General features: G+C 41.8%; 1 protein-coding gene across 1 annotated transcript; it reads right to left on the bottom strand.

Annotated features, from left to right (window-relative positions):
• Nucleotides 1–29,848: 29,848 nt before the first annotated feature.
• Nucleotides 29,849–63,551, bottom strand: SKOR2 (SKI family transcriptional corepressor 2; the record flags this gene model as incomplete). Its single annotated transcript, XM_082852523.1, has 7 exons — nt 29,849–29,911; nt 38,304–38,371; nt 47,759–47,857; nt 48,238–48,303; nt 59,432–59,506; nt 59,864–59,927; nt 60,954–63,551. The coding sequence occupies 7 exons, from the start codon at nt 63,549–63,551 to the stop codon at nt 29,849–29,851; spliced, it is 3,033 nt and encodes a 1,010-aa protein (XP_082708649.1).
• Nucleotides 63,552–72,089: the final 8,538 nt, after the last annotated feature.

Here is a 72,089-nt window from a genome sequence, read left to right as displayed (position 1 = left end):
GTGATTTATGTCATAGAGTGTTCTGCCTATGTTTTCCTCTAAGAGTTTTATAGTGTCTGGCCTTACATTTAGGTCTTTAATCCATTTTGAGTTTATTTTTGTGTATGGTGTTTGGGAGTGTTATAATTTCATTCTTTTCCATGTAGCTGTCCAGTTTTCCCAGCACCTCTTATTGAATAAGCTGTTTTTTCTCCATTGTATATTCTTGCCTCCTTCATCAATGATAAGTTGACCATATGTGCATGTGTTTATCTCTGGGCTTTCTATCCTGTTCCATTGATCTATATTTCTGTTTTTGTGCCACTACCATACTGTCTTGATCACTGTAGCTTTGTAGTATAGTCTGAAGTCAGGGAGCCTGATTCCTCCAGCTCCGTTTTTCTTTCTCAAGATTGTTTTGGCTAGTGTTTCCATACAAATTTTGAAATTTATTGTCTAGTTCTGTGAAAAATGCCATTCATAGTTTGACAGGGATTGCATTGAATCTGAAGATTGCTTTGGGTAGTATAGTCTTTTTCACAATATTGATTCTTCCAATCCAAGAACATGGTATATCTCTCCATCTGTTTGTAGCATCTTCAATTTCTTTCATCAGCGTCTACAGTTTTGTGCATCCAGGTCTTCTGTCCCTTAGGTAGGTTTGTTCCTAGGTATTTTATTCTTTTTGTGCAATGGTAAATGGGAGCGTTTCCTTAATTTCTCTTTCAGATATTTCATCATTAGTGTATAGGAATGCAAGAGATTTGTGTGCATTAATTTTGTATCCTGCTACTCTACCAAATTCATTGATTAGCTCTATAGTTTTCTGGTGGCATCTTTAGGATTCTCTATGGATAGTATCATGTCATCTGCAAACAGTGACAGCTTTACTTCTTGTTTTCCGATTTGGATTCATTTTATTTCTTTTCTTCTCTGATTGCTGTGGCCAAAACTTCCAAAACTGTGTTGAATAATAGTGGTGAGAGTGGGCAGCATTGTCTTGTTCCTGATCTTAGAGGAAATGGTTTCAGTTTTTCACCACCAAGAACAATGTTGGCTGTGGGCCTGTCATATATGGCCTTTATTATGTTGTGGTAGGTTCCCTCTATGCCTACTTTCTGGAGACTTTTTATAATAAATCGGTGTTGAATTTTGTCAAAAGCTTTTTCTGCGTCTATTTAGATGAACATATGGGGTTTTTTTCCACGTCTTTATTAGAGTATAATTGCTTCACATGGTGTGTTACTTTCTGCTTTATAACAAAGTGAATCAGTTATACATAAACATATGTCTCCATATCTCTTCCCTATTGCATCTCGCTCCCTCCCACCCTCCCTATCCCACCCCTATAGGTGGTCACAAGCACCGAGCTGATCTCCCTGTGCTATGCAGCTGCTTCCCACTAGCTATCCATTTTACTTTTGGCAGTGCATATACGTCCATGCCACTCTCTCACTTTGTCCCAGCTTACCATTCCCACTCCCCATATCCTCAAGTCCATTCTCTAGTAGGTCTGCATCTTTATTCCCATCTTGCCCCTAGGTTCTTCTGACTATTTATTTATTTATTCATTAGATTCCATATATATATGTTAGCATATGGTATTTGTTTTTCTCTTTCTGACTTACTTTTCTCTGTATGACAGTCTCTAGGTCCATCCACCTCATTACAAATAACTCAGTTTTGTTCCTTTTCATGGGTGAGTAATATTCGATTGTATATATGTGCCACATCTTCTTTATCCATTCGTCTGTTGATGGACACTTAGGTTGCTTCCATGTCCTGGCTATTGTAAATACAGCTGCAATGAACATTTTGGTACATGACTCTTTTTGAATTATGGTTTTCTCAGGGTATATGCTCAGTAGTGGGATTGCTGGGTGATCTGGTAGTTCTATTTTTAGTCTTTTAAGGAACCTCCATACTGTTCTCCATAGCGGCTGTATCAATTTACATTCCCACCAACAGTGCAAGATGGTCCCCTTTTCTCCACACCCTCTCGAATATTTGTTGTTTGTAGATTTTTTGATGATGTCCATTCTGACTGGTGTGAGATGATATCTCATTGTAGTTTTGATTTGCATTTCTCTAATGATTAATGATGTTGAGCATTCTTTCATGTGTTTGCTGGCAATCTGTATATCTTCTTTGAAGAAATGTGTATTTAGGTCTTCAGCCCAGTTTTGGATTGGGTTGTTTGTTTTTTTGATATTGAGCTGCATGAGTTGCTTGTATATTTTGGAGATTAATCCTTTGTCAGTTGCTTCATTTGCAAATATTTTCTCCCATTCTGAGGGTTGTCTTTTGGTCTTGTTTATGGTTTCCTTTGCTGTGCAAAAGCTTTGAAGTTTCATTAGGTCCCATTTGTTTATTTTTGTTTTTATTTCCATTTCTCTAGGAGGTGGATCAGAAAGAATCTTGCTGTGATTTATGTCATAGAGTGTTCTGCCTATGTTTTCCTCTAAGAGTTTGATGGTGTCTGGCCTTACATTTAGGTCTTTAATCCATTTTGAGTATATTTTGAGTATGGTGTTAGGGAATGTTCTAATTTCATTATTTTACATGTAGGTGTCCAGTTTTCCCAGCACCACTTATTGAAGAGGCTGTCTCTTCTCCACTGTATATTCTTGCCTCCTTTATCAGAGATAAGTTCACCATATGTGCATGGGTTTATCTCTGGGCTTTCTATCCTGTTCCATTGATCTGTATTTCTGCTTTTGTGAAAGTACCATATTATATTGATTATTATAGCTTTGTAGTATAGTCTGAAGTCAGGGAGCCTGATTCCTCCAGTTCCATTTTTCTTTCTCAAGATTGCTTTGGCTATTCAGGGTCTTTTGTGTTTCCATACAAATTGTGAAATATTTTGTTCCAGTTCTAAAAATGCCAGTGGTTGTTTGACAGGGATTGCAATGAATCTGTAGATTGCTTTGGGTAGTAGAGTCATTTTCACAATGTTGATTCTTCCAATCCAAGAACATGGTATATACCTCCATCTTGCTGTATCATCTTAATTGCTTTCATCAGTGTCTTATAATTTTCTGCATACAGGTCTTTTGTCTCCTTAGGTAGGTTTATTCCTAGGTATTTTATTCTTTTTGTGCAATGGTAAATGGGAGTGTTTTCTTAATTTTACTTTCAGATTTTTCATCATTAGTGTATAGGAATGCAAGAAATTTCTGCACATTAATTTTCTATCCTGCTACTTTACCAGATTCATTGATTAGCTCTAGTATTTTTCTGGTAGCATCTTTAGGATTCTCTATGTATAGTATCATGCAATCTGCAAACAGTGACAGCTTTACTTATTCTTTTCCAATTTGGATTCCTTTTTTTTCTTTTTCTTCTCTGATTGCTGTGGCTAAAAGTTCCAAAACTATGTTGAATAATAGTAGTGAGAGGTGGCAACCTTGTCTTGGTCCTGATCTTAGTGGAAATGGTTTCAGTTTTTCTCCATTGAGGATGGTGTTGGTCGTGGGTTTGTCATATATTGCCTTTATTATGTTGAGGTAAGTTCCCTCTATGCCTACTTTCTGGAGGGTTTTTATCATAAATCGGTGTTGAATTTTGTCAAAAGCTTTCTCTGCATCTATTGAGATTATCATTTGGTTTTTCTCCTTCAATTTGTTAATATGATGTATCACATTGATTGATTTGCATATATTGAAGAATCCTTGCATTCCTGGGATAAACCCCACTTGATCATAGTGTATGATCCTTTTAATGTGCTGTTGGATTCTGTTTGCTAGTATTTTGTTGAGGATTTTTTCATCTATGTTCATCAGTAATATTGGCCTGTAGTTTTCTTTCTTTCTGACATCTTTGTCTGGTTTTGGTATCAGAGTGATGGTGGCCTCATAGAATGAGTTTGTGAGTGTTCCTCCCTCTGCTATATTTTGGAAGAGTTTGAGGATAGGTGTTAGGTCTTCTCTAAATGTTTGATAAAATTCGGCTGTGAAGCCATCTGGTCCTGGGCTTTTGTTTGTTAGAAGATTTTTAATCACAGTTTCAATTTCAGTGCTTGTGATTGGTTTGCTCATAATTTCTATTTCTTCCTGGTTCAGTCTCAGCAGGTTATGCATTTCTAAGAATTTGTCCATTTCTTCCAGGTTGTCCATTTTATTGGCATAGAGTTGCTTGTAGTAATCTCTCCTGATCCTTTGTATTTCTGCAGTGTCAGTTGTTACTTCTCCTTTTTCATTTCTAATTCTATTGATTTGAGTCTTCTCCCTTTTTTTCTTGATAAGTCTGGCTAATGGTTTATCAATTTTGTTTATCTTCTCAAAGAACCAGCTTTAGTTTTATTGATCTTTGCTATCGTTTTCTTCATTTCTTTTTAATTTACTTCTGATCTGATCTTTATGATTTCTTTCCTTCTGCTAACTTTGGGGTTTTTTGGTTCTTGTTTCTCTAATTGCTTTAGGTGTAATGTTAGGTTGTTTATTTGAGGTGTTTCTTGTTTCTTAAGGTAGGCTTATATAGCTATAAACTTCCCTCTTAGAACTGCTTTTGCTGCATCTCATAGGTTTTGGGTTATTGTGTTTTCATTGTCATTGTTTCTAGGTAGTTTTTTGATTTCCTCTGATTTCTTCAGTGATCTCTTGGTTATTAAGTAGTGTGTTGTTTAGCCTCCATGTGTTTGTATTTCTTACTGATTTTTTCCTGTAATTGACACGTAGTCTCAGAGCGTTGTGGTCGGAAAAGATACTTGATATGATTTCAATTTTCTTAAATTTACCAAGGCTTGATTTGTGACTGAAGGTATGATCTATCCTGGAGAATGTTCCATGAGCACTTGAGAAGAATGTATATTCTGTTGTTTTTGGATGTAATGTCCTATAAATATCCATTAAGTCCATCTTGTTTAATGTATCACTTACAGCTTTTGTTTCCTTATTTATTTTCATTTTGGATGATCTGTCCACTGGTGAAAGTGGGGTATTAACGTCCCCTACTATTATTTTGTTACTGTTGACTTCCCCTTTTATGGCTGTTAGCATTTGCCTTAAGTATTGAGGTGCTCCTGTGTTGGGTGCATAAATATTTACAATTGTTATATCTTCCTCTTGAATTGATCCCTTGATCATTATGTATTGTCCTTCTTTGTCTCTTGTAATAGTCTTTATTTTAAAGTCTATTTTGTCTGATATGAGAATTGCTACTCCAGCTTTCTTTTTAGTTACACTTGCATGGAATATATTTTTCAACCCCCTCACTTTCAGTTTGTATGTGTCCATAGGTCTGAAGTGGGTCTCTTGTAGACAGCATATATTCTGGTCTTGTTTTTGTATCCAGTCAGCCAGTCTATATCTTTTGGTTGAAGCATTCAATCCATTTACATTTAAGGTAATTATTGATATGTACGTTCCTATTACCATTTTCTTAATTGTGTTGGGTTTGTTTTTGTAGGTCTTTTCCTTTTCTCCTGTTTCCTACCTAGAGAATTTCCTTTAGCATTTGTTGTAAAGCTGGTTTGGTGGTGCTGAATTCTCTTTACTTTTGCTTGTCCATAAAGATTTTAATTTCTCTGTTGAATCTGAATGAGATCGTTGCTGGGTAGAGTAATCTTGGTTGTAGGTTTTTCCCTTTCATCACTTTACATATGTCCTGCCACTCCCTTCTGGCTTGCAGAGTTTCTCCTGAAAAATCAGCTGTTAACCTTCTGGGGGTTCCCTTGTATGTTATTTGTTGCTGTTACCTTGATGCTTTTAATATTTTTTCTTTGTATTTAATTTTTGATAGTTTGATTAATATGTGTCTTGGCATGTTTCTCCTTGGATTTATCCTGTATGGGACTCTCTGTGCTTCCTGGACTCGATTGACTCTTTCCTTTCCCATGTTAGGGACGTTTTTAACTATAATCTCTTCAAATATTTTCTCAGACCCTTTCTCTTTCTCTTCGTCTTCTGGGCCCCCTATCATTCAAATGTTGGTGCATTTAATGTCCCAGATGTCTCTGAGACTGTCCACAATACTTTTCATTCATTTTTCTTTATTCTGCTCTGCGATAGTTATTTCCACTATTTTATCTTCCACGTGACTTCTCTGTTCTTCTGCCTCAGTTATTCTGCTATTGATTCCTTCTAGAGAGTTTTTAATTTCATTTATTTTGTTGTTCATCATTGTTTGTTTGCTCTTTAGTTCTTGTAGGTCCTTGTTAAATGTTTCTTGTATTTTCTCCATTCTATTTCCAAATAGAATTTGGAAGATCCAAAGATATTTGATCATTTTTACTATCATTACTCTGAATTCTTTTACAGGTAGACTGCCTGTTTCCTCCTCATTTGTTTTGTCTGATGGGTTTTTACCTTGGTCCTTCATCTGACGCATATTTCTCTCTGCTCATTTTGTTTAACTTACTGTGTTTGGGGTCTACTTTTCACAGTGTGCAGGTTTGTAGTTCCCATTGTTTTTAGTGTCTGCCCCCTGTGGGTGAGGTTGGTCAGTGACTTGTGTAGGCTTCCTGGTGGAGAGGTCTGGTACCTGTGTTCTAGTGGGTGGGGCTGGATCTTGTCTTTCTTGTGGGCACGGCTGTGTCTGGTGGTGTGTTTTGGGGTGTCTGTGAACTTAGTATGATTTCAGGCAGCCTCTCTGCTAATGGGTTGGCTTGTGTTCCTGTCTTGCTAGTTGTTTGGCATGGAGAGTCCATCACTGGAGTTTGCTGGCCGTTGGGTGGAACTGGGTCTTAGTGTGGAGATGGAGCTATCTGGGAGAGCTCTCACCGACGGATATTACATGGGTCTGGTAGGTCTCTGGTGGTCCAATGTCCTGATCTCGGCTCTCCCACATCAGAGGCTCAGGCCAGACACCAGGTCAGGGCACCAAGACCCTGTCAGCCACATGGCTCAGATGAAAAGAGAGAAAAAAAAGGAAGAAAAAGTAAATAAAAATTTAAAAATAATCATAAAAAACAAAAATTTATTAAAATAAAAAATAATAATAGTAAAAAAGAAGAGAGCAACAAAACCAATAAACAAATACACCAATGATAAGAAGTGCTAAACACTAAAGTAAGATAAACATAAAAATCAGAAACAAATCAGTTACAGACAGCAAACCCCAAGTCTAAGTTTCTCCCAAAATCCACCACAATTTTGGGACAATTCGTTGTCTATTCCACAGATGCAGGGTTCATCAAGTTGATTGTGGAGATTTAATCAGCTGCTCCTGTGGCTGCTGGGAGAGATTTCCCTTTCTCTTCTTTGTTCGCACAGCTTCTGGGGTTCAGCTTTGGATTTGGCCCCACCTCTGAGTGTAGGTTGCCCTCTGGAATCTGTTCGTCACCCAGGCAGGAGGGGGTTAAAGCAGTGGCTGACTAGGGGGCTGTGGCTCACTCAGGCCGGTGGGAGGAAGGAGTATGGAATGTGTGGTGAGCCTGCGGTGGCAGAGGCCAGTGTGACGTTGCAACAGCCTGGGGTGCACCGTGTGTTCTCCCGGGGAAGTTGTCCCTGAATCATGGGACCCCGGCAGTGGCGGGCTGCACAGGCTCCTGGGGGTCGGGGTGTGGATGATGACCTGTGCTTGCACACAGGATTCTTGGTGGCTACAGCAGCAACATTAGCATTTCATGCCTGTCTGTGGGGTCTGAGCTGATAGTCGCGGCTCACGCTGGTCTCTGAAGCTCGTATAGTCAGTGCTCTGAATCCCCTCTCCTCGTGCACCTCAAAACAATGGTCTCTTGCCTCTTAGGCAGTTCCAGACTCTTTCCCAGACTCCCTCCTGGCTAGCTGTGGTGCACTAGCCCCCTTCAGGCTGTGTTCCCACAGCCAACCCCAGTCCTCTCCCTGGGATCTGACCTCCGAAGCCTGAGCCTCAGCTCCCAGCCCCCACCCGCCCTGGCGGGTGAGCAGACAAGCCTCTCAGGCTGGTGAGTGCCGGTCGGCACCTATCCTCCATGTGGGAATCTCTCCGCTTGCCCTCTGCACCCCTGTTGCTGCGCTCTCCTCCGTGGCTCCCAAGCTTCCCCCCAACCCACACCCGGTCTCTGCCAGTGAAGGGGCTTCCTAGTGTGTAGAAACTTTTCCCCCTTCACAGCTTCCTCCCTGAGGTGCAGGTCCCATCCCTATTCTTTTGTCTCTGTTTTTTCTTTATTCTTTTTTCCTACCCAGGTATGTGGGGAGTTTCTTTCCTTTTGGGAACTCTGAGGTCTTCTGCCATCGTTCAGTAGGTGTTCTGTAGGAGTTGTTCCACATGTAGAGGTATTTTTGATGTATTTGTGGGAGGAAGGTGATCTCCACATTTTACTCCTCTGCCATCTTGAAGGTCCCCAGCTATAGCCTTATGAAAAATATTTCTTAAATAATAAGACTTGAAATTGGAAATGACTTCTTGATTCGTGGGCTCCAGAATGGATGTTGTATCAGCAGGCATGAAAACAATGTTAATCTCATACATCTCCATCAGAGCTCTTGGGTCATCAGGCGCATTGACCATGACCAGTAATATTTTGAAAGGAGTCTTTTTTTATGAGCAGTAGATCTCAACAGTGGGGTTAAAATATTCAGTAAACCATGTTGTATAGCGATGTGCTGTCATCAGGCTTTGCTGTTCCATTTATAGAGCACAGGCAGAGTAGATTTATCATAATTTTTAAGGGCCCTAGGATTTTCAGAATAGTATATAAGCATTGGCTTCGACCTCAAGTCACCAGCTGCATTAGCCCCTAACAAGAGAGTCAGCCTGGCTTTTGAAGCCAGGCATTGACTTTTCCTCTCCAGCTATGAAAATCCCAGATGGCATCTTCTTCCAATAGAAAGCTGGGGGGCGGCTTTCATCTACATTGAAAATTTATTGTTCAGTGTAGTCTCCTGCATTAGTTATCTTAGCTAGATCTTCTGGATAACTTACTGCAGCTTCTACATCAGCACTTGCTACTTCACATTGCACTCTGATGTTATAGAGACAGCTTCTTTCCTTAAACCTCAAACCAACCTTTGCTAGCTTCAAACTTTTCTTCGACAACTTCCTCTCCTCTTTCAGCCTTCATAGAATTGAAGAGAGTTAGGATGTTGCCCTGGATCAGGTTTTGGCTTAAGAGAATGTTGTGGCTGCTTTGACCTTTTATTCAGACCACTAAAACTTTCTCTATATCAGCAATAAGGCTGTTTTGTTTTCTTATTCCCGTGTTCACTGGAGTGGCATTTTAATTTCCTTCAAGAACTTTTCCTTAGCGTTCACAGTGTGGCTACCAGTTTGGCATAAGAGGCCTAGCTTTCAGCCTGTCTCCACTTTCGACACGGCTTCCTCACTAAGCTTCATCACTGGATTTTGATTTTAAAATGAGAGACGTACCACTCTTCCTTTCACTTGAACATTTAGAGGCCATTGTAGGCTTATTAATTGGCTTAATTTCCATATTGCTGTGTCTCAGGGAATAGGAAGGCCCCAGGAGAGGGAGAGAGTTGGGGGAACGGCTGGTCAGAGGAGCAATCAGAATACATGCAACATTCATCTCTTTAGTTTGCCATCTTATGTGGGCATGTTTATGGCACCCCAAAACAATTATAATAGGATTATCTAAGATCACTGATCACAGATCACCATAGCAAACAGAATAATAATGAAAGTTTTGAAATATTGCTAGAATTAACAAATATGACACAGAGACAGGAAATAAGCAAATGCTTTTGGAAAAAATGGCACTGATAGACTTGCTTGACACAGGTTTGCCACAAAACTTCAACTTGTAAAAATTGCAATATCTGCAAAGTGCAATGAAGTGGAATATAATGAGGTATGCCTGTATATAGGGCCTTGAACAACAGGTAAGGATTGGGGATTTATTTTGTAGACAATAAGTAGCATCAAATATTTTCAAGGTAAAAGTGGTGGCATAAAACTTTAGACCATATTTATTTTTCTAGTATTAGTTCTTAAGCCTTCAGGTATCTGAGAATATGATACCAGTTCAGTTTGATTCTGGAGTAGCTACAAGGATTAATTAACCTTGACTTATTGTGAGTTAAGAATAAAAAGTTCTGTTCCAGAAGATGGAACACCCGTCTGTTGTTGCCAAGATTTTTCCTTCCTTGTTACTTAACGTTAAAGGAAGGAAACCTCTTAGGAGTCCTGAGACTTAATTAACATCTCCCAAGGGATTTTCCTATGTCTGTTGTTATTTATGTAGCTTGTTAAATAAAAGAGCTCTCTTTACAAATATTTCGTTATTAATCTTTGTTGAATGAACTTCATACACTCAGGAAAGATGGGGTGGGTGGGTGGGGTAGGGAAACCAAAGTGTATCAGGAAGGATGCCCACAGATGTTAGAAAGGATTTTGGGGCTGTGAGGGCTCTGAAAACCCGTTATATTATGGAATATCTTTCCTCTTTCTAAGTAATAGGAAAACCACATGGTTTTCTCCCAGCATACTTTCCTGGAGCAGGGAACATAGAAAATGTCTTTTATGTCTTTAGACTTAGCTGTACGTAAAATTGGGACTATTAAAGCAACACAAGTAGTGGGTTAAGCATTTGTATGTTTTACTTTTAGAGGTCTATTCAAGTAACTTCAGGCAATCAGACTTTACTGAATATATATATATTATATATATATATATATATAATATATATATATATAATATATATTCCTGAAAACAGGAATCTGTCTGTACATCCAGGCCTCACAAGGACCCAGGAGCACCATACAACTGAATTCACAAAGACAGGGATGGAGCTTGGGAAGTGACCTAGATATTGAGTTTCCAGCCCAAGAGTGGGTCTGTAGCTCCCTCTTTTCATGCTTGGCTGTTATGCTGTTAAAAGGTACACTGAGGCACATTAAAATTTGTTTTCTCAAGAGTTTATTTGACCAGACATTGATTTGAATAGGGCAGTGCCAAACCAAAGTGGTTAGGAATGCTCCTGACAGGGGCCAGGATTTTTTAGAGAGAAGATGCTGAAGCAGAGCAAAGCAGTTATTTGATTGGTTATAGCTTAAGCAGTTGCCTTATTTAGAGAAGCCTACTTGGCTGTGTGTGATTGGTTGTTCTTAAGTTTCACTCTCTTGGCCTCAAGTGCATTGACTCTGGCTTACGTTTGGTTTGCTTACATAGGCTACCGAGGTATCAGAGTCACACCAGTCTACTTGCCTCCTCATTTAATTATTTTAAGAGTTGACTTTGGTTTTTGCTGCCTCCGCTTCTGCTGCTCCTGCCTCTGACAACCACCTTCTCTCAACTCTACTTTTCTTTGCCTTATTGCTTCTGATTACTCACAGCATCTGCTTCCTCTCAGCTGCTGCTTAGTAATTACTCTTACTGCCCCATGATTTCTGCTTATTGATGTTTTCTCTCTGTATTTTGGCTTCCGCCCCATGCCACCAGCCACTCACTCCGTATGTCTTCAGTTCGGATTTCCTGAATCCAAATGCAGGTCTAGGGTCAAGAGCACAGCTAGAAGTTGAGATTTGAATTGGATGAGGGGAAACATCATCCTTTTGAGACTGAAGAGAAAAGGTGAGGTAGATACTTCTATAGGCGGGGAACGGGAAGTTGAGAGAGGTCATATCCAATGACTTATGTCTCCTTACTGGAGTAAGAGCACTGTCTGCTGAGAGTGAGGGAGAGGGTTTGCATAAGGTGCTTGTAGAGCAGTGGAGGGCTGGACTAGCTTTACGGGGCAATGGGAGAGGAACTGACCAGAAACAAGTGAAAACATTGAGAGGTGGAGCTGAGAGCTGAGATTCTGAGACTAGGCAGGGCAAATCTGCAAATCCCTGTGGGTTGTGTGATTTCTTTCTGATTGCATGATTTCTGCCTTGCCCAACTCTCCCACCCTCTGAGCAGGAATGATGTGGGCAGGTGAGAGGAGAGCTCAGGAGATCAACCATTTGTGCTGAGAGAGAAGAAAGGTTAGGAGGAGACTGAGGAGGTCAGGGACTAGAAGTCTTGAAGAAGCTGATGTAAATGCAGAAAGAAGGGGTGGTTGAGGTTAGAAAGCAGGACATTTGAATGACAAGAGCTGGATTTCAGAGGTGATGCCATAGTGTGGCACATGTGGTGGTGGATTAACTCTGGCCACAACTTCTTTGCAACTCCTTTATCCAGTCTGAATCTGCACTGGCCTTTGGACTTGCTTTAATCAATAGAACGTAGAAGTGACATAGGTGCAAGTTCTGGAATCTAGGCCTCAAGAGGCTTTATGGTTTCTGCCTTTTCCTTCTTGGAACACTGCCTCAGGTCTGCAATGGCAAGAAAAAGGCCAGATGAAAGACCATGCATGGAACGAAAGGCCCAGATATCTCAGCTGTCTCAGCTGAGCTCATCCTTACCTGCTGCTGCCCGAATGCAGCCACAGGGGTGAGCCCAGGGGAGACCAGCAGCAGAACTGCCCAATTAGCCTATAGACTCACAAAAAATGACAAACCATTATTTTAAGCCACTAAGTTTTAGAGTGATTTATTCTAGCAATGGGTAACTGATACCCTATGGGAGTGCCATAGTGGTGTATTGCTTCCTCTGCCTAGAACATTCTCCTCCCATCCTGGCATTCCATTCCCTTGCATTCACTCTTCATTTGGCCAACTTCTTATTTTTTAAGGCTCAGTTCAGGTGTCATCTTCTCCAGCCAAAGTGTATCAAGGAGGATGCAAACGAGATGTTAGAAGCACCTTCTCAGCCTCCAATAGTCAAGGTCAGGTGTTCTTTACGTTCTCAAGGCATCCTGTGTGTGCCCACTATAGTACTTCTACCGCATTGTAAATGTTTGTATTCTTCACTGAACTGTGGTATTTTGAGAGCGGGGGTTTCCTACTCTCAGTGCCTTGCACTGTGCCTGGAACATTCACGTGTTTGTTGAAGGGATGACACAATATTTTACCCTTCAGATGAAATGCTGCTTCTTCACTTACAGAGAACTAGCCCTGCCAATAATATAACATGACCATAATCACACTATCCATACCCGAGAAGACACTCATATAGTAATGGCAGAGATGACTGCTCATAAATGCCTTTCCCCTTCTCCTTGCTCATCTAAGTCTTGTTGGTGCAGCTTAAATCTCACTCCTCCATGAAGTCTTGCCTACTATTGCTACCCCACACTGATTTCTCACTCACTCTGTTGCACTCCCATGGTGCTTACCAGCTGCCTGGTTTAGTAGTTCAGCACATGGGTTTTGAAATCAGAGAGTCTTAGGTTCAAATCCCAGCTGGGTTATTTACTAATTGGACATGTCACTTGAACCCTCTAACACCCAGTTTCCTGAATCTGTAAAATGATCGTAAGAATCCCTATCTCACAGGGTTTTTGTATTATATGATAAAGTATTTAGTACTTGGCACATGGCAAGTTCTTAGTAAGGGTGGTTGTTATTAGTAATCCATAAAAAAAAAGAGTATAAGCAAAGAGCTAGATTCAACACTCCTCCTGGAAGGATTTAGAGAGAGGTCTGTCTATTCCATGGCTCTGAGCAGAGCCACATTCATGCCATCCTGTAGAGCTGTCTTCAGCATCTCAGAGAGGATTCTTGGCAAGATGGCACAGTTTCCGAATCCATCTCATGGGAAGTCCTTCCTAATGCATGAATAATAACAAGCCTGGGTTTGTCACTGGTTGAAGAGGTGATTCTTTAGGGACATTTACCTGGATTTCTTTAGTAGCTGCTTTAAGGAAGGGCTTCCTCTCTGCAGCTCAACAACTATTCTCTACTGATGTTCCATTCTAGGCTCTCATGGCTAGGAAAATGGATAGCTCAATCAGTTCACATTTGCTGGTTCTAACAGCTCACATCACATCATGCTTCCATGGGGGAATGTGTGGAAATGGAGGTGAAGTGTAGTGAAAAGTAGGTCAGCCTGTACTCTCAGAGGGAGAAGCCATCATCATGAGGTCATCTGTGAGATTGAAAGGTACAGGGACTGAGGTGATAGAATGAGGGGCTCTAAGTTTTCCTTTATGAATCAAGAGGGGGAACTGAGAAGCAGAGTAGCTCTTTCCTGAATGGATTAGCCTCAATCTTTCAGATAAAGAAGAGAAAGGGCTGGGGCTGGGGGACAAAGAGGAAGGATAAAGGCAAAGGAAGAGGGGAGGAGGAGAAGTTGACTAGTTGATTAAATGCTGGGCATTTTTGAGAAGGGTAATGCAAAATGATGTGGTGATGTGTCTGCAATAGAGGTTCTGTGTGCTCTTATTGTTGGTGCACCTTTAAAAGGGAATGATGGGCCTGAGGGAGATCTGAGTAATAGCTCTCAACCTCAGCTGCACCAAAGAAACACCTGGGGAGCTTAAAACAATTCTGATGTCCAGGCTGCACTCCAGACCAATCAGATTAGTCTCTGCCGGTGAAACCTTCCGAGGTGATTCCAATGTGCAGTGAATAAGGGAACCAGTGGCCTGGACATACAACTAAAATGATTAGGCATCATGGGCTACAAATAAATGTAACCCAAATAAGATATGAATAAGATATGGATCATTGCCATCATCCCAGGAAGTTCTGTCTTGTTCTTTCCCAGTTAATCTCTACCTCTACTCTCCCAGAGATGACCACTGTTGTGATTTTTACCCTGTATGGATTGGTTGAAACCATTCTAAATTCTCAAATAATTACAGCATATACTCTTACGTAGGACTTCTTTCATTCAGCAAAATGCTTTTGAGATTCACGCATGTTATTGTATGTATCATTAATTCATTTCTTTATATAGCTAATATTTCATCATGTGAATATACCACAATTTAAAAATCCATTCTCATACTGATGGACATCTGGGCTGTTTTCAGTTCTTTGTTATTATGAATAAAGCTGCTATGAACACTCTTGTACCAGTCTTTGTGTACATATATTTTCATTTCTCTTAGATAAATACCTATGAGTGGAAGTTCTGTGTCATAGGGTAAGTATATATTTAGTTTCGTGTTGTTTTTCTTCTGCATTGGGTCTTTGTTGTTGCGCACAGGCTTTCTCTAGTTGCTGTGAGTGGGGGCTACTCTTCATTGCAGTGCACAGGTTTCTTATTGTGGTGGCTTCTCTTTGTTGCAGAGCACAGGTTCTAGGCGCTCGGGCTTCAGTAGTTGCAGCACGTGGGCTCAGTAGTTGCCGTGTGGGCTCTAGGGTGTGTGGGCTTCAGTAGTTGTGGTGCACGGGCTTAGTTGCTCTGCGGCATGTGGGATCTTTCAGGACCAGGGGTTGAAACCATGTCCCCTTCATTGCCAGGTGGATTCTTAACTGTTGAGCCACCAAGGAAGTCCTATATTTAGTTTTATAAGAAACTGCCAGACCTTTTCCTAAAGTGTTTATATCATTTTACATTCACATCAACAATGTATGAGAGTTCCAGTTGCTCCACTACCTTGTCAACATTTGATGTTGTCAGTCTTTTAAAATTATAGTCATTCTGGTGGGTGTGTAGTGGTATCTCATGATTTTAATTTGCATGTCTTGATGATTAACGGTGTTGATCACTTTTTCATATGTTTGTTAATGATTTGTGTATTTTCTTTTGTGAAATTCCTGTTCAATTCCTTTGCTCAGTTTTTTAAAAATTACGTTGCTTCTTATTTTTATTAAGTTGAAGGAATTCTTTATATATTCTGGATACAAGTTCTTTGTCAGATATATGTTTGCAAATATTTTCTGTGTGGCCTACATGTTCATTTTCTTATTGGTGTCATGATGAGCAGAAGTTTAAAATTTTGATGAAGTCCAATTTATCAGGGTTTTTTTTTTTTTTTTCTTTATGGTCTTTCTGGTGGCTATTGCTTTATATGTCTAAGAAATCTTTGCCTGGCTCCTAGTAATAAAGATATATTCCTACGTTTTGCTCTGAAGTGTTTATGATTTCAAGTTTTACATTTAGGTCTATAAATCATCTGTCTCATATTAAATTTTGTATATGGTATAAGGTAGGGGTTGATGTTCATTTTTTTCATATAGATGCACAATTATTTCAGCACCATTTTGTTGAAAAGACTTTTATCCCCATTGTGTTGGCACCTTTGCCAAAAAATCAAAAGACCATGTAAGTGTGGTCTATTTCTGGGTTCTCTATTCAGTTACACTGGTGTGTTTGCCAGTTCTACCACAAATTGTTATGATTGCTATAGCTTTATAGTAAGTTTTGAAATTAGGTAATATGAATTCCTGAAATCTTGCTCTTCTTTTTCAAAGTTGCTTGGGCATCCTGAATCTTTTGCATCTGTGTTTAATTATAGAGTCATCTTTCCAGTTTCTCCCAAAAGTCCTTCTGGGAATTTGATTGAAATTGTATTGAATGTATAACTACTTTGAGGGGAGAACTGACATCTTAACAATAATGAATCCTCCAGTCCACATACATAGTATATTTCCAAAGTGTTTTAAGTCTTTTAAATATTTCTCAGCAATGTTTTGAGGTTTTCAGGGTAAAGGTTTTATATATCTTTTGATGCATTTATTCTCGTTTTTTAAAATATAAGGTGAAATTCACTTAACATAAAATTGACCATTTTAAAGTGACATTTTGGTAGTATTTAATACACTCATAATTTTGTGAAAAAACATTTTTTATTTAGTGAGCAAACATTTTCATCACTCAAAAGAAAACCCTGTACCTATTAAGCAGTCTCTACCAATTCTCCCTTCCTCCTGGCCCCTAGAAGCCACCAATCCGATTTTTTTCTCTATGGGTTTGCCTATTCTAAGAATAGCATATAAATGGAATCATGCACTATATGACCTTTTATGTCTGGCTTCTGTCACTTAACATAGTGTTTTCAAGGCTCATCCATGTTGTAGCATGTGTCAGTACTTCGTTTCTTCTTATGGCTGAATAATATTTCATTGTATGCTTATACCCCACTTTGTTTATCCATTCATGTGTTGATGGGCATTTGGGTTGTTTCTACCTTTTGACTACTGTAAATAGTGCTACTATGAACATTCGTATACAAATATTTAAATACCTGTTTTCAATACCTTTGGGTTTACACCTAAAAGTGGAATTGACAAGTGATATGGTATTCCTATGTTTTTTTGAGGAACTGCTAAACTGTTTTCCACAGTGGCTATACCATTTTACATCTCTACCAGCACTGTACAAGAGCTCCAATTTTCCCCACATCTTCACCAACACTGTTATTTTTAAAAATTTAATTTTATTTACTTATTTTTATTCTTTTGGCTGCGTCGGTTCTTAATTGTGGCAGGCGGGACCTTCGTTGAGGCATGTGGGCTCCTCTCCAGCTGTGGCGTGCAGGTTTTCTCTTGTCTAGTTGTGGCGTGTGGGCTCCAGAGCGCGTGGGCTCTATAGTTCGTGGCACACTGGCTCTCTAGTTGAGTCACCTAGGCTCAGTAGTTGTGGTACGGGGGCCCAGTTGCCCCACGGCGTGTGGGATCTTAGTTCCCCGACCAGGGATCAAACCTGCATCCCCTGCATTAGAAGGCAGATTCTCTACCTGGGAAGTCCACCAGGGACCACCAGTTCCCTGAGACCACCAGGGAAGTCCCTCACCAACACTGTTATTGTCTGTCTTTTTGATAAGTCATCCAAGTGGGTGTGAAATGGATTTGAAGTGAATTGAGTTCGTTGTGGTTTTGATTTGCATTTCCCTGTTGACTCATGATGTTGTGCCTCTTTTCTTGTGTTTATTGTGCATTTGTATATCTTCTCTGGAGAAATGTCTGTTCAAATCCTTTTCCCATTTCTTTTCTTTTTTTTTTTCACTGTGTTTACATGTTAATGCAACCCCCCATCCCGCCCATGATACCCCCACTCAACAAGATCCACCCAACCCTTACCCCCTACCGCAAATAGGATCATCTGTAAGGTAAAGGTAACCCACAGCCATGCATTTCTCAAAGTCTGAGTTACTCAGTTAGAAGTAATGCCATGTAGTTAGATGATGCCCAGAACAATCCAAGGGAGGCTTCATTTCTCCAGTTCTTGTTCTCTTCAGGGTCCCTCTGCCAGCATGTAGTCAGGATACCCCTCCTCATTCTTCCTGTGGTCTTCTGATTGCCTGCGAGTAACTCTTAGATAGCTCTCTCTCTCTCTCTCTCTCTCTCTCACACACACACACACACACACACACACACACACACACACACACACACACCAAGGAAAAACCATTAGTCTCAGTCCAAATCCCTATTAAGGAAGGGAGGGGAGAATCTTCCTACACATAGTCCAATCTTCCAACATATTCTCTCCAACTAAATCTAAATGGGGGCATGCCTTACTTTTGTTATGCAAAGCAGCTCCAATTCCCCTTTTCTCAGCTCCCACCTGTAGACTACGCCCAGGGCCTACCCGTGCACTAGAAATGCTGCCCATCACGGTGCCTTTCTAAACAGAAAGACCTCTACTCCTTACATCATCCCCTGCTACCCAGAAACTCGGTTAGATGTGCCTTTTTGATACATTGAGCCACATCACATTACTACCTATGACTTCTTCCAGTAACAGATTCCATTAGGATGTGAATCTGCACCCTCTGTCCCCCATCCATAGCAAGCCCTCAAGAGTTGAGACTTTCCTTCTAGTTATAGAAAGGAACCCCCAAATGTTCCCATTTCTTATTTGGGTTATTTGTTTTTTTATTGTTGAATTGTAAGAGTGCTTCGTATATTCTGGATAATCCCTTATTAGGTACATGATTTGCAAGTATTTTCTCCCATTCTGTAAGCTGCTTTAATTTAATTTAATTTTTTTTACTTTTTTGATGGTATTGTCTGCAGCACAAAAGTTTGTAATTTCAATGGAGTCCAATTTACCTGTGTTTTCTTTTGTCTCTTGTGCTTTTGGTGTCGTATCCAAGGAACCATTGCCTACCCCAAGGTTATAAAGATTTACTTCTATGTTTTCTTTTAAGAATTTTACTATTTTAGGTCTTTGACAGACCGCACTTCAAGTAGCACTGTCTTGGAGTACCTATCTTTCCAGGAACATATAATACCTTAGTCAAAAGAATCATGCTAATGGTGGAATTTCATCTTCAAGTGAGGTTGGTGAGGGGAGATATTTTTGTTTAAGAGAGGTCTCCAACACCCTTCAAATTATGTCAGTCAGGGGACTCCCAATTCACCCATGTGTACAGGAAGCTCTTGCTTGTCTTACTTGGCACTGAGCAGTGGAGTTTAGTGGTTAAAAGCAGAGGTTCTAAAGTCACAATGGCAGAAAGTTCAAATTCCTGATTTTCCACTTATCAGCTGAGTGACTTAACTCCTTCCAGTTTCAATTAAATAGTTAAATACTGTAGTCCCTGCCTCGCAGGGTTGTGGAGAGAATTAAATGAAATAACGCATTAAGACACTTAGCACGGGGCTTCCCCGGTGGCGCAGTGGTTGAGAGTCCGCCTGCCGATGTAGGGGACACGGGTTCGTGCCCCGGTCCGGGAAGATCCCACATGCCATGGAGCGGCTGGGCCCGTGAACCACGGCTGCTGAGGCTGCGCGTCCGGAGCCTGTGCTCCGCAACGGGAGAGGCCACAGCAGTGAGAGGCCCGCGAATAAAAAGACACTTAGCACAATGTTCGGCTTATTGTCATCACTCCCTGAAAATTGGCTGCTGTTATTATTATGGGCTACCAAGTAATGGGATGATAGTGCCATGTAAGTAGAGGGATGAGAAAGCAACCACATATAAAATCACAGTTTCACCAATGATTGTTTAGTACTGAATTCAAACAGTATTTAACCATGTTTTAAAGCGCACGATTTGGGGGAAATGTTGATTCTTTATAAAGTCAATCTCTAGAGGGCCATAAAAGCTATTTTAATCACTACAACTAATTACAAGGAAGTATAAATCAATAAACTTTGCTAAATGGTCTAAAATATAATAAAGGAAGCCATCATTAACAGTCATCCAGGAAGCCACTGTTCTTAATAGTGAGATGATATAAAAGTTGGATGAGAAGAATGAATTTTATTATTTGAAAACTTCCGATGTTACCAATGCTTTCAGGGAACTTCTTAATTTAGTACGGAGTCGTGAATTTTCAGAATGATTATTTACTTTAGGTCACTTGAGTTTATTACTTCTAAATTATATGTATGTTAGGCCTGGTCTGGAAACTTGCAGAGGGTATTCTCAGCTTCTTCCCATACTTTCTCAGCTTAAAACAAGCCCTCTTTCCATCCCCCCTCCCAAAGCTGCAGCACTATTTCAAAGCCCGAATCAAGACTGGAGTCAAGGGGCATTTAGAACGCTTTCGCTCTCTTCTAGTTTTGTGTGGCAGTTTCTGACCCAAGTCCGGGAGTCCCAGGGCTACCACCTCATCTCCCAAGCTTACCTTGCTGCCCCCTGACTAGGAGAGCCAATGCCCATATGGGTTCCTGAGCCAAATTCCTCTCTGCCTGTCACATCCCTGAGTCAAGGACTGAGCTTGCTTATTGCCACACTATTTATTCTTAGTGGTGTGTTTCCCTGAGGATGGAACCTGCCCATGAAGGCCAAGTGAGTATCAGGAGCCTGTTATCATGGATAATGATGATTGACAGCCTCCTGCTCCGGAAATGCCTGTGCTGCAGAGCTCTATTCCCTTGTGGGGTCCCAGCTACACACCTGGTCACGGCTTTGCTCGCCTTTTGGACAGCGTACCTTTCCAACCCAGTTTCTGTCCTACTCTGGGGAGCAGATCAAGTTCAGGTCCAGCCCCTCCCCCCATCTTCACCTGTCTATATTACCAGAGAAGTCGTAGACCTGCTCAGCTGTGATGATGAGGCCATGAGATTAAGTAGGAAAAGCTTGCCACAGCAGTAAGAACTGGATTTGAGGCTTGACTCAGCAATGAAATAGACTTCATAATCACTGACCTCCGTTAGCTAAATCAAAGGGCTAATGAGAAGGTAAGATGATGTAACCAGCATAAATACGCATTGGAAAATTGTCACACAAATAGGAAGTTGTGTTCCTGTTGGCTGATCACAGCCCCCACATAGAGGAAAAGGTTTTGTAATCAGAGTTAACAGAATATCTAAAGTAACAGTGGTTAAACAAGATAGAACCTCATTTCTCTCCTATATAAAGGTAGCTTGGAAGTGGGCACTCCAGAGTTGGCATGGGGGCTCAGTAGCTGTCAGAGACCGGGGCTCCTATTACCTTTCTGTGCCACGCTAGCATATGGCTTCTATCTTAAAAGTCACCTCACGGTTCAAGAAGACTTCTGAGGCTCCCTCCACCTTACAGACATCAGAAAAGAGGGAAAGGGAAGAGAAAAGAGAAACCCTGCCTAACGAAGCCAAGCTCTTTTGAAGTGACCTTCCTGAGAGTTCCACATATCTTTACCTACATCTTCTTGGCCAGAACATAGTCACACAGCCACATCTAACAGCATGTACGCCTGGGAGATGTAGTCTGATTTTATCTAGGTGTATTGCCACCTGAGAATGGTCTGTTGGAGGGCAACCAGCAATTTGCCACATATAGTCATTCGAAACCAAATGAAATGTAAACATTCTCTGAGAGAGAGTTTAAAGTGATAAAAGTGAAATGAGCCGCTCTTACGATTGGCCCAAATAAAATAGATGAGACTCACTCACTTATTCAATAAAAAATGTTTTGTGTAGCTACTGCATGCCAGGGACTATTCTCAGCACAAGGAAGGTGGCAGTGGGCTGAAACAAAGGTCCTTGCCCTCCGAATGTTTACAGTGTATACCTTCCCACGTAGGAGTGTATAATTACAAACTGTGATGTAGGTTGTGTATGGGAAATCTTGTAAGATGGTCGCACTTGAACTTTGTGCACTCAACTCTGTAGAGGGAGACAGAGGAGCTCTCCTCATCAGGCCTGGAATTGGCTGGAAGCACCCCACTGAATGACGTGGTTACACATCCTCAGCATGGCGATCGTGGTCCTCTTCTCTGACCTTCCTCACTGCTGACCAAGGCTGCTTTAAACTCTTACCCTTAAATGAAAGTGATCTTCTCTGCTTGATTATATCTCCTGTAGCTAGGAGAGAAGTCTTCTCTATTTTCCAAAGAGCTGAGGCTACGCTTTTTGTACAATCAGAGGAAATTGGGATACGATGTCCCACTCTCCTTGCCTGTGGCAAATAGACGAGCAATTATTCAGGCATTCTGAGGGTCAAAACCATCAGTCTGAAACATCTAGTCTACCCCAGTAGGATAGGCCTGGGTTTCTGCTTTGATTTGCTATGGCCCTTTCTGATCTTATAATTTCATTTGGAATTAAAACAGAACCTTTTATTTGCATTGCTTGTATTCTTCATTAGCTAATATTTGGGTTGACCTTGGAATGATAAAATAGTCGAAGAAAAGAACACAGCACTTTTTGCTTGTCATTTTATTTGCCAAGAATTTCCTTTGTCCTTCTGAAGAGTGGCTTTATTTTTCGCCTCATGCAGCACTCTAGATGGATGTCCTGTCTGTTTCCACAGGCGGCTCAGATAACCCCATCACATCCAGTTTTAGGGACAAATTCTTTTTGTTCCAACTCGGAAGCATCAAGCATTGCTAGAATAGAGAGGAGGTATTCACTCGCCTCAATGAGAAAATATATGGGTTAATGATGTTTCCGTATTACATGTTGGATTTCCTTCTGAAGGTTTTGGCTTTTAGTGTATAACTTCATGGTTGCATGGAGAATTGATAGTCTCTAGTGTTTGAAAGGAATAGACTCAGTCTGATAAAATACCTCAAGAAATGGGGAGACTCTAAGGCCATGAGGGAAAGGGCAACAGGAGTCTCCTAGTGCTCAGGGAAAGATGCACAGCTGGGCTTCCATGGAGCCTGGAATTTAGGTGGAGAGCCAGAAGGCACTAATGTAGTTTCAGCATCCTAGCAGCACAGGCCAACGGACTTCCACACTGAGCTCGGCTATTAACTCAATTCAGAGCTACGCCACGATGAGCTCCTCTAGGCTCTAAGACATGCCTGGCAAGTTATCTCGTTCTAATTTTTCTTTTGCTACAAGATCATTTGCTGATATTTTAGCACTAACAACTCTGAGACATTTAAAGTTGCAATTGGAAAGAAAAGAACGACGTTTCAGGCTCGTTTATGTGGACAGATGATGTAGCTGCAGGACGAAGACCTTAAATTCATCCACAAATCTTTTTCTTTTTTATCCACAAATCTTTAGCTCCCTCTGGAGCTGCTGCTCTCGCTCTGAGAAGCTATCTGGTCCCTGAGTTTGCACTGGGTTCTGCAGAAAATGACCTCTGCTGTCCCCTGGTGTCTGGTCATGAAGCCAGGTTTGTGTCCTCCCTGGTCATTTTCTGTCACTTCTGGTATTACTGGCTGAGAGTACAAAGCTAAGGATGCTAGGCTTCCATCCCTATGTGTAATTTAAAGCTTACATAGGAGAAAAAGCTCCACCAACTTGACTGACCAGCTACCCCCCGCCCCATGTCAAGCACAGCTGTCAGTTTCAGAAGCGTGTGCCACGTCTGAAGGGCTGTGTGAGCCCCATGCCCAGGCTCCTGGAAGAACTTCCTCCTCTCCGTGGTTAGTTGCAGCATCTTCACATTATTTTTTTTGCTAGTGGTCACTGGGAACCTGTCCTCAGACTCCAGGACTTGGTTTATAACCCTTCTCTGACCCATGGTCCCATCCTTCGTGGTCTGGGAAGAAAATCACTAATGAGTATCCCTCCTTTGGTTTCTTAATGTGGCAGCTAAGGATAAGAAAATTTATCTCAAGGGAGAATTGTCAAGGTTTTTTTTTTGATAGTTTATGATAATGAAGATGGTGGGTAAAAGTATCAAATATCATGGCAATGCATTTTAAACTTGTTTTGAAATCTGTCGAGGGATGCCATTGGTGAGATGCCTCTTCAGTTAGGATGGTCGTTGGCAATTCCAGGGCAGGCGATCATCCACAGAAGACTTCTGTTCAACCCAGCATTACTCTAGAAATCCTGGCTCCAAAGGGTCACCATATTGGCCCTTCTATCTCTCTCATCTGAGAGGCAGAATTTTTGGCCTAAAATGATCTCATGGACTTTGATTCAACATCACAGTAAGGAGGAAGGCACATTATCGACTTCCTCACTAATGCTGTTAGGAGACCTAGCTGGAATTTAGAACCTTCCCTTACCCATACAAAGGTCCTATCATGCTGGGGAGGACTCCAGTTGCTGACAAGGGCCAAAGGCTAATTTAGACTTTAATAACCATTTTTGAAGGAATTTCATTTTCAAAAATAATTTATTCAAATATTTTATGCCAAAATAATTCTAAAATGTATTAGTTTCTATTAGTTGCCCCCAAGCAAATGTGCATTTAACTACATGAACACAACCATTACTTCATAGTTTTTTTATTATAGACTTTTTTTATCCACATGAATGTTAAAGAAACTACAACAGAGTTAAATACCATTTTTGATAACATGATTATATTCTTAATTACACTCAATATTAAACTGTAAAATATTTCCAAAGGAATACAATCTTCATTCATATAGCAGGCAAAATACCAGAGAGGAAGGGGCCACGCATAAGTCTGTCCACTTTGCTGGGAAAAGCAGGTTTGTACGGCTGATGCCATCCTAGCTGTCGAAACGTGATCCCCCCCTCCTAGGGCAGGTCTTGTGTTGTCTTTTCACCAAGAATCACTTCTTCAAACGTAAAAGACGGTCTCATAGAGCTGCTCTCTCCAAGTATGTAGCACAGAGATCCCCTGGGACCGTCCATGGATTTCCCACCCCACTTGGCTAACAGCACTTCCGCGCTCTGGGTTCGGTTGGCCTATAAAAACACAGACTCAAACTTTGGTTCCACCAAAAGATGCAACAAGCGTTGACTGCTCTGGTTGGTTCCCCCCTCCCCCAACTAATGAATGGCTGCTACAGTCTATTTTACATGGTTGTCCATGCTGCTTTGAGGTCACTTGTCCTTGGGTTCTCCCGAACCTGATTTTATATTTGATTCCCAAGCCCTTTCAATTTTCAGTCTCTGTGCAGGTCGGAAGTACTCAGGGGCAGTCTGTATCTTACAAGAGAACAAGAGTAAGTGGTTCTGTGTACCTGGGATAAGACAAAAAGCACAGAATGACAACCTCAGTGTGACACAATCAGATAATTTAAAAACACTTAAAGTAATATTTAGTATATCCTTCAGAGAAGACATTTTTAGTACAGTTTGAATAAAAATGTTTAAACAGTGACCATGAAAGCATCTTCCTTTTCCCATATATTTGCCTGCTTCCTTACATGATGCATCTCTGCTGACAGCCAAACTAGAACTATTACATCAGAGCGTGCTGGTTTGCTATGGCTTCTTTACAGTAAAGTCATTTTGCTGGGTTCCAGAAGCTCCAATTTGTTGTTGAGCAAACATTAAGACAGCCTGTGGTAAAAGGGGCAGACAGAAATTCATGCACTGGTGCCCTGCTGGCTTTGGCTGAATGGTCCAAGTTACATCCATTTCTCTCGTCCTGGGGTGTTAGGGCAGCTATAGAGGTTTTGCGATTCAACATCAATGAAACCACTGGATTGGTTATTAACTGCATATTTATAACTGATAATGGAAGATGTGAATTAGGCCACGATTTCAGGTCACAAGTCAGGGGAGAGCAGATGTAGTGTGGGCTGCAGAGCCAGGCGGCCTGGTTCAAATTCTGCCACTTGTAATAGCAGTGAGACCACACAACCTACTCATCTCCGCATTTCTGTTTGCTCAGCTGTAGAATGGTGAGAGTAGCAGTACTTCTCTCAATGGGTTGTTTTGAAGATTAAATAAGATAATTGACGTAAAGCCCTTAGAAGTGTGGCAGCACACTGTCATTCTCAACGGAGATTCTTGAAAGAACCTGGTTCTCTTTTGTTTGAGGACAGAGGCTAGAAATGGACATGCCCCCCCCTGCCCCCCATCTTTGATCGTTACAAAAGGAAGACACAGAATGTTCAATTACAATCCCTCCACACCCCTTTAAGACCTTTTTCTTGCTATTCTTTTAGTAGCAATTATCCCAGAATTAAAATAAAAATAACAAAATAAAAATAACAGGAGTTTACCAAAGAGTTAGATATTGTTAGGATAGGGGAAAAAATGGTACTTTCAAACTCTCTAGGAGGATGCTAAGTAGCAATTAGTGATGAAGAAAATGAAGACCTAAGGCAAAAAGTAGGTGGGTTACACCCTCAGGTGTTATATAGGGTTTTATATGAACAGATTTTAATAAAAGCAGCCCCTTTGTGAGAGAGAATCTGGCAGAAGACTGGCACGCAAGGGTGAGAGTCAAAATTTAGAGCTGGCAGAGACTTTGATCAGGTTTGGCCATCCACGGTTCATAGATAAGAGTAAGCCTCGAAGAGATTAAATGATATTACTTCAGATGACAAAGGGAAGTAGTGTCAGATTTAGAAGCCAGACTCCCAAAACCAGCCCAATGAGCCTAGAAAGACAGAGAAGGGGCTTAGAGTCAAATAGACCTGTATTGAAGCCTGGCTTTGTCACTGTCGAGCTAAGTGACCTCACTGATCCTCTGCATTCTCATGTATAAAATGGAGACAGTAATAGGATCAACCTTATAGACTTGTAAAGATCAAAAGAGAGAACGTGGCAGCCTAACCCAGTATCTGGCATGGGTAGTGCTCAATGAATGACGGTTATTATTATTTCCAGCTTGTTCAGCAGGTTTCTGTATGACTATGAATGAGCCATATCCTATGATTCACTTTCCACTTAAGTAAAATGATTGAGTTCTCTGTGAAAGACCTAAGTATTTCACTGAGTCACAGGGACGACATTTGCATCATGTTAAAAGGAGCTTGGGGCAAAAAGAATGTAAAGTAATATTAAACTGGTGTTAATATCATGACATTTTTATTTGGGGGTGCAGATTTCACACAGATTATCCCGGAGCGTCTGTGTAGGAACTGGGGCACGTTAATGAGCAAAGGTAAGAAGACCGTCACGAGTAATTCCGGTGTTCAAAACAGTTCCAGATGAAAGGATAATACACATAGCATTTTGAAATAGTTTTTCCAATCACTTCCATTGTACTCGTGAGCTCACGATAAAGCAAATATGCAGAGCAGTGCAACATCTAATCTACAAGGGCTTCTTTTAGAAGGTAGTTTGAAGATAAATAAAATAAACTACAGTTTACACAGCTGGTAGCTAAACAAATAGAATTCATTGCCCCAAAGGGGACTTCAACTAGGTTGAAGAAAGGTTTAGATAAATCCATGGATGACGGATCTTTAAGGAGTTCTTAAGGGAAAGTTAAGAGTTATTCAGTGTCATGCCTGAAGTTTGAGGTTGGTGTTGTTAAGAACAACAATTTGGCTCTTCTAACAGAATTGCGCTGTTAGCCCCCTGGTATGGGTGGACTTTTGTTTGATTCGACATGGAATTTCTTGTGTCCTAACGTAGGGCAAAAATGATTTGTAGAGCAGTGATATGTGGCAATACTTCCTCAGCTTATTAAGTGGATTGCCTGTGGTTTTGAAAAGCTTCCTCCTCTTAACAGTCATATTGGAATTCACTGGGTGGCAAGAACACAGCACACTACCTTAAGGGTCACTCTTGCATAAGACATTAATGTATCAGTCCCTAATTTGGAAACCTGTGGTCACTCAGCAAGACAGAACTTGTTTCTCTCCCTTGGTGTAATGATTTTTATTTTGTCATCTCTCTTGGGGTAGTTCCTTGCAGGCTTGGCATGTTGAGAATCGAATACTGCCTCTAACAATATGGTTGTGATTCTCTGCTTGGCTGATTTAGCTCAGCATTTAAGTAACCACTAATCTTCTGAAAGCACCAGGGTCTACTTAGAGCAATCCCTGTTGTCTGCAAGGATGGAAACAAAATCAGCATGGAGGAAGCATTAGTTACTAAACACAAATCAATCTTTTTTTTTTTTTTTTTCCCACCTCACTGTACACTATGTCACCATCAAAGGTTTGGTTTCTGGGCAGTAAGTCTTCATTTTGTAGGTGCAAGAGCAGCTCATGTCTGACAAGCAGAGAAGATGAGTCAGGGAAGTGGAAGAGTAGAAAGAGAGTTTATTGAAGTTCCTAAGTATGAATCAAACTACATTCTAATGGATGAATCACAAACGTGGAGTGAAAGAAGCCAGATACAAGAGAATGTTCTATAAAATGTCCTTTACTAAAGTTCAAAAATGGGTAAAACCAATCTTCTGTAACTGGGTAGGGGCACAAGGTAGCTATCTGGGTGCTAGAAACCTAAGCAAGTTCACTGAGCTCTGATGTGTTGACTTCATGACTTGATGATTTATAGGCTTTGGAGAATGTGTGTTATATTTCAATAAGAAGGTTACTTAAAAAAACACATCCCAATATATACTTTTTGATTTGAAAGAAAAGTAGTTTGACAGTTTCAAACTTTTATACATATGGGTTTGTCAGCATTAACTTGGATGATTTTTGCTTTGATTACCTTGATATGCTGCATTAAGATTTATTAGACTCTGAATGTTCTAAAACTATTCATTTCACACTGCTGAGAAAAATCTGGTCTACAATGATGAGAAAGAAATCACCAAAGTCAAGTTCAGACGTAAGAAAAATACTTGAAGATATAGAATGAAACCAAACTCACAGGTCCATTTGCGCATGACTTCATGGAGATGGAAACAGAATGACATTATCTGAGCATCCCAAAACAGAATGACTTACCATCTGAGCAACTCTGTTGCTAAACATCTGCTCACAGAAGACAGAAAGTCCCTATTTAAGGAGCAAGCAGGCACTGCTGTTAAAATCAGGAGCCCTAGAATCTCTTCCTGGCTTTGTAACAGAGACATAAAACATCACATCTCTCTTCACTGTACCTTGGTTCCCTGTGCATAAAATTAAGGGAAAGTATATGAATGAGAGACTGTCTTGGAAAGAGTTTTGAGCTCCTAATGAAATGTGACATACATATAACTGTTTCAGAAAAATACTGAAGATTATCACCAATAAAGATAATGGCAAGAAGTCGAACTGTCACGTGCACATGGTAGAGGAGGCTTGTGATATGCAGAAAAGAGGCATGAAGGAAAGAAAAGGAACCAAGAACCTGCATTGCACAGAGTAGTTTTGGCCAGTCAATTCTATTGAATTGAAAATATGTTCCAGAGGGAAGGAGTGGGAAGAATCACTCTGATGGGAACAAATACAACGGATAAATGACCACAATCCTAGTTAGCCATGAGCACTTATAAATACCACCTCTGACATCTGAGTTTTTCCCTGATTTAGCAGTTCCAACCGCTAGGTCATCCTAATGTATTGTTAGAGAAACAACAATATCCTAGTTTTTGCATTCCTTCAATTCTAACAATTATTTATATCTTCTGCCATATCATCAAAAAGGTGCTTTTGAAATGTTTAGGTATATTCTGAATATAGTCATTGAATTTTTACTGTCTCCTTTTCCTTAGGAGTCCAGAATATTTGTCTTTTAAATTGCTGCCAGGTATGTGACATTGGATCTGGCTTCAGCTGTAGAGAAACAAGGATTGTTTTAGGGAAAGAATGAATGACTAATTCTGCAGCAGAAGTTCTCGAAGGTCTATGTCACACGCAGTTATTCACAGCACCATCTGTCAGTAATTCACTGAAAGTCGGGTTTCAGGAAGACATTTTGGAAGCAAAGGAGAGACAGAGAAGAAAAAACATAATAAGCATGGCTTCTGACACTCCGGTTTCCTTCAGAGGACCAGGAATCAGGGTGTCAGGAGGAACTGGAAAGAGTAGAAAACCTTACAACAAAATGAAGATCACATCTACAAGACTGAACTGAGAATTTCCTTAGTTTTAGAAATTTTCCACAGAATTTATAAGATGCACTTAGCCATTTATTTAGGAAGCCCCATGCCTAGAATGAAGTTCAACAGTGTATCAGCTTAAACACAGGATGCAACATCATCAATGCCCTGGGCTATTTCAAGTACATCAGTAAAGAACACAGCCGAGCAATAACAATTCAGAGAGTTAAGGAAAATCTGTTTCCTCTGATGAGCTCACCTTTTAGCTTTTGCTGAGATGCGCACCCAGCTTTTCTTTCCTGATCAAGCTTGCTGCATAGGGAATCTGTAAGATAAAAACAAGCAAAACTATCCAGGTGAGCAAAATTTGGAGACATGTATAATGGAGACCCTTCATTGTGCCTAAATTTGAATGCTGGTGAATCTGCCCTGAGGACAAAAGGTCTCCATCTGCCCGGCAGTATGGGGCTTCTGGGGTATAGCATGTCTAAGGCCTGTTAAAAAGCATATGAGGACAGGACAGGTGATCACACTAGGTTGTTGCTACAGCTAGTTTCTGAGGTTCCTATGTGACATTTCACTGCACTTAATAATATGGTACTTATTTTTATTTATGTATGAAAATTAAGTTATAACGTATGTCCAAGGTCACAAAACAAGAATGTGATTACAAACTAGTTCAATGTAATTTTTCATTTAATTAGAGTGAGGAAATATGCTATCATTATAAATCACAAATAAGATTAACTACAAACTATTACTCTGGGTAATTTCCCAATAACTACTAAGAAGCATCAGAAATAATTGCACTGAATGGAAAATATGACCCTTGAGAATTCTACCTGGATAAACTTGAAAAGTACTTTTCAATAGTGGAGTTTTGAATGAAAGTCTATTGCATTTGATATGCTACTTTTCATTAGAAAATTCAAATTGTTGAAACTGGACTACATGTATTATTTAGATTTGCCTCGCTACTAACCCTAGTCATGCTACTTACCTTCATCGTTATAAGGCTAAATTCAGGACTCTAATGATATAAATCTGTTTTACATTTAAAGAAATATTCAGCCTTCTAGGATGTAACATGAACTATGGCTGATATTATATAAAAGCAGTGAAGGAAAGAAAATTATAGTCATTCAAGTAGGTAATATTTTGAATACTGTTATATACATTCCCCATATCCCCAGCATATTTATGTTTTGCTCTCCTGATCTACCAGTCCATAAACATGAACCTTTATTAATGGGAAGGAACTACAAATCTATAGTGATGCTTGTGGCTAAGACTAGCTGGACCATTTTGCCATAATAACTGGTTAGCTGAATCAAACAAGTCTTTTTTTAAAAAATTAATTTATTTATTTTTGGCTGCGTTGGGTCTTCATTGCTGCGCACAGGCTTTCTCTAGTTGCGGCGAGTGGGGGCTACTCTTTGTTGCAGTGCGCGGGCTTCTCATTGCAGTGGCTTCTCTTGTTGCAGAGCACAGGCTCTAGGCGCGTGGGCTTCGGTAATTGTGGCACGCGGGCTCAGTAGTTGTAGCTCACAGGCTCTAGAGCGCAGGTTCAGTAGTTGTGGTGCACGGGCTTAGTTGCTCCGCGGCATGTGGGATCTTCCTGGCCCAGGGCTCGCACCCGTATCCCCTGCATTGGCAGGTGGATTCTTAACTACTGTGCCACCAGGGAAGCCCTCAAACAGTCTTTTTAATGAAAAAAAGAGAGAAGACTAAAATAACCACCTCACTATCTTGATACACAGCCACAACATGGATGTATGTGATAGAGACATATCTGATAAAGGCCATAATAGCAGCATCGAAATTAATGGTTCATATAGGACCATAAATAGTTGTGTCCTAATCTCATACTTAGGACGAGAGCTGAGATTAGCTAGATAACTATGACAAGAAGAGTTACACAGGGACCTACTCTAGTTACCTCTTCTTTCCACTCTGGGTTATGCTACACCTGCTATTAACCGAGACATACTTGAATCCTGATTTTCCATTATGGTGTATGAAACAATATGCCAAAACACATGGATCACCTCTTTCTTTAGATGCATGATGTCAGAGAGCTTTGAATGGAATTCTATTATTTAGGATAACAAGTAGAAATGATGTAAACCTTGGGGTATAAGGATTACCTAATAAAATGTATTTGTGTCACTCTCGCATTTAGAAAGCATTCTCAACATCAAGATTAGATGCCACGAAGATTTAGTAAGTGTCTGTTCTGTGCCAGGCTCTGCACGAGATCAGTTAATATCACCATGCGCCATCTCATCAAAGCCAGTAAACTACTCATCCTAACCCAAAGAAAACTGCCTGAAGGGCACTGCTTTCAGATCTAAGTCTGAATGCCTTTTTCTTTTTTTCAGAAACAACAATGTAGCATTTCATTAAGATGGGAAGCTGATAAGGAAATTTAAGGAAAGAACTCAGGAAAAAAAGGACATTTCCAAATAAGCACATTTGATCCCCAAATCTCCAGACTGAAATTTAAATCTGTGTGAAGAATTATTAATCTCAGGTTGTGAGCTGAGAGTCATTAATTCCAAGTCTTAAGTCATGAATGTTTAATAAAGAATATATTAGCATATGGCCCGACTGTTCATGGAAACTATCCTATTTCATTGATTCTAAGATGCAGTTTTTTCCCTCACATTTTAACACTTCTGAAGTTGGATGTACTATAATTGATGGTATCTGAGAATAATAGTTGGAAACTTCTTTTCGTATGATACATCAAGTAATGGGCACTTTTATGATTGATGGTGCTTCAGGTTCTATACTCCCCAACTGGGGGAGCTCAGGATCTTAGAGGCTCTATTAAAGATAATTAGGCCATGTAAATCTCCTGTAATAGAACTTATAAAAGCTTTCTTTTCATTCTGACCAGCTTGGAAATCGCCAAGATTGGCATGGACAAAACCCCTCCAAGTTGCTATATAACTTCTAAATCACCTAGTCGGCTCTAGTCTATCAAAAGTATTGAGATTTTACCAAAAAAGATAATTTCCTAGATTGTGCCAAGAGAGTTAGCCTGAGCTCAGACATTAAGGTGGGTCAACATCTCAAAAGAAGAAAGACGAGAAAAAGAATATATAATTAAGAAACGAGTCATTGCATTGTCAAGATGCAAGGCAATAGATCAATAATTGGAAAAGGACCCACTGTAGTCAAAGTCTGTCTCCTGGAGAATCTTAAGGCAGCTTCCAAGGAAGTTCAGACCTTACATCAAGTCTTCTGCTTGTTACATATTTAGTCATAAAATCAAAATCTTCTAGGGGCCCAGGGATCTTTTTCTAAAAATAAAGTGCTCTATCTACCTTTTAAAAATATGTAAAACATATCTTTAAAAACTCCCTGTGTTCAGATGGTAGAAATCTGGGCAAGTTCCCATCCTAATGAATACTGGAGATCCTCCAAGAGAAGACCACACTGAAGAGCTGTACCCTTGCCCAAAGGGGAGCACTCCTCCAGAAACGATAAAGACCTGTCACCGCTCCTTTCCCGGCAAGGAAGCACAGGGCTCACACCATCAGAAAGTTGTAAACTGACTTTTTACAAGTCCACGGTGAACGAAACATGAGTACTAAATCTATTGGTTGAACATTAATTTTAATTGAGGCTTTAATGAGGAACTTTGAGACTGGTTCCCTCTGGCTGCGTGTGACTGCAGTGTTCTGGAAGAACAGCAGAGGGCACTTCAAGACTAGCATATTTTAAAAGCACTTTTTCTCAATCTACGTGCCCCTTGGTAGCGATCCAGCAAGTTCAAAGTATGTGAATCTGGGTCTAGCCATTTATCATGCGTTTTCTGTTGCAGCTTCACAGTGTCCTTCAAGAACTATGACTAATGTCTTCAACAACTATGTCTTCAACTATGACATGCCTTCAACAAACCTACGGTAGTAGCTTATACATACATGTACTTGCTTTAAAAAATTGTTGCCAAATTAGCAATAAAAAATTGAAAAAAGGTTATCAAGGCATGACAGTAGTCTCGGCTCATGTTGTAAACTACATTATATTCCAGTCCTTGGAAAAACTTTAATCAAAAGGCTGTACACGTTATAGATGTAGAAAACAAACTTATGGTTACCAGGGGATAAGGGGGGAGGGATAAATTGGGAGATTGGAATTGATATATACACACTACTATATATAAAATAGATAACGAATAAGGACCTACTATATAGCACAGGGAACTCTACTCAATATTCTGTAATGGTCTATATGGGAAAAGAATCTAAAAAAGAGTGGATATATGTATATGTATAACTGACTCACTTTGCTGTACACTTGAAACCAACACAACATCGTAAATCAACTATACTCTAATAAAAATCTTTTAAGAATGGTTATACACTTAGTAAAATGCCTTCACTTTCTTCTTTAAAATTTTTTTAAAAATTGGGATATAATTTACATATAACATTGTAATGGTTTCTTCACCTTCTTCTCAATCCTAAGGGATGATGGTTTTGTTTTAAAAATTGAACTTTTTTCCTAGAACCAGAGCTCACTTGTGAAGAGAAATCTTTTGCTCTTTATTATACTAAACACTAACACCTTCATGAACGTGCTAAATTCTAAAACCTTTGTATTTGGTTCATATTGAGAGGAACATATTTCTTCGCTTGTATAAGTAAATCTGGTTTGGTAATAACAACATTTTAAGCACTTGAAAACCCAGAGCAGAGGTGGGGGACCATAACACAAACTGTGATAAAGACTGTAAAACTCTCATTTTAAACTGTTTGTAAAAAAAAATATTAGCTTGTGGCCCATGTATATGTGTTAAATAAACTGCATATGCTTTAAATCTCACATTAGATAAATGCACATTTATTTATAAGCACACAAAGAGAGTCAATCATTTGAGTCTATAGTCATCACAACTTTGCATTTAACAAACTGTAAAAGGAAGCAATGGTGTAGAAATTAGTCAGCGGAGAATCTAAAAATGCAGGAACCAAAGAAATTCATAAGTTTTCTTTCTATGGCAATGATACCCAAGATGCTTTCGATATCATCTTGAATAAGAACACTGTGCAACAGCATGGGATAAATGCATTGTGGATCTATGGGCATTGTTACAAAATATGATGGTTTTAATATATTTGAATTCTCCATGACTGCAGAGTGGGTTTTTATTTCATCTAAAGGAAAAGATGCCTATTCTGTAAGCAAATGACTATTCTGTAATACATGCTTTGTAAACTTTAAATATAAAATAATTTAAACATAAAAGAATAAAATAATTTTTGGTGAATTGTTCTGTTCTCAAGGAGCAAAGCATGTAACTATATTTACTGATGAATTAGAGCATTCAACTAAAAATATTGAGAAAGTCAATAATTGTGATACCTAGCAACTTCTTGATAATATTTAGGTATAATTTTCTAAAGACATTTTTCTCCAGTTACTTTAGCAAATACAACAAGCTGAATAAGGGACAGGATAAGTTTCTGTTCAAGTAAACTTGAGTTTGCTGCCTCAGTTCTAAAGCAGATGGTATAGTGTGAACACAGGTCCTTCCCGTACAAATATATCTCTAGCCACCAGGGCTCAAATAGTTCCACTAATAGAGGTACTACTTTGAGAAGGGGCATGCCATTAAATTGATTACTTGTATTGGCACAGCATTTTACGTTTACATGTGCATTTCATGTTTATTAAACACTTGTGCCTTATCATATCCCTATCAGGGTACTAGGTTGGACCTTATAACAGGTCCCTTTGGTCTAGAAACTGATAAAATGAACTATACAGGATGAATCTTGAACTCAAGTTTGCAGACCTTAAAGCTTGTATCTGTTAGTCACAAGGACAGTGCTGTAATACATAAGCTCCCAGTAATTCACTACTATGCCTTCTTTTAGTAGTTTTGGTAGTAGTTCCCCAGCACACAAAAAAAATTTGAGGAAATCAGGACCAAGCCAGGACAATTTGGAAAGGAATTAAGAGGATTGCTACATGACAGTATCAGCGTTGGGTCAGGGGGCATCCATGGGTGGTAGTTAATTCAACAAATGTCTACTGATCCCTATTTGATGTTAGACACCATGCTAGGTGTTGAAGGTAGCACGAAGACCCGGGCATCTAAGGATAGGGGACACAAAAGAAGGGGAAGAAGCGGAAGGTACAAATCATGTCTATTTCACCAATTTTCATGTTGGTAGTCTGGATGTACTTTTGTGGATTTCAGGAATTATATTGTACCTACAAGGCTGGGGGAAAACATTCCAGCTCCTCCCAAAGAATTTAATTTGCAACCAGGAAAATTTACTATCTAGAGGAATATGAATTAATAATACTTGTCTAGATAAATAAATACATAATGATAAAATATTTTGCAATACAATGTAATCAAGATATTTTGTAATACCAATTTGTATCTTCCATGTACCAAATATCTCAAAAGACAAGAGATATTTTTTCTTTTATTAATACTGCCTGCTTATTACATGGATGCAATATCATCTCCTCTTTTACTAAAGAAGCCAAATGTCAAAGAAAATTAAGACATTAAAATTACATAACTGGTCTTAAATAACTGGCACTGAAATAATTATTTAGTTTCCTTTCCTAACGCCCCTTTTGCTACGCTCATCACCACCCAGCAGTCACACATTTTTGGCTGCATGTGTGGTAGTTTTTGTTTTAAGAGTCTGAAAATGATATCCTATGTAAAATAAGTAAGGTCTTAAAATTTTATATCCTTCTATCTCTGATCCTATCTTTACATTCTTCCTTTGGACAAATAAAACAATACGTAAATTCACAGCAAGTAATGAGCAGCTCTTATTATCTAGGTATCAAAAGCTGAGAAGAGTAGATACTTTTTTTTTTTAACCCCTGTGGGGGATTAGTTTTCAATTGATTAAGAAAATCCTTCTGTTCCCCAGTGAAGTTAGGTGCAAATAAAACTAACACAAGCAAAACCAAAACAAGAAGAAAGATCCTGTTTAAGAGGGTCTTATGTTGAGGTGGTTTTCAGAACTGAGAGTTGTTGACCAGCACTTGAGATCCAGCAAAACCTCAGAAGGAGGGTTAAAGTTAGAAGCAGTACTTTTAATAGAGCCCCTAGAATGGGGGAAAACATCATGAAATACAAGGCTGCTTTCAAAATGACTCTCAGCAATCTCCATTAACGCAAGCATGATTTCTCCCATGCAGAAAGGAAACATCAATAACCATCTTCCCTAAATAATCCTGACAGAAAGCTAGATGCCTGGCTCTCTAGACAAGACAGGCGGGTCTGCATAGATACATGCTTTGTGGTATAAGGATAACGTGGACAAGCTCAGAAACACCAAGCAACCCAAATTATAATAATCATGCTGTGAAGAACACTAAGGATCAATGTATGTCTTTACCCAGGTGATTAAAAATATCTTATAGGGGCTTCCCTGGTGGCGCAGTGGTTGAGAGTCCGCCTGCCGATGCAGGGGACACAGGTTCGTGCCCCGGTCCAGGAGGATCACATGCCGCAGAGCGGCTAGGCCCGTGAGCCATGGCCGCTGAGTCTGTGCGTCCGGAGCCTGCGCTCCGCAACGGGAGAGGCCACAACAGGGAGAGGCCCGCGTACCACAAAAAAAAAAAAAAAAAAAAAAAATCTTATAAATGGACTTCTCTTGTGGCGCAGTGGTTAAGAATCCGCCTGCCAATGCAGGGGACACGAGTTTGAGCCCTGGTCAGGGAAGATCCCACATGCCACGGAGCAACTAAGCCTGTGCACCACAACTACTGAGCCTGCTCTCTAGAGCCCGTGCATCACAACTACTGAGCCCGTGTGCCACAACTACTGAAGCCCGTGCGCCTAGAGCCTGTGCTCCCCAACAAAGAGAAGCCACTGCAAGGAGAAGCCCGGCACCACAACAAAGAGTAACCCTCGCTCGCCGCAACTAGAGAAAGCCCGTGCACAGCAACGAAGACCCGACGCAGCCGTAAATAAATAAATAATCTTACAAAACCTAAGAGAAATTATTCCCTTGTACTCATGAAAATGAGGAAGCTTGGGAGACTGCTTTCAAAGCACTAATAAATAATACCAGATGTATCTGCATGGGGACAAAGGGTGAGGAATTCAGGGAAAAGAAAAAAACAACTCAAAAAACGAAAAACATAAAACCTCACAACATTTATTTATCAGACATTTTCCTGTTTCCCTGTTTCTGTATAAATAGATCTTTGTCAGTGTCCACTTTCAGACATGATTAGGATAGAGTAACACACTTCATTTGGAAATAATTCGTTTCTTTTCATCGTCGTTCAAGTGAATTTAATTGATTAATTGTATTTATACTAAGTTCTATTGACAGCAGAGGGCCTGCTCAGGTCTGGGTGGTGGAAGGAGGGGGAAGACAAAGACAATGGCCCTTCCCTGAGCTTCTGGTGCAGCCCAGCGCTGTGTTCGGAAGTCTGCACAGTGGAAGACAATGCAGGTACCTCTGGTTCACCCTCAGAGACAATGTACACATCTGTCTATTAACACATGGTAGGTAGTTACATTTAGAGGAAATGTACTGACACATCTGTGTATCCTGCATCTAAGTAAATCTCTTGGCAATTAGCACCTAAACCAGCGGAGAGTGAAGTGGACCAAAGGATTTCAAGGCAAAAACACAAACAGTTTCATACATATTGGGTGGTTTGAAAACAAACCCATCACCTTGCATTTATTTTTAAGTAGAAATGCATCTTACAATTTGTAACTGTTGCACCATTTCTTCTCGGTAGGCTAGTTCCCTTTTCATTTGATCCTGAAAATTATCTGGTAGGAGTGAGAAACAGAGAAATAGATTAATTAAAGTGCAAAATCTACTATTGGTATATTTAGTAAAAATATTACTGACAGTCCCATAGAACCGCACCCCCCCCCGCCCTTTGGTATTTTTAAAAGTAAACACTATAGTTGTTTGAAGAGATGTTTTCTTCAAGACTGTGATTTAATCAGAATAGATAGTAAATCCTGAGGGCAAAGGTCTATCTCTTATATTTCACAATACCGCATAGCCCGTCTAGTATAATCCCTTGCACATAATAACTACTCGGGAATGTCGAGGGCAAGCATGTTCTCTAGTCTTTGAACACTTGAGCCAGTCACAGTACTGAGAGCTTCCACTGTCTTCAGGAGTCTAGTGCTAGTGACGGGGTGAAGTTCAGACAAAGCCCATCATAGGAAACGTGGACCCTTGTGCACGCGAACCGTTGGGTGATAAGACGTAGGTCTGTTAGATGTGCCTGCCTGGCTTCACTGCAGCTCATCTCACGTCTAAGAGAGTGAGTGATAAATGTATTCTGACTGGACTCTCGCAACCTGCAAACTCTCCCACCTGGTAGCAGCCTTATCTTACGTCCTCCTTGGGCCTATGTGGTTCTACAGACCTTGCCTCAATCTGAGAAGGAAGGAACTTTAAGACATATTGTGCAAAATATCTTTGCCATTCTACATATTGATCATTTTTATTGTATTTCCAGAAAGGAATGACTTCTTAATGTGCATCTTGTTCTTTCATCTTCTCCACTGATCTTTTTTAAAGTGTGGACTTGGCTAACTTCAGCTTTTTCTGCTTTAAATGAGAAATTAACATGATTTCATATGAATCTGTGGTGGATGGTCAGGGCAGTGGCTTGAAGAAACCAGAAACTCTGTCATCTCTTCTCTTCCTTTCATCTCTACAGCCAACTGGTGTGTGAGTCCTGTATATTCTACCTCCATCCTCTCCTTTCTTTGCCATTGTTACCTCCCAAATGCAGACACCTCTTCCCTGAAAAGTTTCCCAACTGACCATCTGGCCTCCAAATCCCTTTCATTCTCCTGCTTAAAACTCCGTGAGGGTTTCCCATTGCTTTCAAGGTAATAAACCCTTTACCACTCATGAGATTCTGGATACTCAGAAACTAAAAACATTGTTCTTTTTATTTTTTAATTTTTATTTATTTATTTATTTGCTGTATGCGGGCCTCTCACTGTTGTGGCCTCTCCCGTTGCGGAGCACAGGCTCCAGACATGCAGGCTCAGTGGCCATGGCTCACGGGCCCAGCCGCTCCACGGAATGTGCGATCTTCCTGGACCGGGGCACGAACCCGTATCCCCTGCATCGGCAGGCGGACTCTCAACCACCGTGCCACCAGGGAAGCCCTATTTTTTTGATCTATCTTTCTACACTATTTGAATTCCTTCCCCAACCTCAAGCATGTATTTTTAATTAAGTAATTTTAAAAGACCTTTTTAAAAGAGCAGCTTTAGGTTCACAACAAAATTAAGAAGGTACAGAGATTTCCCATATACACTCTGTGCCTCCCCCCACGCACACAGCCTCCCCCATTATCAACATCACTCACCAGAATTTGTTTCCACGGATAAACCTACACTGACACCTCATTATCGCCCAAAGTCCATAGTTTACCTTAGGATTCACTCTTAGTGTTGGACATTCTATGGGTTTGGACAAATATATAATAACATATGTTTATCATCACAATATCATACAGAGTATTTTCACTTCCCTGAAATCCTCTGGGCTCTGCTGATTCATTCCTCCCCTCCACTCCACCTCTAGCAGTCATTGATATTTTTACTGTCTCCATAGTTTTGCCTTTTATAATATACATATTGTTAAGAAGACCCATTTCCTACTCTCACCTCAGAATTTGATGTGAAAGTTACTGTAATAGAGGTAAGCCTGTGGTGCTATGCAAGGGTCAAAGAAGGGGCCCTTGGGTTCCCTTGGAGGATTAAGCAGGAGGAAAAGCTTGAGGAGGTGTGATCAGGTTCTTTGCTAAGATGTGGAGGCGGGAGTAGGGAACAGCAGGTGGCTCAGCTGGTTGCAGCAAAGGGGGTAGAAAAAGCTCCTTCCACCACATCACCCACCAAACCACTCTCCAGTCCACACATGCATTGCACTCCCAGCCACTCTGTGTTTGCCACTGCTGTGGCCTGGCCCTTACAGCACACATCTCCCTTTTCTTTCAAGTCCAGCTCAAACGTTCTGTCTTCTGAAATGTTCTCTCCAATTCTCCTGCCCTCTCCTGCCAGAATTATCCACATTTCTCTTGTACTCCTCCAGCACTCTGTACAGACCTCTGTTAATGCATCCATAATCCGTACTATGATTAGTGGTTATACATCTGTCTCTCAGTGAAACAGTGAGGACAGGAAGATAAGTTTTAGACACTTTAAAAATTTCCAAAGCCCACCACAGGGCCTGGCACACAGCAGGGGCTCGTTAATGAATGAGGAATGAATAGAAGAATGAAGTACCCACCAGAAGGTCTGGATTCTGCCTTGGACAGTAATTACCCCCCTCTGGAGGCTCAGACCCTCATCTGAACAAACAAGGGTGTGGAACGATGCACTCTGTAAGGTCCTTTCTTGCTCTACTGCTTTAAGATTTGATGACAAGGTAAACTGATTTGGTTGGGCTCCACACACCCAGTTCTGTCTTTCCTGTGTTGGAAAATGGAGAGCGGGTAATTTTGACTTATACTGATGAAAATTAGAAGTCAGGTACTGTATGAGGGGCTGGCACACACCTGCCACCTCAGGATGCTCTGGAGGTGGGTCAAAGCCCATAGGCTGGGTACCTGGCAACAGGAGTCAGTGCTCCGCAAACTGCCCTGGTTCCAGTGCCCTTGGCCCTGTACCTGGGCCAGAATACCTTCAGAAGATCAGTGTGTTTTCCAGACACCAGAGCTCGTCCCAAGCAGGTCTCCCTCTGTGAAGGAGAGATCTGCCCTCTGAACCTCAGCAGCTTCCTCTGTCCCTCTCGGGCTCCGCAGTGCCTCTGATCAGGGTGAGGCTGAGGTGGGTGGGAGATGGAGGGCTGCCTGAAGCTCGCTGTGGCACCTCCCTGGCAGCCCAGGAGAGCCTGGTGTTGGAGAAGGAAATAGGTACGGGTAATTTGGAGCGGAATGATGATAACTAGTCCTTACTTAATTCATGCTCGTTGCTCTGTGATGGCACACAGTACAGTTCTTTAAGTTAAAGCGAAAAAAAAAGGAAGCTGTTAAAGTGCCGGAAACATGGTGAATATTTTTATAAAATTGGAGTGAGGAAGGGCATCAAAGACAAAAAGCAAACAGGAAAGACTTACAGATTTGATTAGACAGAAGGTTAAAACTTTGGTATGACAATAAACACAAAACACCATAGTCAACATTTCAAAATGGACAGAAACAAAAGAACATTTACAACATGACGAAGAATTAATATTTTAGTATATAAAGAGCTCACATAAACCAGGAGAAAATGAACATGTCAAAAGAAATACGGGGAGAGGATACGTGGGCATTCACAAAACATACAAATGGATGACAGACACGTGCAAAGTGTTCAATATCCCTAGCAATGAGAGGAACCACTTTTTCCATTTAAGTTAGCAAAGATCTAAAGAAAAGATGATACGTGGTGTTCCAAGGATGGAAGTATAAATTAGTACAACCTTTCTGGAAAGCAACATAAAATTATGTATCAAGAGCTTTGAAAAGTTCATACGCTAACAGAAATTCTTTTAGGAGTTTATCCTAGGGAGATGATCATGGATTTGTACAAAGATTCAGTAACAACGATGCCTAAAACTTGGATAAACTTTAATGTCCAATGTAAGAGTGCATTTATAGACTGCTAGGTAGTCTTGAAAAGAAGCTCATGTTAAGTGAAAAAAAGGAGGGTAAAAACTGGTGTGTGTAATATTTCATTTTGTTTAAAAAATGGTTTAATATGCACTAGAAAGGCTGAAACTCCAAAATGTTAACATTGGTTTCCTCTAGGTGACAGGATTATGGGTGATTTTTATTTTCTTTCCTTTATATTTCTGTATATTTAAACTTTTCTACAGCAAGCATGTGTATAACTTTAGAGATATAAAGATTGTTAATTGGCGAGAGAAAAAACAAACTAAAAGTTTTGCTATGTTCTAAGGTTGATGAAGACACAATTTAAGTGGAGATGAAAACATCATTAAGCTGTTTACTCTAATGAGAATCACTTGAAACCCAGCTATTTTTGGAAGATGACAGCATAAAAGGAGGTGGCAGAGAAAAGCACTGAAGGCTGTGCTCTGCAAATGTGGACAGTTTGAAAAGCCAAAGAGTTTTTCAAACAGCAACAAAAAGTATCCAGCCTACATACCTGGCACTAGAAATTAGAAGAAAACTCAGATGGTAGATCTAGTTCCCCTGGTAGAGCCTACTCATCAAGCAATAGGCTTTGGGGCTTATTTCATTTACATGGTCTTTATTTTGTTATCACTGCTTTTAAACAATGACAGAGACTTTTGATCTGTACCATGTTTTAGAATCCCCATCCCTGCTTCTCCAGAGGATGCTACAACAAAGAGAGAAGAAGGAAGGACGGAAACCACTGAACATAGGATGAATCTAGTAACAGCCACAGGTGAAAGATGGGACAACCATATTCAGGTAGATGAAATGTAGTTTGTTTTTAATAAGAAGTAACCTTAAAAGTAACTTGGAAAAGAATTTTTTAATAAAAATCTAAGACGATGACATGATCAAAATCTACCAGTTAAGTTTTTCACAAAACCCCAGCCATTAGTAGGTCTTCCCTGTTGTAAACCACTGGCCTTTCCACTTGGTTCTCTCAAATGCCATGAATTTGTCATCATACCTGCAAATCCAAGGACTCAACTCATGAGTCCTTGCTAATCTCCTTTATCAGTGATCCAATCTCATCTTCATTGTCAGTTTTAATCTCTTCGAATATGACTCCAATATTTATATCAACCATTGATTGAGAGTACGTCATGTTCCCACAATTTGCTGCATGGGCAGCAACAGAAGACTCCTGAAATTATTTACAACACTGTCGGGTAGAGGGTGAAACAATCAGAGAGGAGTGAACACAAAACACCCATGGAACTAGAAATAAACACAGAAGGACTTCAGCACAGAGTGCAAACTGCAAGAGTGGGAAGGCTTCCTGGAGGTGGCAGAGCTTGAGCTGTGTCCCAAATGATGGGGAGTACCTAGACAAGGGAGGCATTTGGACTAGAGAAACGCAGGATGCAGAGGTGGAAAGTGAGGGGCGAGGGCGGTCCGCAGGGTAAGTGGAACTGAGTAGGGGGAGAAGTGGTAATAAGCCTGGGTGGGCCGATTATGGAGGATTGTAAAAGCCACTCAGGAGTTAGATGAGACGCGATACGGTCAGCAATAGGGAATCACTACAGTGAGTGGAAGACGTGGTGCCAAAGGTAGATTTTTAGGAAGGCAGGGCTAATAGCAGTGAGCAGAAAGGGCTGGAGTGGGGAAGGGAAGTGAGGACCCAGGGCACCCCGCGGCAGCGACACAGGAGAGGGAGAGGGTGAGGGCCTTCTCCATTCGTGGCCTCATCCAGCAACCCTTTGGCAGGTCCCAGTCAGGCCTAGGCTCTGAAGTTATACTGATGGCCAGTGGCAAGAGAGTAAAATGAATGAAAAATGACAGCAAAGGCCTGAATACTGTAATAAAGGAAGGTGCAGGGTGTTGGAGGAGCCGGGAAGAAGGAGAGCTTCACTAGGGAAGGCAGACACAATGTGATGGCTGAAATGACTTCTGGATTTGCAGCCGCAAAAATGATCAGACCAGGGCTTCCCTGGTGGCGCAGTGGTTGAGAGTCCGCCTGTCGATGCAGGGGACACGGGTTCGTGCCCCGGTCCGGGAGGATCCCACATGCCGCGGAGCAGTTGGGCCTGTGAGCCATGGCCACTGGGCCTGCGCGTCCGGAGCCTGTGCTCCACAACGGGAGAGGCCACAATAGTGAGAGGCCCGCATACCGCAAAAAAAACCCAAAAACAGAAACAAAAAAGATGATCAGACCAGTCCTTAGTGGGAGAGCTCGGAATGGTGGCATCTTGGGGGCAGGGTCTCCAACCGTTTACTCCTGTCCAATTAAACATGACTGTCATTGCAGGATGTGGGGCCAGCTGTCCTACTGTCACCTCAGTGACCTTGATAAAGGTGGAGCTCCTCGTCATCCATTTCCTCCAAACTCTTACTTCTACCCAGTCTAGATTACATTTCTCCCACCTTCCCTCAGGATCCCCTCCTGAGCTCTCTTCTCATGTTCTACCCAGGTGGTCAACTAAACGGATTGTCTCATATCAAAGTAAGTTTCACTGCCCGTTTCAGCCTCTGTAACTACAGCCCAGGAAAGCTCTAGAAGTTCTGATTTCTAATATCAGCTGGTTTACAATAAAGCCCCTGCAGGAATGTACATATTACCCTTAAAATGGTAACAGTAGCAGCAACGCACATTACCATGGATCAGTCACTAGTCACCATGCGAAACACTTTATACATTTAATCCTCTCTGCAACGCCACGAGATGGGTAGTAGTATTGTTCTACGGTTGAAAAGGGGGTTAGGTAACTTGCCTAAGGTTACTCAGTGGGGGAGTCAGTGTCCAAACCTGGAGACCCCGCTACTAGCCACCAGGCTCTCTGCTGCCTCCACCTGAAGGGTAAATGTCTGCTTGCTCTGCGGTGTCCGCTCCTTTCCTCCTCCCTGCATTTCCCCATCAGAGTCTTGCAGCTCTGGAAACCTCTGTCCAGCAAGTGGAGAGACTTGCTTGTGCTTCCTCCTCCTCCCAACCTCTGCCTACAGAGTACGGAGGCCTGCTTTCTCCCCTCTGCCTCTTCCACTTTCCCTCCTCCCCCACCTCCTCCTTCCTCTCATCTTTATCCTCACTATTCTGTGCCACAGGTCATCCCTCACTCCCAAAGCACAACAATAGAAGCTCAGAAGTTTGGACCCATTCTAGACATGCTTTTCGAGAGCTTGATGCTAAGTTTCCTCTTCCTCCCCCTGCTTCGTCATGACCGTCACCATCACTGCTGATGTCATCGAGCACTTATCCTGTGCTAGGGATGTGCTCAGACCTTCACGTGGATCCTCGCATTTGGTCCTCATCTTCCTGTGGGACAGGAATTATCCGGCCCACTTTACAGTTTCCAAGGTCCTACAGCCATGAGGTAGCAGAGCCACAAAGTATCTCAGGGTATTTTGAGCCTGGCTTCCTAACTGTCACAGGTGATAGCTTAGCTTAGGTCCCCAGTGCTCTAAGTGAACCGGGTTTGAAGTGTTGTGACTGTGAGTCCACCTCCTAGTAAAAAGCTCTTGCTGGGATTCCTCTCTGCTTCCTTCTGATGGCGGCTTTACAAAGTTCCGTCCTCCCCTTTCCATCTGAGCGAATCTAAATCTGTCTGCCAGCCTCATGGCCTCTCACATTTAGTTAACAAGCACGTAATGTGCATTTGCTATTTTCACTGGTGTGAAATTAACTGTCCCTTGGTGGTGTGTCTAAACCACGCATTATTCAAACTTGGGCACCACTTCCTTGGTCAGTGGAGTACACTGTAGATAAAAATGGGCAAAACTTTTCTGTTGTTGTTTAATTGAAGTGTTTCACATACGTGGCAATCACAGAGGATTCATTTTAATTCACACCAGGAGGATGAGTGATGGGTCTGAATGGAACCTGGACAGTTGTACTACAACATCCTAACTTTTTAAAAAACAGAAACATGTACATGTTGTATGGTAGAGTAATTAGTAAGAAAATGTATAAATTACTTAATTCCTTAAAATGATGATTAGCTTTTATTAACGGGATACATTATGGCTACACGGGTTTCACATGGAGTTAGGTGGATACTTTGGGGATTCAGTGGGATTTGGACTCACTCTACTGAATCTGCAAACTCAATAATTAGATAAACATCAGCTTAGAAGGGACACAAATCACTCAGTGTCTGCTCATCGCTGCAAGGAACTGTGCAGCCTTTTTTAAGATGGGGTTTTAGAAATGCAAGAATCCTGGATCCCTTGGAAGCACCTGTTTTTCAAGGTTTCAAAGATATTTTTAATATGTTTCTCTTTTTCTTGAAGCTACAAATGTAATGATGATCCCAACATACTATCAAAAGCTACTGGCCATTCTCCTCCCTTCCATCTTATTCTAAGCCTCAGCAAGCATTCTCCAAATTCAAAATACTGAAGCATAGTGAGCTCCAAACCTTCCTTGCGGATACTGACAGATCACAAACTTGACCGACCCTATCGCTCCTTGGGGCCAGAACTCTCTTCCGTCATGAGTCCTCTTCATTCTTATCCCTGCTAAGCAGTCTGGTGGAACTTAGTTTGACATGTTACCAGGAACCCAGTACTATTCAAAAATGCTACCCGAGAAGGCATGTCTTTCAGTTTGTGCTGATGATTACATTTGAGAAGCTCTGGCGAGTGCAGACCTTTGTGCTCATACTATTAAAATTGTCACAATTACTGAAAAATCTTTTTCTGGATGTTTGCCTATGGCTCTACCACAGGAATTACCAACATGAGTTTTGTGATGCCTGGATTAAAAAACAAAGGGCACTGACATTCTAAAAAAGTGTCCCTGAAAAAAATTAATATTAAATGTATATAATTCAAAATATGACTAAATGAGACTCCAAAAAGCTTGAAAAACACTACTGTGGTGTATTTGTCCAAATGTGATTCAGAACACGACAGGTGAATTTTAGAAATCTGGACACCTATCATAGGTCTTTCTGAAATTCTAGGACTCTGGGAGTAGACACAATAGTTTTTATGCCACAGTTTCTCTTGCCACCAAATTTGGAATGAAATTTTATTACTAAATATGTATGGAGAATCCCCAACTACTAAAATGGTACTAATTTTAATTAATAAAATATGTGTACATTGAATTGTTAAATTTTAAATCTTCATGTCTCAAGCACCAGGCAGCTCTCTAGAACTATCTGAGAATAAGAATTAACTGTTCTTTTGTTTTTCCTACCTTAGAGAAAAAAATACCTGAGTAATTCTTTTGTTTTAAAAAATATTAATATTTCTGACTATTTAAATATATCTACATATTTAATGGTATATTTGCGTACATGTTTTAAATGCACACAATACATAGGCACAGATACACATATACCAATAGAATAAACACCAAAAGGTTATAAGAAATTTTATCTGTCAGCTGATTCAAAGCATAAATAACAGGCTAAAATTTCCAAACACTTTGAGACCACCGGAAGACCCTGTGGTACTTTGTGTAATCACATAATATTTAGAAGCCTATCCTTATGCCTAATAATAGAAATGTCATCAAATATCATAAGGCAATGAAATAAAAGTGATTTCTTACTGAATACTGGGAAAGATGTATTTCCTTTTAACACCTGGAATTCTTGTTCTAGTCGTCTCCGCAAATCTATTTGTTCAAATAAGACCTTCTGAAGTTCTTCTAATAAAGAAAAAAAGAAGAGTCACTTTACTAATCTTTACAAATGACTCTCCAGAGGACTGTTACATATGGCAAGTTATTATTATAAGACAAAATATTTTACCAGTTTAAAAAGGGTCGCATAGACATGGGATAGATTTTGTGCAGAAATCCATGAATATAAATCAATGTAATGTATTATTTTAAAGGATTATTTTACAGTGTCATGTATTGATTGATATGTATGCATTAATCTCAATTACATCCACCCCGTGGTCCATATATTATTCATGTGTTGCTTGTCAAGCTTAAAATATAGTGTAGAACAAAAATATCCTCCTATTATCTCTTCAGACTTTTAAAGCTAAGAGAAGTTCTACAGAATTAAAACTTTTCTTTACCTTTCCCCATATTTTCTACATCCTTTCTGAGTGAATGAGGTGAATTTGTCTCTTGTGTGTGTTCACCTTTAAAAAAAAAGGAGAAAAAAATATTAGTTTTGTGTAGGCTATTTTCTGCAAGTTGTTATTTTCACTTTCTATTAATATCTACAAAAGAGTTTTTTTAATATAACTTCAAGGTGGAAGTCCTCGGGGCCAAACGTTGTCCTCATTTACTCGTGTATCATTCCCCTGAACCATGGAGGGGAGTGACAGAAAATGAGGGCCAAGTCCACCTAGACTGTGACGACAGCTCCATGAAAGCAGACTCCTGACATCAGCCTCCCTCCCAGTCCCTACCACTGCCCAGCCTTTACAACCAAGCTAACTGCTAGAAGGGCAAAAGAGGAGGTTGAACAGCTGACATTTCTGGAAGAAATCTGATCAGACTCCCTCTCTTTCTAGAGGTGAAGAAGCCTGATTTTATTGGGAAGGCACCCAAGACCATGGAAACAGAAGCCTCCAGCCTTCTTGGGCCACCAAAATGTGGGGTGGTGAAAAAGAAGTGAGTGGAGGCTTTAGCTGTCCCTGGGAGAGAAGTTATGAGGCTGCAGTGGTTTCCTAATAATTGATAGCTAATATCATAGCTATTATGATATTGATAATTGATAGCTAATATTTCCTAATAATTGAAATCAACCGAAAAGAAAGAAGTGAAATAAGTTAGTTACTTCGTAATAGTCATACGCTTGCTGATGATAGTTTCTTAACTGCTTGTCTTCAAACAGTATAAACTGTATTATGGATAGAAGTTAGGTTGCTGTTCTTACCTATTTTGCTTCTGTGCTAACTAGAATGATGACAAGCTAAGAAAATGTATATATCTACAGTCATAAATTGAGTCTATATAATCCAGAAAACATAAACAAAGCAAAGAAATGCAACCATTCTGCTATCAGAATTAAAAAAGGTTTCAACTTGTTATCTGCAATTACCCACATAATTTAATTAAGCTTTCCGTTTTCATCTATAGAGATATGGCTGTGCAGACAAAGGTGCTCTGAGAAGGTTTCCTCTATCCCCCTCCCCTGCCCCCCAGGTTAGCTCTTCCATGTCCTTGGTGCCGTTTGCTTCCAGCCTTCTGCACCTACTAGGCAGGCTACCTGGAGGCCGGGCTCTGTCTTTTCTGCATGGCCAGTGCCTTGCACAGTGCTAGACACATACTCATATTCAATAAAGTGTCTTCAGCTGTCACTGAAAGGGACCCTAGGAGGTCGCAAATTCTAAATCATAGCACAAGTTAGATGCATCGTTTCAATTCTGTTCTCATATCTTTTCATTTCCCTTCCTCAGCAAGAAATGGAGTGAAATGGTCCCGGGCACTTCCAGGAATACTGGGGAATTTCATTGTCAAGGGAAAAATTTCTGCAAAGAGGGAAACAGAATTTCTTCCCAAAGTGGCAGCCTACAATATCAAGGACGGACAGAAAAGTCCTCAACCTGATATTATAAATGGCGATTCTGCAGTCCACATGACGACCGTCAGGGGTATGTGTGCGCAGGTATGCATGTGTGCATATGTGTGTATGAAAATACAAATGTACAAATATTCCCAAGCATGTGCACAGTTATGGGAAGGCACTTCCTCTGGCTCCCCATCATCAGCACAACAATATCCAGGGCATCCTGAGTTCCTTAATGGCAGCCATTTTCTGTACTATCTACATCATATTTGCACAAACTTATTCTCATTTTCATCTTGGACATGACCTCTCTCTGTAGGCTTTTGAACATTAATACCTTGGCTTTCTTCTCCATATAATAAATAATGAGGAAATACCGGTGAAGCATTTTAAATACAGACCTCAACATAATTCCTACAAACTACTATTATCTAAAAGAAGAGTAACACAAAGGTTGGTAACAAATCGTAAATGTATAAACCAAGAATAATGATATTTTTAAATGAAGATAAATGCATATTATGTGCAGTTTTACCTATGTTTACTTTAGTCTCATTTAACCAGATGTTAAATGCATAGATGTTTCATACCCACATATAATATTGAGGTTGAACAAGAAAAGAAATGAGCATGCACACATCTCTGCATCTATCTACAGAGCAGGATGAGATTTTATCATTCTACAACTTTCCCAACCCCTCAAGACATGATTTAAATGAGATAGTTAGTTTCTGAATAGGCAACTCTAGAAGCCATTTCCTTATCACATTAGAGACCAGCTTCTTTCTGACCTACTAGTGTATTTTGTGGACTGTTTCCCTTATATTACACTTCAACTAGATAATTAAATTAAAAAATTAAAATAATATATGTAAAATTGCATTTCTTTTCTACTTCACAGTTAGGAGGTTTACATTGGTATGAAGCATTAAACAAATAGCTAGTAAATAAAACTATATTAACCACAGGTGAATCTACCGATGACATTAATAATACACTTTTCATCCGCTTTGTGAAGGATTAATTAATATTTTACATGTGTCTATTTGAAACAGGTATTTTGCTGCAACTTCTCAGAAAAATCTGTCAGTTTTGAGCTTAGAAGATTCAAATTTCTCACTTGCAAAGCATTTTAATAAATGGTTCAATGTTAGGTAAATAAGGAGTACAGAAGCTTCAACTGCCTTTTGTGTATCTTTCACTGGACCATTGCCTTTTGCATATTACTAATCTGTGAAAACCAGATTGTTAATGGTGGTTAAAAATGACCTCTGGGAGCCTGGATATGTTTGTTCACTATTACTGCTAATGTTTTCCATCTGGTTTAAAAAAAAAAAAAGGCAGTCTAATACTAGATTAAATAAATGAGATTTAGTTGACAATGAGCTTTCCATTTTTATAAATATTCCATCAGGTTAAATGCACTTTACTTTTCCAAAATTAATGAATGCATTTGGAGAAATCCCCAAACTAAAATTCTTACTCTCCTTCCCATTATATCCCCCCTTTAAAAAAAAGTGACAAAAAGGCCAGGGTGGAGGGGGGCCATAGAGATCTTAATTGTAAAAGAAAATAGTTGAGTGGCTTAAAGTTGGAGAGTGATGGATAATTAGGGCATAAAAGGCATCCAGTGGACTGACATGATGAGGACCTGCTGCTCAGGGATGAGTCCACACCAGTTCTCCACAAGCACATGCTCACAGAGCCAGTTAACTGTGACCTGCATCGTTGCCCATGAAGCCTGCTCGCCCCAGGGGGGCAGAGGCAGTGTGATGCCACATCAGAGAAACTATACCTCTGCTGAGTGCAGCAGGGGCCAGGGAGCTTGGAGCCACATGGTCCCTGCTTCCCTGGTCTCTCCAGGGTCCTCCAGGGCCAGGTGGTCCCACATCCCAGGGGAAAGCTCCACCCCACCCTTGGATCGGCCCTTACACAGCCATCAGAAATTGGAAGTACAAGAGGGATGGATGTGAGAATACACCATGCCAAAGCAGACATGAGCAGTAAATAGCAGATGAAGGGGAGACTGGAGTATCCAAAGGTGGGGGGGGGAAGACCAAAACAGCCAATAGATTCACCAGCACTACGTTTCAAGGCACAACGGTAATGACTTTCTCTTAAACATTATGGCACACCTCTGCTCGAGCACCTGCATTGTTTCCCCATGGTCTACATTGCAGAATCCACTCAACTCCTCCCCGGGAGACTCCAGGTTCTCCTGTAACCTTGTCCCATCCGGCTCAGCCAAGCTGTATTTCTCTGTCACTAAGCACAAACCTTTTACCCAAGACAGACTCTTATTTCTCACATCTGCTGGCTCTGCTTTATGTTGTTTCTCTTCCCTAAGGTGTCCCCCTCCTCTCCCCATCCACCCAAAATCAGAAAGCCACCCAAGTGTCATTTACTCTTTCATAAAACCTTTCCCAACTTCTTCAGATGCCACTGATCTGTTCCTGCCTGGGCTGAAGTTCTAAGTCCTTATCATCTTTACTCTGTCACCTTGTACCCAATATTCTAATGCTTCACCTATGCTAGTCTGATCTTCCCCAGCTAGAAAATCTGCTTTCTGAAGGCAGAGAGATCCTGCCCTACAGGTAACCCCCATCACCTCAACCCTAGGGAGGGGTACAAATGTATTCCACACACACACTTGTTGTACTTCATTTAATCCAATTTGGTTTGTGAAAGAAATACAAACTAATGCTATTGTAAATCCTCAGTTGTCATAAGGTTTTTAAAGCACTAACTCATTCCTATGAACGAACAAGCACAGTTTGATCCATTGTATGGTCTAAGAATTACTCTATATTTTCAGTTTACTGGGGAAGTTTGTGATTGTTTCCATTTTTGTTCCTACCTGACATTTTGAAAATTTCTTTCAGGGACAAATAAAACTGTAGCACTGAATGTTAACTGAGACATGAAAATACTAATTCACGTATGTGTCTGCCGTGGCCTCCAGCAGCTAAAATACCTTACAATTTTAAAAAGCTCACTTAATTTTAAGAGCCAAATGAGTAAGTCAGATGACCTGTTCTGTTGGTGGTCATGAGATGGGAGGAGAAGTTGATTAAAAGATATTACTGTTCTCAAGCTAAACTTGAATTCAATAAATAAGATCATTTAAGTATTGTACCCTGTATGTGTATAGGGCATCAAAGTATATAGGGTACAATATAAAATGCCTGACATTGGATGAAGAGTAAAAATTTTAGCATTCCCCCATCCCTTCTATGGCAATACATCCTCCTTCCTTCTCCTTTCAATCCCACTCCTTTTCCTATCCCTTATCTTGGCTGTCTCCCTTTTAAAGTCTCCTTTGAGCCTGCAGCCAGCACTCAGGGGCACTACCCCAGCCTGCAGCCCTAGGGGCTAGCAAGTTGCTTGTCATTGAAAGGTCTCCTCTGTTCCCCCAGGATTGTTGTTGACAACAACTGATGAAAAACATTTGGAAAAAATGCATTTCAGAAAATGCACACTGAAGGGCAAATTTAGTCAATGACACTGTTTTAGTTTGGGGCTGTGCCTATACATGAAATTCACATGGATTCTAATATTTAGGTGAGGAATAAAAAATTTCAGTCAAACATCCAGATGTTTCCATAGTTCATGGGGACTCGTGCTATCGCATGTGTTCTAGTGCAAGGGAGCAGACCCCGGAAGGGAAGGCAAGATCTGCGTGCGAAGCTACCAACGGTGTCTGCCTGCAGTTCCCAGGGCACTGTCACGCCCTCAGGGCAGGCTGGGCCTGCCCTCTGCCTCCCAACAGCCTCAGCACAGGCCTGGCCTCTGTTGATCAAGAGAGACTCCTCTTATATACGTTTAACTCCCAAACAAACACTGAATTTTAATAATTAATCTTAGCTTTATAATCTGACTTAATTTAAAATTTCTGGAAGTTTAATTTTCTCTTTCCCTAACAATCTACCTTAGACGTACAATTTGGATGGGGTCAAAGTTAATCTACAGTTTGTATAACTAGTACAAAATTTAGCACAATGTATGGTTTAGAGAGGTTTCTAAGAACATTTTGCATTAAGGCATTAAAAAATCAATTACACGGAAAGCAGAGTTAAGTAATTTTCTCCTCTATCAGTGGGACATGGACTTCTGTTAATTTCTTGGTGCTAAATTCTACATTAAACTCATCCCCTGTGACGTCTGGCACGGTAGTGAGGTCATAGAACAGAAAAGAAAATCAATATTACTGGAGAGGGTATGCTGCAAAATGAACTAACTAAATATTAACTCCATTAGCCAAAAAAGGGAACAAGAGCAAGATTAATATTTGTGAGTTTATAGTTAACTAAGAATTACAACAAAATTTACAGTTCGTGATCAAAATTTATCGTGAGTTACATACACATTGCTTCTTGAATCAGTATATCAGATTTCGTTGATTAGTGAATTGTGAGTTCATTTAGAATTCTCTTAAGTTTTAGAACTTGTGTTGTCAATTAATGCTATTTTTTATTTTTTTCTGAAGAGTTTTTTTATTGTCCTTCTCTATCTCCTTGATTTTCATATAAATTATTAAAAACCACAAGAAGGAAAATGTTTCCATAAATAAAAAGAAATTTATATTTGAAATATGGGGATTAGCTAATTTTGAATACATATATTCAAATACCTCAAAATTCGTTGTTCATAAAAATGTCAGTAGTAACTTAGAGGTGGATAAACTGAGGCCAAAGTACTTAAAGGGCTTACCCAAAGTCATCTAGTAAGTGAGTGAATTAAAACTCAGATCTACTAGTCTGTGCTTTTTAGAATTTTTCTTCTTCTTTTACTTTTTTAAAAAAAAATCATAAGCATGTTCTAAAATAGAATGGAATAATAAATCAGAGCGCCTCATCTGCTATATATTCATGAGAAGTGTAACTGCTTCTTACTATTCTCAGAAATCCATCCATAGCATATTAAGTACACTAGAGAATTATACCAGTGAAAATCAAATTGATTTTAAAACTTCTACACATATAACAAGATGCAGCCACTCTCAGAGTCCAATGGTTCTGGCGTTTCTACAATGAAAGGGATTGGAATTGAGGATGACTCCACTTTACGTGATTTCCTTGACCTGCAATAGCTTTCAGCTGCCTCACCAGCTTACCCCACTGCATTCAATTTCAAATCACTTAACTTCACTAAAGTTATTCAAAACGGATATGCAAAGCCTTACTCTGGGATTGCAAGCAAAATGCTGTCATTTATATTTTTGAGTAGGTAATATTTTGACCAAACTACCATCCCCCTAATCTATATTACTTGGCTTTAAAGCAATGGGTCTTATTTTAAAGAGACCTACAGATAAAAGTTCTGGCTTCTGGGGGATTTTGGCTGCTTAAAACTTTATGTTTGGTTCCTCTAATTATAAAGAAGTATAATATCTGCTATGAGTAAGGTTAACGACCATTAACAGGGAGGTTTTTGAAAAAAATCATTAAAAAATGTAATCTTTTTGAAATGGCTGAAAAGTAACAGTTACCAATAGGGCTGAAAGGTTGAACAAAGGCCAGACTTAATTAAAATGATGAACTAAACAAATGAACTGGAACTAAATATTGTTGCTAAACTGAATTTGTATTAGGGATAAATTAAAGCAAGTACCTATCATTTAAAGATAAGTCTGTATCTTTACTTGTTTAGAGAAAGGTCAGAAATTTCCTGATAAACTACATTTATGATTGTTATGGGAGTGAAAAATTCATGTAAAAATCAATAATTGCATACTGACTTATTAGGTAGTTTGAAAAGACATTTCATTCTTCTATGTTATACTGTATATGCACAGAAATAAAACACTGATATTTTCCAATAATGATGATTGAATTAAACGTTGGCTAAAGGGACATATGGTTATATAAACCTTTTTGGATGTTATGTTGTGTAGACTGCTATTATAGTATTCATACTGCCTTACACCTTATCTTCCCCTCCTTTTGATCGGAAGCAACTTGAGAGCAGGGACTGGCGTTGATTCTATCTCTGAATCTCCAGAGCCTAGCAAAATACCTAGCATACAGTAGGTATTCTGAAATATTTGGGGAGTAATTGAGTAAATAAACAAATGAATGTTATCATGTACATGTGGAAGTTAACAGTTGTTACATGGGGAGAAATAGCTCCATTCACCCGCAAGGTGTTCCAGATAAAGCATTCTACTGCTACCACTACAAAGCAGTTCATCACAGGCTTCATAATCTCTTTGGCTCATCTGGATTTTTGACACTTTGCTAAATGAACAGGTTCTTGGTGTCTGATCACAAGTAAATACATTAATACCAAAACATAGGCCAATTGGGTGACCATTTGGGGATTTTCTCAAATGTGCATTCCAGTGTGAAGACCATGAGCTGATCTTTCCTACAAGCAAGGACAGTTGAAGGTACAGCGAGTCCTACAACAACCCAAACTCCTTAACACTTTCTGGTGTTTAAAATATCTTCTCTGCAGGCTCAGCAAAGGAACCATGAGGGTGAAATTCTTGTGACCCAAGATTCCAAGATAAATTTAACAAAATATACTCTTCACCCAAACATTTGTTCATGTCAATAATATATTTTCATCCTTTCCACGTCCCACCTGTCTCACATTCAATATAGGATAATAATAATATGATATAACCTACTACCTACATACTTCTCTGAATAATGTGAGAATGAAACTGTAATACAGAATATCAATGTGGAGCAAGTTTCTCTGGGAATCTGTATCAAATTAATTATTGTGAGGGAGGGACTGGTAATACATCGATAGCATGACTAGGTGTTATTACCAACATAACTATTGACTGTACTGCCCTGAGCTCCAGACACTGTGGAATTTTTATGTGAACACCGATCCTGATTATACTTTTATTTACAACCTTTTGACATTTGTATTTCCATCTGAACATCAGACAACAGTGGATTCTGTAGTTACTGACCCACTCTGGCTATCATGCTTGGGGTTCTAATGACTTTTTTAGGGTTTATTGAACTTCCTAAGTATGGGGGAACCAAATCCCTTCCAAGGCCAGGAGGAACTTGTTTCCAAATGGAAACAGCCCAGCCATCCAAATCGGAGGAAGATGATGAAGAGAAATTCAGTTTTTAACAAATCTATAGAGACTATTCATGTACACATAATGAAGAGAATATAATTCAGTAAAGAAATCAGTATGTTCTAATACATTTAGATTTCTAATGGGTATACACATTTGTCAAAATGTTAACTTAAATTTTTTATGATAATTATGAATACTAGCTGTTAAGTGCAAGGTAGGAAATTAAAGTTGCTAAAAAGATGATTTCAGATTGTGAAGTTTGGATTTTCTCATTAAATCTATGGAAACTATTTTAAATTTAACAATTTAAACATCAAATTGTCCCCTAGTTTTGTACAAATCATTGATACCCCTTAAAAAACTACATACATTTTACATCTTTTATAGAATATTTATAAAATTTTATTTTTATTTTCTTTAAAATTTGCACCCAAACAGAGTAAGAGTTTAGCCCAAGGAGACTTCTAATGAGTTATGCTTTAGCGAAATGAAGTCTGGTGTGAATTATTCTCTAAATGTGTTATTTTATATTAAATACATGTATAGTATAATTTGAACTTTAATATCACCAACAGCCAACTAAAAAATAAAAACTTCCAAACTTAGACAGTCAAAAACACCTTAAAATTAATGCATATAAATTACAAAGTACTAATTTTAACAAGCAACAGTAAATTAAAACCTGTCTTGAGATGAGTAAATGAAAAGTGGGGTCCCTGTCCTGCTCTGAATGGCTTACATTATTTAAAAAATACAAGTCATTGCTACATGCAAATTTTCTTATTTTATTGGACTTCGAGCTTCATGGCGCTGCTCACAGAATAGGGTTGTACATAAAATAAAAACAAATAAAAATTCCTCCCAAATTAAGTTATTGACAATGCCACTAGGATGTGACACTGGTTTTAAACTCTCTTTCTGATCTGTGTCTATTTTGGTTAGAGAGGAATGGGAATTCTCTAAGTGCTCACCGTTTGTACAACACACCCCCAGCAAAGGTCTCCATCCATTCGGCTGTTGAAACAGCCCGATTAATTTGCATTCACTAGAGTACATATAGATTCCCATCTGTGGTTTCTAGGCATGGGAGAAATTGGGCTACTTTTAAATCTGTGTTTAGCTCTACAGAGCTGCTAAATATCATTTGATATGGGGCTGAGAAATGTTTCCAAAAGTGTTTTCTTTATATTCATAAATGTGTTGTTTCCAATGTCTGTTAACTTCTACACATAGCAAACAAAGAAAAGCAATCGACTATCCAGAAATGTCTGGGAAATGGTTAGATATTACAGAATCAATCAAATAGAATTATAAACCTTGTGTGTGTGTGTGTGTGTGTGTGCAAACCCATCAGAAATGTGTTGGTACCAATCCTTTCTATTTCAAGCTTCAATTTTGTGAAATATCGCACTAGGGAAGAGGTAGTTCCTGGGCAAATATCATTGCCTTTGTGACTTTATTTTGTACACTTTAGATTGTAACAGAAAAATCCACATTTAACAACTTTATCATATTAGACACAGAGCAAATTTGTGAAAGGTGATTTTTTTGAATTTTCAAAGGGTTATGCTTTAATTGAAAGTGATAATAATAAAAACACTTAAAATGTGCTTACAAACAGGTACAGCCAGAATGCACAATTTTATGGAGACTTGATACGGCCAAGGATACATCACCAAATTATTCTTAGTAACTCCTTAGCATAGTCAGCCCAAACTGGCTGTTGATCAATATTTATAGAAAATACTCATGAAATAATTTGGAAATAACTCACAATATATAAAGCTTTCTTCCCATGATATATAAAACTATTTTTTCATTAAAATAGGTGTTTGCCTTTTGCCATTTAAAGTACTGAAAAGTTTCCTTTAAGGAAAAATAAAAACAAAGGTTTGGAGACCTTTTTCATTGTACTTTGCTGTTATATAAGATTCCTTTAAGATCCTATTTTCTTTATTTCTGCTCCCCACACCACTCTTTCTCCCTCTCCCTCACTTCCTAGCTTGCTCTCTGTCTCATTTGACAGGCAAATTTGCAGACATTGCCGCAGGATAACAACCTCGTTTGACAGTCAATTAACCGTGAATAGTCAAAGCCAAGGCAGTTTGCATTACATAAATGGAAAATTAGATTCCTTTTTCCCAAGAAACAAAACCCTCTCCTTAAGACACTGCAATAGACAACTTAGTATCAAAACTTCTAATCACGTCTTTCCCATACCCCTTGGAGACATTTAGCAATCAGTAAAAGGTGGTTTCATTTAATTTGTATAATGTAATTTTTGTAAATGTATTATACATTTTGTGTAGAGATCATTATCATGGAGATAATATAAATGTTGGCATAGATGTCATAAAACACCTTTAATGTCTTTCTGACAGATATTAAAAGCAATAAGCTGTGATCCTTTTTAATGGAAGGTTTCTAAGAGAACATTTCAATTATTGTCATTTTATGCTTTTCCAGCCCGTTTCACTGTGTAACCTGATATATTTCTGAATTCTCTTCTGAAATATGCCCAGCAATTAATAATCTTATTGCTATTAATGTCACTGCTTTCCCATTTGTGTTTTTTCTTAGTTATATCTACTAGGAATTGTTTTTTATCTTTACCCTTGTACTAAGTATTCAGTCTTCTGATTATGAATTTCAGCCCTTCTCTCTGTCATCTGACTCTTCATTCCTTCTATTTGTCCCAGCCTACCTGATCTTTCTCTCCAAAAATCTCCTCCGGAAGCATCAGAGTCTGTGATGAAAAAGCTATGCTCCTTGTTCTTATCTAGAATCAAACAAAACACAAAATCTGCAAGTGAGTCTGTACTGACAAGTGGGAAACAAAGACATCCAAGAATTTTAACATGTATTTATATATCTGTGTATGTTTAGAGTACTGATGCCATTTAAATGCAAAGACGTATGTTGAGATTGGGGGCAACAGTGCTGTTATCTGGAAAATTGCCATTGCTTGGAAACTACAGAAATGCTGCCCATTAAAATATAAACTGTAGTATGAAAAAATTCAAAATTCAATGGATGAAAACCCACAGAATGGTGGTAGGGGCAGGAGATGCTGGGTGTGAGTCTCACAGAAATGGTTAAATGCAGGAAAGAAAACTGGGGGGTTATTTTCTTTTACCTGAAAAGTTGTTTTCATCCTTTGTAGATAAAATTACTTGGTTATTTTCCTTAGTTTTCTGATTCTGTATGGAGAAGAATTAGAGACACAAATCAATGCCTGGATGAAACCATATGCTAATGTCAACAGTCAGCAGGAAGAAGCATCAATAAAAGTGACTCCATGGAGCCTCAGGAGACTCCATTTTTTGATGGTTATCTTCTCTGAATAGTTGTTGTGCTTTAAATACAAATGTACGACTGCACGTACCTGCATTACCCTTTACGAAGTAGTATGTTAAATATGCACCTATTATACACTCTGTAAATCAGCATGCCACATTATTTGTCACATCTACACTACATTAGGACAGAGTCACTTCACCCTGAAGTCCTTGAGAGTGTTTTCTATGCACACTTGAGTGAACACAACGCTGAGCCACTTAAATTTAACTTTGGTCTTTAGGGCCCCAGGTAGCACGTTCACGTGGGTGGAGATTGGTTTGGGAGAAGCCAGTCTTGCTCAAGAGTCTGCCTTTTGTTTTACTGGACACAATGTCTTACAGAAGTGTCCATTCTGGCTAGAGCTCTGGGGTTCAAGCCTTGATTATAGCAGTTCAAATAAAACTGAATCTAACTTTTGAAGTCAATGTATTTTTTATCTTTTCTGGGTCATGGTTCGGGGAGGCACTGAATTACAGAGAAGAAAAATGATAGGATCATTCAGACTGCACCCGTTTTGTGGTCCCACTGCTTCTGGGGGAACAACTGTGCTCAACTGGGGGCAGGGAGTTGGGCAAAAGAGATTGGTAGATTAGAGGAAGGACTTGGTCAATTTAGGGGTCTTTCCCAACTTCTATAAGCAGCCAACTTAAATATAGGGGGGAATAGAGGCCCCAAGGCCTTTGAGAGGCTTTGTAAGAGAGAGACCAGAAACTACATTTTTATGGAGGACAGTTGGTAGGAAAGAAGCCCTCCCAAACACACTGAATATTTCATTTCTGTGGGGAAATCTGGTGATTCATCTTTCCTGCGCATATGTAACCGATTCAGCCTAAAGGTGCATTTAAATAATAATAATTAGCTTGAAGGAGCCTAAAGGGGATATTTACATCTTTGTAGGAGGGCTGCTCCTCCAGTGATGGATGGTGGACCGGGCTGCCCGGGCTGCTGCTAAGGCCGCCGCTTGATTTCTGGCAGGCCAGCGGCGGGGGCGGGGGCGGAGGCAGGTCCGAGCCGTCGTGGTCACTCAGTTTCCTGTCCTCCTGCAGCAGCCTGGAGGAGTTCAGGGCCAGTGGGAAAGCGCCCGCGGCAGCCGGCGGGCGGTCCCGGCTGCTCCCCTTCTCCGACAGCCCTCTGCCCTGGAGGAATCGGCCGCCCCCGACTAAAGGGTCCCCTAGCAGGACCCCTGTCTCCTCGTCTTCCTCCTCGTCGTCCTCGGGGTCTCGACTTTCCTCCTCCTCTTCCTCGCCCTCGGGAGGCTTGTGGCCCTCCACGTCCACCTCCTGCTCTTCTTCCTCGTCATCCTCGTCCTCGGAGCTGTCCTCGCTGGGGTAGCTGCAGCTGGTGCCACTGGGGGACAGAAGGCCTCGGTGGTGCGGCTGCGGGGCCAGCGGAGGCGGCGGGGGCGGGGGTGGGGGCGGCGGCGGGGCCGGGTGGTGGCGCTCGGAACCCGGCTCGTCGGGCTGCGGGGGCAGCAGCAGCAGCGGCGACGGCGGCTGCGGGGGATGATGGTGGTGGTGGTGTTGGTGCGGTTGTTGTTGGTGGTGGTGGTGATGCGCTTGGGCCGAGTGTGGCGCGCCCGCGGACGCCCCGTGCAGTTTGGCCAGGCTCTCTGCGTCGTCCTTGCCGCCCACCGGCCGGAAGGCGCTGGAATGGTGATAGCTGCCTCCGCCGGCTTTGCGCCCCTCCAGGAGGTGCGGGTGGTGGGGCGCGGGCACTCGGGCACCCACGGGGACCGCTCCGGCGGCCACGGCCCCAGTCCCGGACACGGAGCCGGGGTCGGCCGGAGGCGTGGAGCCCGCACTGCAGTCCCCGCCGCTGCCGCCCGGGGGCGACTCGAAGAGCGCATCGCGAGCGCCCGCGCCGCCCGCAGGAGGCGGCGGGCCGGAGGCCGGGCCGTTGGCGACGACCGGAGGGGGCTGACCCGGCGGGGGGGCCGCTTCGGCGCTCCCGCCCACGCCGCCAGGCTCGGCCAGGTCCAGGAAGGCCTGACGCAGCAGGGCCGGGCTTTCTCCTAGCGCGCAGCCGAGCGCCGAGGGCGGCTGCGGCGGGGGCTGTAGGTATGTGGGCACGGGAAGTCCGCCCGGGGTCCGCGGAGGCCAGAACATGCAGAAGGGCGGGTAAAAGGCGTCCTTGCGCCCCGCGGGCCAGAAGAGGCCAGACAGGCCGGCCTTGGGCGCCGCGCCCGCGCCGCCCGCACCCCCCAGAGCCTCGGCCGCGGTGCCCGCGTCCTCCTTCTTGTGGCACAATCCGAAGGCGGCTGCTGCAGCCGGGAAGGTGTAAGGATGCGGGAAGAGTCCCCCGCAGCCTGGGAACTTCTGCAGCACGCCCCCGAACGAGCCCTTGCTGGGCACCGGGATGACCGGATAGCTGCGTGGCCCTTTGGCGCCAGCCGCCGCGCCCGCGCCGGCGCCAACGCCCGTCACGCAGCCGCCCCCCGCGCCCCCCCCGCCCGCTCCGGCGCCGCCGGAGGCCGCGGCCACCGACAGGCTGGCGGCGGCGGCCGAAAGACTGGCGGCGGCCACGACAGCCGCCTCCTGCAGCGAGTCGTCGTCGTCTTCGAAGCGCGGCCTCTTGTGATGCGCGTGCGGCGCGCCTGCCAACTCGGCCAGAGGTGGCGGGGGCGGCGGCGGGGGCGCCCCCAGCAGGTGCGGGCCCAGCAGTCCCCCACCTCCCGCCACCGCCGCAGCCGCTGCCACAGCGGCCGCCTTGACCGAGCTGAGCGGGTGGCAGGCGGGATGCGCGCCCGGCTGGGGCAGCGCGCGCTTTCGGCTCCCGCCGTTGAACATGGCCTTGACGTCCTCCCAGGCGAAGACTAGCTCGTCCTGGGGGCTCTTGTCAGTGAGCTTGAGGTGACGGCGCCACGAATTGAAGTTGGCTGCGTCTGGCTGCGTGTACTTGGCGTCGGGCGTACGGTGGGAGTGGAAGATGAACTTGTTGGGCGAGAAGTACATGTTGCAGTAGCTGCATTTGATGCACTTGGCGCGGGAGCTGTTGTAGCGCGCGGGGATGAAGCTGCCACGGCAGCCCCAGGCGCATTCGTGTGAAACGTCGAAGGCGAAGTTGTCAGGCAGCTTGGGGGGCCTGTTTTCGCCTAGGAACGACTTGCACAAACGCTCAGCCTCACGCTTAGTGATCATGCCGCAGCGGCGCGATGAGATAGGCATGGCCCCGGCGCGTCGCAGAATCTCCAGCTGCACCGGCGTGCACTGCACGCACGTGATGCCCAGCGCCACGCGGCGGTTGTGAATCTCGTTGTAGCTGAAGTTCTTGAGGAGGGTGTTGGAGATCTGCGCCAGGCATAGGCGCTCCTGCCCGTCGATCACCAACGACACGATGGGAATGCCGTAGAGGATCACCTGGCCCACCTGGTTGGGTTTCAGGTTGGCGTGGCCCGGCCGCGGCTGGCTCAGCGCGTCGGGCTGGAAGGCGCTCGACGGCGATGCCAGCAGGATGTCGTTGGGCCCCGGCAGCGGGCTGGAAGCCATCTCCTCCGCCGCGGAAGCCCGGGCCGAGCTCTCCGGGTCGGCCTTGGAGACTGGAAGGGAAAGGAGAAAGCGTTGACTAGAGCTTTTTCAGTTTACAAAGAGAGGGGTGGGTTGAGTCGCTAACTGAAGAATTATAATCACTTCTTTGCTTTGGTTAAGATATAATTATCACTGGGCAAAGGAAGCAAGTTTCAGACACAAGGAAGTCATCTCTTAAATTTCCTCAAGGTCATCCTTTGGAAATGCAGGAATTTGGAATTACTTTTCTTCGGTTCTAAATATCCAAAGTAAATTTTTAAAAAGTCAGTTCCTAAGAAACTCAAGACCTTATCCCCAATTTATAGAAGCTGTTAGAATAAAATGGCACTCCTGCTATAAATTAGGAAGTAATGATGACAGTGGTAACTAGTACAGGTTATAAAAGTTATGGAAAACTGAGGCTTAGCCATTGAAGCCCAAATTTTAAAGGAGAGACCAGTCGCATTTGCTTGAAAATAGATTGATTTTGATTAAAAAAAAAAACCCAAACCTTTTAAAAAGTAATTTTTGTGGCATCTGTGGTTTCCTTGGGGGAAATTCACTACTGGTTGAGACACAGCTCATTAAAGCAAAACGAAATCCCTTCTCCCTTACCTTTGCCATTAGATATTTTGATACTTTAATTAGAAATTTTTGGGGACAATGTACAAACCTATATGCAAGATTGCACCAAAACAGGCGTTTCACTTTCAAGGGTTCAAAAAACTGCTTGCTAAAATTGAGTAGTTCCGGTTCCAATAGGTGGCTTTAAAAGATGAAGTTGTAGACTTGAAAATATTCAAAAACTGTTTGCCTGTTATTCCCATGACAATGAGCAAATCAGTACAGGCAAGAGTGTTAAGCCCAGAAACAGTGCAAAGAAACTGAACAATTCTTGGGGATCATTACTGATGGGCTTTAAAAGGCAAATTTAGTTGAAAGGTGAACCACTTTCTGTGACATTTCTTTTTCTGATCTATGTAGATATCTCTTTACCTTATTGGGGGTGGGGGGAAGTGCCCCACGGTAGAAATAATCCTTGGACTAGGTAATCTGTGGGAGCGCTGAAAGCGGAAGCCCAGGGTTGGGCCTGCGGTAAAATTCCTGTCTCTGGTCAACCGGGATACTTAATGGGGGAAAACAGCCAGTAAATTGAAAATACAGAAAAAACAAGCGAAAGAAACCTTTGTGACAACACTGCTAAGTCAAAACAAGCAAAGCGGCTCATTCCCTGCAAAACTGACAGTGACCTTTGCACAGCTACTTGTCCAGGGCAGCTGCTAAGACTATCGTTTGCCCTGGAAAATCAACGGTGGCCGTCTCATCACCACTTTCCGTCAAGGACACTGGAGTTTGTTATTACAGAGATTTCAGTGAATACACAAGTGTACCCCTTTACCCAAATTGTCATATCCTGGTCCTCTCTGGGCCCCTGTGACCTCTATCCCGACAACCTTCGCCCTTCTGACCCCTGGATCCTCAGCTCTCATTACATTCTGTGGCCTCCAGGAAGGGTGAACAAACCTCGATGCGATCAACGAGACGAAAGCCAGGCCTGTCGCTTAGGATGGATCAAAGACAATATTTCCAGGGGACGGGGTGTTAAATGGCACGGTGATACCTGGGCCTGATATAACCAGCCCTAACTTTGCCAAATGGTCCTTCAATCCTCATTCCCCTCCCAAACAAGATTCTTATTATCTTAATAAGACCCTGGGATAATGGCAATGCGCGCAGCGGGCCTGGCCTAGCGGGGAGCTGGCTAGAGACCCGCAGCCTGAGCAGCTGTAGACGGGGCAGAAGTGTCTCCTACTGGGTGTGCTCCACTTTCACCCCAAGCTCTCCCAGAGACTCCTGTCAGAGCAGAGACACAAATGAGAGGGTTTAGGTTGGGGGATTTTTAAAAGGGAGTGAGGGAAGAAGAGACAATTAAAAGTTAGTTGAACTGAGAAAGAAAGCCGGCGAGCTTCCCTATCTGACTGACGAGCCAACGAGCCTCAACTTAACTCCCCGGGCTTCCAAACCAATCACTACCGAAGCCCTCCGCTGCCCCTCAACCTAACCGGAAAACCCCACCGCTCGGGATCCCAAATAATGAACCGCGAGCTGTGCGCCGAGTGGGGGCCGGCTGGTTCCGGCAGTACCTGGTAACCCCTAGCTGTCTTTACGCGCGTGGCTGCCGGCCCATCTTCCGAGGTCGCTCGGAGGCGAAGCATCCAAGCGGGTCCTGGAATCCAGCGGGCGGGACTTCAGAGGGCTCCGCGTGAAGATCCTGGCGCTCGTCGGCTCTAATGGCGCTTGTACCCCGGCCCGCGGAGAATGACCGCCTGAATTGCTGCGGGGCGTCCCCTCGACCGCAGAAAGTGTGGGCGCGCGGAAACCCGCGGCAGGCGAGCCCCAGGTGGAGTGCAGTCTGACAGCGCCTTTCTCTGTCTCTGAACTCGTGTCGGACCGAGGGGACGCCACCCAGCGGGCAAGGTGACGTCACCGTCTCCCTGACACTCCACATTAAAGGGCTGGCATGTTACAGGGAGGGAGGGGGGAGAGCGAAAGGCAGAGCGAGCAGCTTCGAGATCCTTTCTCAGCAGGCACGAAAGCTAACACCTAACCAACCCGCAATTGCCAACAACCTCTCCATTGAGCAAACGCAGCAGTGGTGCTGGAGCCGTAGATCTGATTTAGGAGTGGAAAGCTATATAGTCTGCCTGATCCCGGGGACCTGGATCCTGGAGGCCCCGGATTCTAGAAGGACGCCTCTAAATTGACTGTATCCCTGCCAGTTATTGTCTCCTCCCCTCATTTCTCTGAGCCACCCTCCTTCGCGAATGATCTCTCAGGTACGCAGTGCAAATCAGTAGCCTCACTGTGTCTCCGAAGATATAGGAATCACAGTTCACAGTTAGCCGGAGAATAGAATAGTTTCAGTGCTCCTTTGAAACTGTGAAATGAGAAAAGCGGGGCGGGATGGGGCGGGGGGGGGGGCGTTCTGCAAAGCGTGCTCAATCTAAAAACTTGGAAGGAAGCGTGGAGAATGTCTTCACTTTTGAACACACATTTGCCTTTTTAGGACAAGATACAGAGTGGCATTCTGTATTTTGGAAAGTGTGCAATTAAGTGAGGACCCCAATGAGTGCATGTGTGCACTCGTCAGTCAACTTCATTCAGAATAGTTCTCCATCCCATTTATAAAACACATGCAGGCCACTTCAGCACAAGGAAAAGGTGAGACAGGAAAGCACTTGAGCAAGTTGCCAATGCTCCCAGAGAAGTAAATTTCTCAGGGAACTATGTAGAAACATGCCCTTACATAAAGGGAAATAATAATAATACTAATGAGAAGAAGAAGTAGAAGTAGGATGGGAAAAGACCATTTCCTATAGCTTCCCAAAGTAAGGCACATACAATATAGTGAAGTGTCAGTATATTACTTCCTCATTGATCAGCTGTTAGGAGTCAAAATGACCACCTCTCGTTTATCAGAAATGGAAGAAGCTGCTTATCTAGAGGACATTCTAAGAAGAATACCTACACGGGGTGGGATTGGAAGAACTTTTAAGTTTTTCCCTTACTATCAGAGCTGAATTTTCGATTGCTGCCTGGTGAAACACATAGCCTTAGAGGTGGGCAGTCGTATTGTAGAAATGGTTGAAAGAACAACCCCCACTAACCCGGAAGCCCAACGGGGACTACATCATAGTATCAACAACAAACCATCACTAAATTCAAGTGTGAAATCTTAACACTTCATTAAAGGTCAATAAAACAAAAGGGAGTCAATTGAACAAAAAGTGAGGGATACAGGAATTGTGGCTATTTTAAATTAATATGCAGAAAACACAGTTTCAGAGCCATGAAAATTGTAACGTTTGTGTCGGTATAAGTTTCAAACGGCAGTGAAATATTTCACCCAACTCCTAGTCTCTGAAGTCACCATCGGCACTAATTAGGCTCTGTTCTAAGGGGCTGAAGTCAACTGAATGCTCCCTCCCTAGTGCCCTCGAAGCCCCCCATCCTAGAAGAAGGGAAACTCACACTATGCCTGCCTGGCTCATTTGCCAAAAGAGCGTCATTTTCATTCACGAATCCATTCCTGCGGAAGGCTGAAGGCCACCTGCACGCCTGCTCCTTTGAAGGTTCCCGGCCCGGACTGGTTATTCCTCCTCTCTGAGGTCAGGAGCTCCCACAAAGGGAGGTCTCGGCTTGCTTACACTTCCTCGAGCCCAGGCGGCTAGAAAGAAAGCTTGAAAATGGGGCCGATTTTAAGACCGAAAATGGGGAGAAATGAAAAGTCCTATCACCTCATTAATGTACCACAGGAAAATGCGTGGTCGCTGCCAAGAAGGAAGATCATGTGGTGCTTTTATTCCCTTTTATTTCGCTGTTTCCATCTTTGCCCCCAAAAGGCTCCTCTTCCCCTACAGATCCCTACTTAAAAAAGAAAAGTCTGTAAAAACATAGTTTTTTGAAAAGAGAAACTGGATGAATCTTTGCCTTCCCTCCCATCCTTGTTTACTCTGAGGATGAAATCCATGCCTGAGTGGTACCTGTAGCCACCCCCCTTACCTCATCTTTCAACATAAACGTTTGTACATTAGCTTGGTGGCTTATTGCCATACAAACCTGTGACTTTATTTTAATGCAAAGAAGTTTCACTGGAAAGAGAAACGTGTGAGGTTAGGTTAAGTACTTTTGCACAAATAATTCTAAAAATAGCATTTTTATTTTATTTCCCCAGTGACTCTGGGGTGCCTGTTTGAGCTGTCAGGCCAAGTATATTTTTGGAAGGTGAAGGTGGAGAACAATTGTTCAAAGCCAGACTGCGTGGTCCAGCAAATCCTCACCATGAGTCTGGAGCTGGACTTCGGAATTACAGTCTTTTTATACGTTTTTGAGTCTGTGAGCAACTTTCTGTCACTCACTATCTCTCTGATTCTTTGCTGTCCCCTAAGTTTGAACAGGTCTCCTGATCTTCTCCACTGCTCTTCTCCACTGATCTTCCATTTTCCTTTTCCGGACCAGGGGCGCCTGATCCCTGTCAGTCCCTGTCCTGGCCCCCGAGACCCTGGCAGGCGGGCAGCAGGGAGGAGCAGGCGGTGGCGGGAGGCAGCAGGTAGGGGCCGAGTTAATCAATGCTTTCCTATTCGAGCAGACATGCATTTTACACCTCGGGACTCTCCTCAGCCGGCTAATTGATTCAAATTGTTTTGTTGGTTAAACTGGTGTCACCCGTTTGCATGATCTATCACCGCACGGAGGAGAGCATTTCCACTCTCATCTCCGTTCCAGGCGGCTGCGGTTTACCCAGGCCAGGGACAGGTAAAGGAGCCCAGACACCGGACCCAAAGGAAAACCACAAACCGAGCTGCCTCCCTCGGAACTGGAGAAGCGCCGCCTCCATGCAGGCGCACGCGGCGGTTGCAGCAGCGTGGACGGAGGTTTCTAGCTGCAGTTTTAACAATTGGTTGAAGCGAACCCAAACCTGGTCAGGATGCCCTCCACTTTGGAAGCAGACTGTTCCGAGAGGCAGCGTGGAAATCCCGGCAGGTTCGAGAGGAAGGGCAAAGCCGAGGAGCTGTCCGTGGTGCTGACGCCAATGCAGAGCTCCGTGGCGCAGCAGATCCTACCGCGTTCAAGGCCCTCCCGGAAGAAGCCTCCCAGTCCGCAATCATCGGAGCCCTAGATTCGGCTCTGGGCTCCAGCATGGCCTTGCAGACTTAAGAGGCAAGGGGCGACACAGAAACACACCCCCGTACTTCTGCCACACCTGCTCCATCTAAAAGGACTGAGAAATCCAGCCACTCCCCACCCCCACTCCTGTGTTTGGCATTGACACGAAAGGAAGATAAAGGCCTTAATATAAATTCATTAAAATTAGAGACACCAGATATCCCTTCTCATTCTACTCCCAGCCTGGGTATTGGAGAACCCATGACAGTTACAGATCAAAAAGACAGTTTCTATCTCTCTCACTCATTCCCTCTTACCTCATTCTCAGCTCTTAGGCAAGAATATTACTGCTTCTGTGTCCCTGAAATGGGTGTCCTTGGCATTGGTATTTCTGCATCAGGTAGGGCAAGAAATGGTTTCCCTATTAGTTCCAAGTCTGCAAAAGTAGACCTGTATGGCCCAGAAAGAAACTGGAAGGCTGGCAAAACTACCAGGGACAGAAGAATTCTCATATATCAGAAAGTACAGGAGATGCAGCTAGATTGAAACTGGGTACAAGTTTCTCCTCAGTCACTTACTAGTTGTGAAATTTTGCTTTGATACCTAAACTCCCCAAGCCCTAGTTTCTTCATCTGCAAAATGAGAAGGTTGATACGTAGCCCACAGGGGTATTATGAGAATTAAATAAGATAATATATGTAAAATGCTTGGCACACAGTAGTCATTTAATACATGCTAGCTTTAAAAGCACCTTCTTTGGAGAATGGAGACAAGCTTAGGCCTGTACTCTTACAAGATATGTTTGAAGTCTTTACTAGCTCCAGAGTAAAAGATTTCAAAGGCATTTTAGTTTCATGGTGAGTAGAGAGGGAACCAAATTCCCCGGAGGAATCTTAGTCCTTTTCATTAAAACTTTATCCTGCCCCCTAATTGGTCTAGTGTTTATTTTGTATACAGGTGGCCAGAATCTTAGCTACTATTTGCTTAACCAAGTTAAAATAAGTTGATAACAAAAATGAGCAATGGTAATGGCCGTATGATAATAATTGCTGATAGCCCTCAGTTCCCTCTTTCTACCCAAAAGAGCTTTCTGCAGCCTGGCAAGCCCAGCTTAGACTCCCTGGTTTTTCCTCCATTGCTCTGGCTGGAGTTTTATGAAGGAAACCAAGGACCAGGAGCAAACCAAAACTCATCCATTATGGAAATCATAGAAGAAATGAGAAAGGCCTCTGAGCCCTCTCTTAATAAATACTGTCCATAAACGGGAGCCCTTTTCCTGGGGCCAGAGTATCCCTGGAGAAGTACATACAATGAGGGCACAAACCTAAAAATCTAAACCATAATTGAGGAAGGGAAGAGAAAATGAACACATTTTGCACTGTACCCCTGCCCCAGTGATCCCTTGAGTTCCTCATGCACCAATGACTATGGGAATCAGTAGTTTCTTTCTTACCTTTCAAACAAACACCTTTATAAGAAAATAAAGACTGTAGGAGAAGGAACCAAGGCTTAATTCCCCTTAATCAGAGGAAACCATTCTCACAAGAAAACCTGTCCTTGGGTCAGTGGCAGAGAAATCTCTTACCCTACCAGTTCACAGAGGCCAGGGACTAATGGAAACATTTGCTATTGGACTTTCTTTTTTTATAACAAAGAATGCACATTTCTGCACAAGTCCTCACAAACTTGTAAACACAGCAAAGTACTCACATGTGCACATAGTTTACATGAAGTAATAAAATCCAGAATGGAACATGAACTTGGTATACTTGATGGTTACTTAGCAAATATTAGTTGACCAAGATAAAATTCAAAGGAACACAAAATACCTGATGACACACACAGACTATGGATGCATGCTCCCTGAACACAACCTGCGAACGTGCATCAAAGAGGGACATTGGCATAAGGAAGAGCCCACTAGGCTCTCTCCCTTCCCTGTCTTCTCCTTTCTCTCTTTCTGTGCCTGCATACACATATGTACCAGCCCCCTCCACTTCCCTCCTCCCCATGTTGGGAGGGAGGGGGTCCTTTGAAATGGAGGTGGTCCCAGCTGGAAAACCCCAGAGCTCATTTAGATCACATCACTTCAGGCTTTTGTCTCTGCTCCTGAATAACCTAGGCCGCCACAACAAAAGGATAGGCATCTACATGGAGTATTCATTGGCAAAGATGCGTCTCAAAGATGCTGCTGTAATAATGAATAAGAAGGAAAGATGCTTGCCTTTTTTTGATTGCCACTCCTAAAGAAGGGAGAGGAGAAAAGGGAGAAAAGGAAAAGGAGACAGTGGAGCAAGAAATAGAGATTGTGGGAGAGACAACTAAGGCAAGTATTTCAGTGGATTTATGCAAAAGAGTCTTTAATTGTATGAAGATTCCAACTACCACCAAGAACAAGAATGCTGTTTGAGGCTTAAAAAAAAAAACAACAAAAAACACTGGCTCTTTTGTTTCAGGGAAGCAATTTAATGTGTAACTGAGGCTGAGGATGCAGAAAGGGTGTGGAACAGGATATTTTAAAGCTTGGGGAGGGGAAGCAGAGGAGTAGGAGTGGGGGAGGGGCTGTAGATTGTCTGTTGACATGTCACAAGAGAGAAAATGACATAGATATACATTTAACATCTCCCCAGTGACACTGGTGGAGGGAACATTGGATTTTATTTCCTGGGGAAATAAAGGCATTTTTCCCCCTTTCCTGTTCTCTTCCCTCTCACCCCCTCCCCATTTGAAAATTTTTTACTTTGCCATCAAGCTTAATACATTATTAAACTATCATGTGCTCTCAGGCTGCCCAATAAGCATCATGCCTTCAGCTTTCCTCCTGCCTGCAGTTGTTAGCTCAGTGGTAGCAAA

This window comes from Leucopleurus acutus (genome assembly GCF_964270905.1).
Source record: "Leucopleurus acutus genome assembly, chromosome: 13".
Taxonomy (NCBI): Eukaryota; Metazoa; Chordata; class Mammalia; order Artiodactyla; family Delphinidae; genus Leucopleurus; species Leucopleurus acutus.
Note: the sequence above shows the minus strand (reverse complement) of the source record. Positions and strands in the feature narration are given on the sequence as shown.